Here is a 72,089-nt window from a genome sequence, read left to right as displayed (position 1 = left end):
CCTCCGCCTCCGGAGTCCATTTCATTGGACCTGCCTTTTTCAAAATTTTGAAAAATGGCAGGGCGCGCTCAGCAGATCTAGAGATAAACCTGCTGAGAGCAGCCACGCAACCGGCAAGCCTTCGTACATCCTTGACGCGCTTTGGTGCTTCGATCTGCTCAATGGCCTTGATCTTGTCGGGATTGGCTTCAATTCCCCGCTGAGACACGAAGAACCCGAGAAGCTTGCCGGATGGGACTCCAAACACGCACTTCTCGGGGTTAAGCTTGAGGTTGATCCTGCGCAGATTTGCAAATGTCTCGTCTAAATCTTGAATCAGGGTCGCCCTGTTCTTGCTTTTGACCACTATGTCATCCATGTAGGCTTCCACATTTCTGTGCATCTGCGGCTCAAAAGCGTGGTGGACTACCCTTGCGAATGTTGAACCAGCATTCTTCAAACCGAAAGGCATCCGTACGAAGCAGTACGTGCCACACGGGGTGATAAATGCGGTTTTCTCTTCATCCTCTTCTGCCATGAAGATCTGATGGTATCCTGAGTATGCATCAAGAAATGAAAGCAAATCACATCCGGCTGTGGAGTCAACAATCTGGTCAATGCGCGGCAAGGGAAATGGGTCTTTGGGACAAGCTTTATTAACATCAGTGAAGTCAATACAAAGCCTCCATTTCCCGTTAGCCTTGCGCACGACAACAGGATTGGCCAACCATGTGGGATGGAGCACTCCTCTGACAAGGCCTGCTGCTTCCAACTTCTTGATTTCTTCTGCGATGAATTCTTGGCGCTCCACTGCCTGTTTCCTGACTTTCTGCTTGACGGGCCGCGCATGAGGACAGACGGCAAGGTGGTGCTCAATTACTTTCCTGGGAACACCGGGGATATCAGACGGTTGCCACGCAAACACGTCGACATTCGCCCGCAGGAAAGCAACGAGCGCGCTTTCCTATTTGGGGTCAAGAGTGGCGCTGATGGTGAAGGTACCACCAGTGCCGTCCTCCTTGGCGGACACCTTCTTGGTCTCAGGTGGAGCTGCCATTGCCTTCTTACACTTGCCGGTGGAGCTCGATGGTGCGTCCTCGACGGTAGCGCAGCACTCCGAAGAGGTGCGCTTGCCGGAGTGGGCATCAGAGCTCTTGCCGGACTTGGTCTTCTTCTTCCCCCCGGGAGCTTCAGCGGCAAGTGTCTTGCGTTCTGCTGCGGCTGCTGCTTCCCGGTAGATCTTGTCGGCACAGATAAGAGCATCCTTCTTGTCGCCAGGGACAGAGATGACACTTATCGGGCCTGGCATTTTCAGTACGTTGTACGCATAGTGAGAGGCTGCCATGAACTTGGCGAGTGCCGGACGGCCAAGGATTCCATTGTAAGGTAATGGAAAGTCAGCAACATCAAATGTGACCCTCTCAGTCCTGAAGTTCAGCTCGCTGCCAAATGTTACCGGCAACGTGATCTTTCCCTTCGGCTTGCTTCTTCCCGGGTTGATTCCTTGAAATGTACCGGTCTCTTCGAGCTCGCTGTCAGGGATCTGGAGTTTCTGGAGCACCGCGGAGGAGATCAGGTTCAAGCCGGCCCCGCCGTCAACTAGCATCTTAGTGACCTTGAGGTTGCGGATTGTTGGTGAAACCAACATCGGCAAGCACCCGACCGCAGTTATGCGATCAGGGTGGTCCTCAATATCAAAGATGATAGGCGTGCTGGACCATTTCAGAGGCTTGCGTGACTCGACGGGTGGTTCTGCTGCATTAACTTCCCGCACCCACTGCTTGAGCTGGCGGTGCGAGGTGTGCAGAGAAGCACCACCGTCAACGCACAGGACCTCTGTGGCTTTCTGGAACTCCTGCTCATCAGTCTCCTCATCATCCATGTCTTCATCGTCGTCGTCATCTTCATCCTTGTCGCGGCCGCGAGGAGGTCTGTCTCCTTGCCGCTGCTTGGCCTTGCCGCGGCGTCCTCCTCGGCCGGGACGTTTCTTGCCGGATCCCCCAGCACCTTCCTGGGCCTTCTCCTTGTCGCGCCGCTCGTATTCAGCTTTCTGTTGCTCAACAAGCTGCTCGACTTTCTTACAGTTCTGGAGATCATGGCCCTTGGTGCGGTGGATCTTGCAATACTGCTTGTTGGTGCCGTCCTGCTTGTCGGCGACCGCCACCTCCGCGGCAACCTCCTTGCCGGAGTCACCAGCTTTGGCTTCCTTGGCGCCACCACCGTTGCCGGACTGCTCAACAACTAGCACCTCTTTGCCTTTCCTCCTTCTGTTGTTCCGCCGCCGGTTTTTCCTTGCCGGGGCAGCATCTTCACTGTCAGATCCTCCCGCTCCTACATTCTCTCCGGGGAGTCTCCTCCCTTCCTCAGCACGTGCACACTTGTCGGCCAGTGCATATAACTCACTGACGTCCCTGATCTTGCACATCGCCATTTCCTCCCGCATCCTGCGGTTTCGCACGTTCTGATGGAACGCGCTGATCACCGCGGCAGGGTGGACGTCTGGGATGTTGTGCTGCACACTGCTGAATCTCTGAATGTACTTGCGCAGGGGCTCTCCTTCCTTCTGGGCGAGCAGATGAAGATCACTCTCCTGGCCATGAGGCTTGTGTCCGCCTGTGAAGGCGCCGACAAACTGATGGCACAGATCAGCCCAAGAGGATATGGAGTTGTCCGGCAAGTGCATGAGCCAGGACCTGACGTTGGGCTTGAGTACCAGCGGGAAGTAGTTGGCAAGGATCTTGTCATCCCGTCCCCCAGCAGCCTGCACCGCAATGGTGTAAATGCTGAGGAACTCCGACGGATGCGTCTTGCCGTCGTACTTCTCCGGTACGTCTGGCTTGAAGTTCTTCGTGCTGGGCCACTGGACTTGCCGCAGCTCACGAGTGAACGCAGGGCAACCTACCGCGTACGGCAGATCGCCTGGTTCCCCTGGCGCATGCATGTCAACAGAGGGCCCAGCGCGCTTGTCGGATTGACGTCGCGCTTCTCTTCGGCGCTCGATGCGAGTTCGAGCGTCTTCTTGTTGTCGATCATGAAGAACTTGGCGCTGATCGCGACGAGCTCGTGGATCCGAAGATGCGGTGGAGTCGCTGTCGAGGTGGATCCGGCGAGTCGGCGATCTTGGCCTTCGGGTGGTGATTGCATGGTAGTTGCATCTCCACCCGTTTCGTCGCCACCGGCTCGCGCCCGGCAACCCTGCCGCGGCGGCGACGCGCTCGGCCGCCGTGGAGTGTCGCCGTTGGCGTAGCCGATGAGACTCTGAATGGTGGCCCTCCATTCGTCGATCTTGTCCGACGTCGGAGGGTAATCTAGGAGAAGTTGAGCTCGCGCCAAAGCTTCTGCTGGAGTGGTGGGTGGCAGTGGCGGACGGCGCGAGGAGCGGGACGTGCTCGGACTTCTAACTATGTTAGAAGGAGCAGTATCCCGTCCAGGCGACCGTGCCCCGCTCGTGCCAGCACGCTGGCGTGCATGCTGGTCTTGAGCGCCCCGAGATCCACCAGCTTGGTCTTGGCCTATCATGCGTATGGCACTGCAAGTGCCATGACGCTGTTGGTCTTGCGCCTCCTGAGAGTGGCGTGGAACATGTACAGTCGCCGAGGTTTGTGCAGCCTTGTTCTTGGACCTGGCAGCATCATGAGCTTCCTCGTCGACGTCCATTCTTCCGCCGGCGTCCATTCCACCACCCGTTTGCTCCAACGGTGGCGGAAGTGACGTGGACGGAGCGGCTGCCGCCGAAGTCTTCTTCTTCGGTGGCATGTTGATGAAGGGAATGAAGATCTAGCTCGTGTGAACGCCGGATCAGGTTCACACAATCTCGACGCCCCCCTACCTGGCGCGCCAAAGATGTCGGGGGAAACTGATCCACGAACACCTATGGGGCCGGCGGACCGGGCCCCTTTCGGTTCGGCGGGGGGCGGAGATCGCACGAAGAGCAGATCGAGGCGAAGCACACGAGCAGTTTACCCAGCTTCGGAGCTCTCCGGAGAGATAACACTCCTACTGCTGCTTGTTTGATTATCTTGTGTTCTTGCTCTAGAGAGAGAGCGTAGTGTTTTTCTGGGTTCCGAATGAGTCGAACTTCGCGAACCAGTCGAACCGAACCCCCTCTACGTTGCGCATGGGCCTCCTTTTATACGCTAAAGGGGTCACCGACAGGTGGCAACGCAGAGAAGGGTACAAATGTAAAAAGTGAGGTGGTTGGTACAGTTACTTGTACAGTGCACCCTACCTAACCCTGACGGCAGGGGACAAGGGCATTAAATGCCCGTCTGAGTCGCCCAAACAGTGCAAAAAAGGACCGTTAGGGGCGCCACCATTCGCCACGATGGCGATCTTGTCAGCTTCGCATGCCACTGCGCACCGCTGGCTGCACAGCCTCCCGCCACGCGCGCCTGGAGAGGCCCCCAGAGCGACACGTTGGTGGATGCACTGGAGCGTGGGCACAGAGTGGCCGCCTGCCGCGGCAAGCGCCTTGCTGCTGCTGTTATCTTGTCGGGTCCGGAGGCTTGTCGCTCACCGGGCCTCGAGGTACCTTGGTTGGTCTTCCCGGCAAGCTCCTCTTGCCGGGGCCTTGTTGCCTTGCCGGAGCGCGTGGCGCGTCACGGCAAGTTCCTTGGAGTGCCTCGGTTGGCCTTCCCGGCAAGCTCCTCTTGCCGGGGCCTTGTCTCCTGAGCTTAAATACTTTGTTCTTGAATGGCTCCAAGGGAACCACGGAGGATCTTGGTGTTAGCCCGGCAAGCCTTGCCGCGGGGTGCTGCAACTACCCGTGCACAAGTTCGGGGTACTAGGGTACCCCTATTCTAGTACACCGACATGGGGGAATCATAGTCTCCATCATCCTTTCCTCACTGGGACAATACTCTAATAATGATGATCATCACACTTTTATTTACTTACAACTCAAGAATTACAACTCGATACTTAAAACAAAATATGACTCTATGTGAATGCCTCCGGTGGTGTGCCGGGATGTGCAATGATTCAAGAGTGACATGTATAAAAAATTATGAATGGTGGCTTTGCCACAAATACGATGTCAACTACATGATCATGCAACGCAATATGACAATGATGGAGTGTGTCATAATAAAAGGAATGGAGGAAAGTTGCATGGCAATATATCTCGGAATGGCTATGGAAATGCCATAATAGGTAGGTATGGTGGCTGTTTTGAGGAAGGTATATGGTGCGTTTATGGTACCGGCGAAAGTTGCACGACACAAGAGAGGCTAGCAATGGTGGAAGGGTGAGAGTGCGTATAATCCATGGACTCAACATTAGTCATAAAGAACTCACATACTTATTGCACATATCTATTGGTTATCAAAATGAAGTACAACGCGCATGCTCCTAGGGGGATAGATTGGTAGGAAAAGACCATCACTCGTCCCCGACCACCACTCATAAGGAAGACAATCAATAAGTAAATCATTCTCCGACTTCATCACATAACGGTTCACCATACGTGCATGCTACGGGAATCACAAACTTTAACACATGTATCTCTCAAATTCACAACTACTCAACTAGCATGATTCTAATATCACCATCTTCATATCTCAAAACAATCATAAGGAATCAAACTTCTCATAGTATTCAATGCACTTTATATGAAAGTTTTTATTATACCTATCTTGGATGCCCATCATATTAGGACTAATTTTATAGCCAAAGCAAATTACCATGCTATTCTAAAAGACTCTCAAAATAGTATAAGTGAAGCATGAGAGATCAATAATTTCTATAAAATAAAACCATCACCATGCTCTAAAAATATATAAGTGAAGCACTAGAACAAAATTATCTAGCTCAAAATATATAAGTGAAGCAGATAGAGTATTCTAATAAATTCCGATTCATGCGCGTCTCTCCCAAAAGGTGTCTACATCAAGGATGATTGTGGTAAACTAAAAATCAAAGACTCATATCATACAAGACGCTCCAAGCAAAACACATATCATGTGGTGAATAAAAATATAGCCTCAAGTAAAGTTACCGATAGATGAAGACGAAAGAGGGGATGCCTTCAGGGGCATCCCCAAGCTTAGGCTTTTTGTTGTCCTTGAATTTTACCTTGGAGTGCCTTGGGCATCCCCAAGATTAGGCTCTTGCCACTCCTTATTTCAAAATCCATCAAATCTTTACCCAAAAACTTGAAAACTTCACAACACAAAACTCAACAGAAAATCTCATGAGCTCCGTTAGTATAAGAAAATAAACTACCACTTTAAGGTACTGTAATGAATTCATTCTTTATTTATATTGGTGTTAAACCTACTGTATTGCAACTTCTCTAAGGTTCATACCCCCCGATACTAGCCATAGATGCATCAAAATAAGCAAACAACACGTGAAAACAGAATTTGTCAAAAACAGAACAGTCTGTAGCAATCTGGAGGTTTTGAATACTTATGTAACTCCAAAAATTCTGAAAAATTAGTAAGACCAGGATAAAAAGTATATCGATCTACTGAAGTTGGAATTGGTATTTTATCACTCTCTAATAAAAAATGATAATTATTTTCGTGAGCGCATACTTTCTGTTTTTATCAGCAAGATCAAACAACAATCACCCAAAAAGATCCTAAAGGCTTTACTTGGCACAAACACTAATTAAAACATAAAAACACAATCATAACAGACTAAATGAATTATTTATTACTAATCAGGAGCAAAAATCAAAGAACAAAAATAAAATTGGGTTGCCTCCCAACAAGCGCTATCGTTTAACGCCCCTAGCTAGGCATTGAGATTTCAACGATGCTCACATGAAAGGCAAGAATTGAAGCACAAAGAGAGCATCATAAAACATGTGACAAACACACTTAAGTCTAACATACGTCCTATGCATAGGCATTTTATAAGCAAACAAATTATCAAGGCAAGCAAAAACTAGCATATGCAAGGAAGAAGTAGGAAACGATAGCAATTTCAACATGAAGAGAGGTAATTTAATATCACAAAAATTTCTACAACCATATTTTCCTCTCTCATAATAATTACATGTAGGATCATAAGAAAATTCAACAATATAGCTATCACATAACATATTCTCAACACGATCCACATGCATGCGAATTTGACACTCTTCCAAAATAGTGGGATTAACATTAACTAAAGTCATGACCTCTCCAAACCCATTTATCAAAAATTTCATAAGATTGAACATTCTTCAAATATGTGGGATCTAAAGTTGACACTCTTCCAAACCCACTTGCAATATTATTGCAAACACTATTATCAATCTCATATTCATCATGGGGCTTGAATAAATTTTCAACATCACGAGAAGAGTCACCCCAATCATGATTATTGCAATAAATAATGGACATAGCAAAACTAGCATCCCCAAGCTTAGGGTTTTGCATATTATCAGTACAATTGACATAAATAGAATTTATAGTAAAATCATTAAAATCATTCTTTTTATTCAAGGAGCTATCGTGAATCACTTCATAATTTTCTTCATCACAATTTTCGGATTCACGAATTTCAAGCCAAACTTCATAAAGATAATCTAGTGCACTCAACTCACTAGCAATTGGTTCATCATAATTGGATCTCTTAAAAAGATTAGCAAGTGGATGAGGATCCATAATAATATATTTTTAGCAAGCGAAGATGCAAGCAAATAGAAGGCACATGGCATCACAAGCAACCAAAAAGCAAACGGAAAGATGAATGGAAGAGGGGCGAAGAAAATGCGAATTATGAAGTGGGGGAGAGGAAAACGAGAGGCAAATGGCAAATAATGTAATGCGAGGGAGAAGAGTTTATGATGGGTACTTGGTATGTCTTAACTTGGCGTAGATCTCCCCGGCAACGGCGCCAGAAATCCCTCTTGCTACCTCTTGAGCATGCATTGGTTTTCCCTTGAACAGGAAAGGGTGATGCAGCAAAGTTGCATAAGTATTTCCCTCGGTTTTTGAGAACGAAGGTATCAATCCAGTAGGAGACAACGCACAAGTCACCTAGTACCTGCACAAACAATCAAGAACCTCACAACCAACGCGATAAAGGGGTTGTCAATCCCTTCACGGCCACTTGCAAAAGTGAAATCTGATAAAGATAGTAAAATAAATATTTTTGGTATTTTTGTTGTATAGATTGTAAAGTAAAGATTGCAAAATAGTAAACGAGATGCGATTGAAATAAAAGAGATGCAATATAATAAGAAATAGACCCGGGGGCCATAGGTTTCACTAGTGGCTTCTCTCAAGATAGCATGTATTATGGTGGATGAACAAATTACTGTCGAGCAATTGATAGAAAAGTGCATAGTTATGAAGATATCTAAGGCAATGATCATGAATATAGGCATCACGTCTGTGTCAAGTAGATCGGAATGATTCTGCATCTACTACTATCACTCCACACATCGACCGCTATCCAGCATGCATCTAGAGTATTAAGTTCATAAGAACAGAGTAACTCTTTAAGCAAGATGACATGATGTAGAGGTATAAACTCAAACAATATGATATAAACCCCATATTTTTATGGGAAAATTTTATTTTTGCCACTCTATCTTTTGCCAATTTTGCTTATGCAACTCTAGAATTTGACATTTCACTCTTGCCACTCTTAGCTTTTGACAATATATCACTTTTGCCATTCCATGGCAAAAGCAAAATTTTCAGAGTGGCAATTGTGATACATTGTCAAAAGCTAAGAGTGGCAAAAGTGAAACGAGAAATTATCATTTTTTTCCACGGAATGTCATTTGTGATGTATTATCAAAAGCTAGAGTGGCAAAAGTGAGATGTCAAATTCTCGAGTGGCATCGGCAAAATTGGCAAAAGCTAGAGTGGGAAAAACAAAGTTTTCCCTATTTTTATCCTCGATGGCAACAATACAATATGTGCCTTGCTGCCCCTACTGTCACTGGGAAAGGACACCGCAAGATTGAACCCAAAGCTAAGCACTTATCCCATTGCAAGAAAGATCAATCTAGTAGGCCAAACTAAACCGATAATTTGAAGAGACTTGCGAAGATATCAAATCATGCATATAAGAATTCAGAGAAGAACCAAATGATATTCATAGATAATCTTGTTCATAAACCCAGAATCCATCGGATCTCGGCAAACACACCGCAATAGAGTATTACATCGAATAGATCTCCAAGAACATCGAGGAGAACTTTGTATTGAGAATCAAAGAGAGAGAAGAAGCCATCTAGCTAATAACTATGGACCTGAAGGTCTGTGGTAAACTACTCACGCTTCATTGGAGAGGCTATGGTGTTGATGTAGAAGCCCTCTGTGATCGATTCCCCCTCCGGCAGATCGCCGGAAAAGGCCCCCAGATGGGATCTCACGGGTACAGAAGGTTGCGGCGGTGGAAAAGTAGTTTTGTGGCTCTCTGTGATCGATCTAGGGTATAAGAGTATATATAGGCGGAAGAAGTGCGTCAGTGGAGCTACGAGGGGCCCACATGGGTAGTGGGCACGCTGACCCCCTGGGTGCGCCCTCCTGCCTCGTGGGGTTTGCTTTCGGTCCAAGAAAGATCACCGCGAAGGTTTCATTCCGTTTGGACTCCGTTTGGTATTCCTTTTCTGCGAAACTCTAAAATGGGCAAAAGAACAGAAACTGACACTAAGCCTCTGGTTAATAGGTTGGTCCCAAAAGTAATATAAAAGAGCATATTAAATCCCATTAAACATCCAAAATAGATAATATAATAGCATGGAACAATCAAAAATTATAGATACGTTGGAGACGTATCATCTCCGTCTTGTTACACTGGCAGGTCTCACAAGACAGCACCCAGTCGCGGACTAGGGCCTAATCACCTGGGATGTAGAAGTCGGCGCGGAGACGATGGAGGGTTTTCTGCACACTCTCATGGCCCGCCGAGTGGGCCAGAAACAATACCTGGTGACGGAGATCGTCGTGCACCGGCACAAAGACCCGACCCCCATGAAGGAGCAACCCATCAACGAGGTGCCACGGCTCCTCTAGCTCACCCACAGCCAGCTACTGCTAAAGGAGGAGCGCGTCTGGCGTGGCCGCTGTCGCCTAGCGGACGTCGGTGAAGAGGGAGAAAGTAGGCCCTGAGCGGATGCAGAGCGCCGCCCCCTCGGAGTCGCCGACGGCGGTGTCGTTGTCGGCGTCGCGGAGAGACAGTGCTTCAGCCACCGTGTTAAGGCGGCCTGGTTGATACTCGATGGTGAAGTCAAAACCGAAGAGCTTGTTGATCCATTGGTGTTGTGGCATGGTCGATAGCCTCTGATCCAACAAGAACTTGAGACTATAGTGGTCCGTGTGAATCCGGAAAGACCAACCCCACAGGTAGGGCCACCAATGGCTCACCGCCTACACCAAGCCAATGAGCTCTCACTCATAAGCCGCGAGCTTAAAATGGCGCACGGAGAAGGGTCTGCTGAAGAAGGTGAGGGGTCCATCACCCTAATGAAGGACGGCGCCGAACCCCGCACCGGAGGCGTCACAGTCCACGACAAACGGGAGGTGGAAGTCCGGCATCCGAAGGACGGGGCCTGTCGTGAGGGCCCCCTTGAGGGCCTCGAACGCCATGGTCACCTCCTCAATCCAGGCAAAGGCGTCGCGACGTAGCAGGCGCGTGAGTGGAGACGCGATGAGGCCAAACTCCCGGATAAATTTTCGGTAGTACCCCGCGAGGCCCAGAAACCCGTGAAGAGCCCGCGGTGAATGTGGGGTCGGCCAGGCGGTGAATGCCGCCACCTTGTCGGTGTCCATGCCCACCCCCTCGGCCGAGATGACGTGTCCGAGGTTGGCGACGGAAGGCGTCCCGAACGAGCACTTTGAGTGCTTAAGATGAAGATGATGCGCTCGAAGCTCGCTGACTACGATGGCGACGTGCTAAAGGTGCTCCGCCCACGAGGCGTTGTAGATAAGAATATCATCAAAGAAAACAAGCACAAACCGGTGCAAGTAGGGGCGGAGGACGTCGTTCATCGGAGCCTGAAAAGTCGTCGGTGCATTGGAGAGACCAAGTGGCATGACCAAGAACTCGAAGTGGCCGTGATGAGTCCAAAACGCCGTCTTGGCAATATCACCCGGGTGCATGCGCACCTCGTGGTAACCTGACCAGAGATCGAGCTTGGTGAAGAAGCACGCCCTATGTAGCTCGTCCAGGAGCTCATCGACCGCCGGGATAAGAAACTTGTCCTTAAGTGTGAGGGCATTAAGGGTGCGGTAGTCGATGCAGAAGCGCCACGTGCCATCCGACTTGCAGACAAGGAGGACCGGCACGGAGAATGGTGATGTGGAGATCCAGATGATGCCCACGGCGAGCATGAGTGCGCACAGTCGCTCCAACTCGTCCTTCCGCAGCTATGAATAGTAGTACGGCCGGACTGCCACCGGCGCCGAGCCCCGCAGGAGATGATTGCGATGATCATACACCCGAGCTGGCGAAAGGCCCGCCGGCTCGTCGAAGAGGTCGTTGTGCTACTACAGGAGGTGATCCAATAGTGGGTGCTTGGCCTCGGTGGTGGTCGCCGCCAGCTGAAGTTGCAGCGTCGCCGGTGAGGCGCCCCCAGCGCCCTCCCACCGGATGCGGTGGCTGAGACGCCAGAAGGTCATTCTCAGGGCATCGAAGTCCTAGAGGATGGGACCGAGGGTCCGCAGGAAGTCGACGCCAAGGATGAAGTCGAAGAAGCCCAAGTCGATGCCTGCGCACGTGATGGTGAAGTGCTCGTCGCTAATGGTGATGGGCATGTTCCACGCGAGCCTGTGACACCGGATACGGTCGCTGTTGGCCACCATGACTCGAAGTTGCTCTCCGCCGATCGGCTAAAGTGCTAAGAGGCGCATGGTAGCCTCGGGCAGAAGTTATGTGTGGAGCCCGTATCCAAGAGGGCCACCAGGCGCTCACCGTGTATCATCACCGTCAAGACCATGGTCCGCTTATCGCGGATGCTGGCAAGCGCATGGAGCGAGACCACGAGTGTCGTCGCCGGGGCGGCCGCGGGTGCGGCCTCGGCAGCCACTAGGGGCGGCAACGCGTCGAGCTCATCGGCAGGGGCGTCCTCCTCGATGTAGTCGGCCATCTCCAAGTAAAGGAGGCGCGGGCAGACATAGCCCGGTGCGTAGGGCTCATCGCGGTTATAGCAAAGCCCCTGGCGTCGATGCTCCAGCTACTCCGCCTGAGAGAGACGACGGAAGTGCCGCGTCGTGGCTGGTGTGGTAGTTACCGGAGCGGCCGGGGGTGGCCCGCCCGGCGCAGGGGGTTGCCTGGCGGCCTGTCGGCCTTCTCGAGCCGGTGCTGCCTGCTGCATGACCTGGGCGCGACACTCGAAGGCATGGGCATAATACATGGCCATCTGGAGATCATGGGGTCCCCGAAGCTCCACGTCCACGCAGATGTGATCCAGAAGTCCAGCGACGAAGAGGTTGGCCTGCTGCTGCGCCATCATGCCCGACGCGTGCCATGCCAGGGTCTGGAAATGGTCGACGAAGTACTGCACCATGGAGGTGAAGGAAAGGTGTCCTAGCTCTGTCAGGCGGCTCTCGCGGATCGGTGGCCCAAAACGAAGGAGGTAGAGCTCGTGAAGGCCTTGCTCGAGGGCATAATACCATGTCTAGGCCGCGCCACGGAGGTGGTAAGAGGAGAGTCAGGTACGCTCCGATGCTAGGGTGCACTGCCCGCGAAAGAACTGCTCGCATTGGTTGAGCCAGTTGAGGGGGTCCTCCGTGCCGTCATAAGTGGCGAAGTCAATTTTGGCGAAGCGCGGCGGTGCCTAGGTCGGGGCGCCATGGCCGACTGGCTCGGAGGTGCGGAGCAGCGAGGATTGGAGCGCCCGTTCAGTATGGGCGCGGCCCGTGTAGTGACCCGCAGAGCCGAATGGGTCATCGTACTACAGAGTGGGCACCGGCGGGTCCCCGGCCGATGTGTAGATGGGCGACTGTGATGATCCGGTCGGCTAGGCCCGAGTTGGGGACAGGGACGGCGGGAAGCGTACTTGCTGGATCGGCACGCCTGAGGGAGTCCTGGATTAGGGGGTCCCCGGACAACCGGACTATATCCTTTGGCCGGACTGTTGGGCTATGAAGATACAAGATTGAAGACTTCGTCCCATTTCCGGGTGGGACTCTCCTTTGCGTGGAAGGAAAGCTTGGCAATTCGTATATGTAGATCTCCTCCCTTGTAACTGACTCTGTGTAACCCTAGCCCCCTCCGATGTCTATATAAACCAGAGGGTTTATTCCGTAGGACAACAACAATGATAATCATAGGCTAGCTTCTAGGGTTTAGCCTCTATGATCTCATGGTAGATCAACTCTTGTAATACTCATATCATAAAGATCAATCAAGCAGGAAGTAGGGTATTACCTCCATCGAGAGGGCCCGAACCTGGGTAAACATTGTGTCACCGCCTCTTGTTACCATCCGCCTTAGACGCATAGTTCGGGACCCCCTACCCGAGATCTGCCGGTTTTGACACCGACATTGGTGCTTTCATTGAGAGTTCCACTGTGCCGTCACCATAAGGCTTGATGGCTCCTTCAATCACCGGCAACGATGCGATCCAGGGTGAGGTTTTTTTCCCCCGGACAGATCTTCGTATTCGGCAGCTTCGCACTGCGGTCCAACTCGCTTGGCCATCTAGAGCAGATCGAGAGCTACGCCCCTGGCCGTCAGGTCAGGTTTGGAAACTTAAGCTATACTACCGACATCCGCGGAGACTTGTTCTTCGACGGATTCGAGCCCGTGTCAGGTGCGCCGCACAGTCACGACGAGCATGACTTAGCTCTGCCGCCATACAGTGTTCGGGAGATCATCCTTGTGGCAACTCCGGCCCTTAATCCGGAGCAGATCGTGTCATCCGAGGACGGGTGGATGGACCCCGCCACGGAGGCCGCACACTTAGTGGCGATAGAGCCGAATACTGACTTCACCTCCTACGAGACCTGTGTTGCCGTCCCCGGCCACGGGCTCTGAACCGCCTGCGTCTATGCCTATCGAATCTGATTGGGCGCCTATTATGGAGTTTTCCTCCGCGGATATCTTTCAGCACTCGCCCCTGGGCGACGTGCTAAATTCATTAAGGTCCCTCTCCTTGTCGGAAGGCCCTTGGCCGAACTATGTCCGGCTTGAGTGGGAAGTGGACGATAAAGAAACTCGTTCCCCACCCACCACCCACTTAATAGCCACTGTCGACGACTTAACCGACATACTTGATTTCGGCTCCGAAGACATCGACGGTATGGACGACGATGTAGGAGAAGAACAGGAACCACCGCCCACAGGGCGCTGGACTGCCACCTCATCATATGATATATACATGGTGGACACCCCCAAAGAAAGCGATGGCAATAAGGCAATAGAGGATATTCCCCTCGAGAAGCAATCTAAGCACCAGCATCAACGGCGCCGCTCTAAACCCCGCCATAGCAAAAACGGCGATACCGGCACAAGAGGCAATAACGCCGTGGACGAAGACAATCCCCTCCAGCCAGGCCTCGAGCGGGAGGATGGGCAAGCTAGCCCTAAGGAACAGGCAGCAGATGGAGAATCAGAGGATGACAATTACATGCCTCTCTCCGAAGGCGAGGTGAGCCTCGGCGATGAAGAATTTATCGTGCCTGAGGATCCCGCCGAACAGGAGCTCTTCAAGCGCCGGCTTATAGCCATAGCAAAAAGCCTAAAGAAAAAGCAACAGCAGCTTCAAGCTGACCAAGATCTGCTAGCGGATAGATGGACTAAGGTCCTGGAGGCCGAGGAATACGAACTTAAGCGCCCAACCAAAAGTTACCCAAAGCATAGGTTTCTACCCCAACTCGAGGAAGAAGCATTAAAGCCTACACTTCCAGCGTATGATGCGGCTGACCGGCCACCTCGTGGCCGAGACAAAGCAGCATGTCAGGCCAAAGTACAGCCCGCACCCCATCGCCAGTTAAACAAAAAACCAAGGCCCGGGGTAGCATGCAGGACCTGTGAGACGTATTGGAAAACAAGGCAGGACATGCAAGATCGATCTACGGATCATGGGGGCGCGCCCCAACCCGTGACGATGACCGTCACGCCGGATATACTAAAAGCAAATCCGGCCGCGCCGAATACAGCAGACAAGACTCATATGAACTGCATCGTGATATAGCTCGGCACAAAGGCGCCGCACACCCCCTATGCTTCACTGATGAAGTAATGGATCACGAATTCCTAGAAGGTTCCCGTGAACATTGAATCATATGATGGTACAACAGACCCCGCGGTATGGATCGAAGATTTCCTCCTCCACATCCACATGGCCTGCGGTGACGACCTACATGCCATCAAGTACCTCCCATTAAAACTCAAAGGACCTGCTCGGCATTGGCTCAATATCCTGCCGGCAAACTCCATTAGCAGTTGGGAGAATTTGGAGGACGCATTCCTTGACAACTTCCAGGGCACTAATGTGCGACCACAGGATGCCGATGACTTGAGTCACATAACCCAATATCCAGGGGAATCAGCCAGGAAATTCTGGACTCGGTTCCTAACTAAAGATAATCAAATTGTCATCTGTTTCGATGTCAAGGCCTTAGCGGCATTTAAGCATAACATCCGCGACGAGTGGCTCGCCCGACACCTTGGCCAAGAAAAGCCGAAATCCATGGCATCCCTCACGACACTCATGACCCGCTTTCGTGCGGGCGAGGATAGTTGGTTGGCTTGCAGCAACAACACATCAAGAAACCCTAGCAATTCAGATGCCAAAGCTAGCAACGGCAGGCCACGTCGCAACAGACACAAGCGCCGCAACAACGGCGACAAAGCCGAAGACACAGCAATTAATGCCAGATTTAGTGGCTCTAAATCCGGTCAGCGGAAAAAGCTGGTCAAAAGAAGCAATCCGGGCCCGTCCAGCTTGGACCGCATACTCGATCGTTCGTGTCAAATTCACGGCACCCCCGATAAACCAGCCAACCACACCAACAGAGAATGCTAGGTGTTCAAACAGGTCGGCAAGTTGAATGCCAAAAACAAGGAAAAGGGGCTGCATAGCGACAATGAGGAGGAGCCCCGGCCGCCGAACACAGGAGGACAGAAGAAATTTCCTCCCCAAGTGAAAACGGTAAACATGATATACGCAACCCATATTCCCAAGCAGGAACGGAAGCGTGCACTGAGGGATGTCTATGCGATGGAGCCAGTCACCCCAAAGTTCAACCCATGGTCTTCTTCTCCGATCACCTTCGATCGGAGGGACCACCCCACCAGTATCCATCATGGTGGTTCTGCCGCATTGGTCCTTGACCCCATCATTGACGGATTTCACCTCACCCGAGTCCTTATGGACGGTGGCAGCAGCCTGAACCTGCTCTATCAGGATACAACGCGTAAAATGGGTATAGACCCCTCGAGGATCCAACCCACCAAAACCACGTTTAAAGGTATCATCCCAGGTGTAGACTCCTGTTGCATGGGCTCAATCACATTCGAAGTGGTCTTCGGATCTTCGGACAACTTCCGAAGCGAGGAGTTGATCTTTGATATCGTCCCCTTCTGCAGTGGCTATCACGCACTGCTTGGACGAACAGCATTTGCCAGATTCAATGCGGTACCGCATTATGCATACCTCAAGCTCAAAATGCCAGGACCTCGCGGGGTTATAACCGTTAATGGAAACACAGAACGCTTGTTCCGCATGGAGGAGCACATTGCGGCCCTTGCAGCAGAAGCGCAAAGTAGCCTTATGAGGCAAACCGCCAATTCGGGGAAAAAGACCCCGAACACCTTCAAGTGAGTCCGGAGTACCCTGCAAGAGGATCGCCAGGCACGTTTAGAGCTCTCCTAGCAATTCGGCCTCCATCCTAGTCCCAGTCAAGCGGCGAAATTTGTGCCGCGTGCACATAATTACGCACTCAAGATACCATGGGCATAGGCGGAGGCACGGCCATGGCACGGCCCACAATGTGGCTCAACCGCTTCAGGACCCATATACCTTTAACATTTTCTTCCTTTCAGGCCCCTATTCTCTGAAGGCCCTCTCCGATTGTCGGATTATCGGACCTGTCACGGGAAGGAAACACCAAGGAAGCAAGAAGCTTTGACGTACAAGGGAATCCTTAGGTGATCTCTGATAACGATCGATATACCTGTTTTGCATACCCACACGCAGCTTGACCTTGGATAGGACATGTCAAATAGTCCTATCTTTTACATATTGCACTACATGTATGCATATGCTTTGACGTATCATCTAAATAACAATGTACATCATTAGCTCATTGTTGCATTCCTTTATCTTTTTCCATGTCTGCTTATTTACGACAAATCGCACTCGTACATTCTGATACTACCAGTGCGCCAGGGGCTTCAGTGTACCCTATAACACGGCATGAAAAGTCCGAACACTTTCGATAGTGCGGCACCCCGAACTTATAACATTATATGCATCAGCTCCGAATCATGTCTTGGGTCAATAGTTGGGTTTGCCCGGCTCGCATGTTTTGGTACCTTACATTCCGCTATATCGGCTAAGGTAGCACTGGGAGAACTACTGCGATTGTGTCCCGGTTCTTCCGGACGAGCACCTCAGTAGAGAAAGCCAAAAACTGACTGTCATGATGCGGTGAGAGTTGGTCGCTGTTAGAGAAGTCTCAAATCCTTAAAGATTTTTTCCGCTTCGGCCGAGTCAGCCTTGTCCGATTTAGGCGTACATAGCACCCCAAGTTCGGCCTTCCGAATACTAGGGGATTCGTCGAAATTTAAAATTGCAGACTTCTGTGGCTAAGTGAGAGTGATAAAGCTTTATAGTCCGATTGCCTGGTTCGTTGTGCTGAACACCTCCTTCGAAGGACCCAAAACTGGGATAAAGAGTGGTCAGGTTTATCCCAAACACCTCAGTACTAGTTACATGGGGGCAGAAGCCGACGACTGGCCAACTCTCAAATTTTATAAACAGCCGCACAGAAGGTAATATTTTAAATTAACAAGTGTTACATATCGCACATGAACTCGTTCCACATTACAGGATCACATGAGTACATTCATTCAAATATTACATCCTTAGCACATTCCTCTGCCACAAGGCGAGCACCCTTCATGACACTGTCATAATACTTTTCGAGGTGGCGATGCTCCTTGCCCTCCGGCGGCCCCTCCTTCACCAGCTTTTCAGCGTCCATCTTTGCCCAGTGCACTTTCGCCCGGGCAAAAGCCCTGCGCGCACCCTCAATGCAGATGGACCGCTTTATGACTTCAAACCATGGGCAGGCTTTCACAAGCCACCTTACCAGGCCGAAATAGCTGCCAGGCAGGGGCTCGCCAGGCCACATCCAGACTATGAGGCCCTTCATGGCCAGTTCAGCCGCCTTGTGAAGCTCGACCAGTTGCTTCAACTGGTCGATCAAGGGCATCGAATGTTCGGTCCCAATATACTGAGACCAGAACAACTTCTCCGTCGAGCTCCCTTCCTCGGCCCGGTAGAACTACGCGGCATCTGACACACTGCCAGGTAGATTTGCGAACGCTCCTGGAGAGCTCCGAATTCGGGTAAGTAAAAGGAAAGTTTCCTTCACATGCTTGATTTGCATAATGAATGCCTTACCCTCCACTATCTTCTTGACCTCCTCAATTTCCTGGAGGACCTTTTGGGCTTCGGCCTTGGCAGTTTGTGCGTTCTCGAGGGCCTTCGCAAGCTCGGACCCTTGCATCTTAGAGTCACGCTCCAAGGACTCGTACTTCTTGACAAACTCCTGGAGCTCTTGCTGAACCTTGCCGACTCGGGCCTCTTGCTTCTCGCGCTCGGCGCGCTCCTTGGCCGCTTTGCCTTCGACCTCGAACAACGCCTTCTTCAGGGCCGCCACTTCGTCGTGGCCCCTAGCAAAATTCATGACGATCATGTGATCTAACAACCACTTTCCTTTTTTCTTTATCAATAAATAGACGAGGTATTACTTACCTTTATTCTCTTCGAGCTGCCTCTTGGTAAGGCCGAGCTCTTCCTTGGACCGCTCAAGGTCCCGCTTCAGTGCGGAGACCTCCGACGTGCGAGCGGCAGCAGCCAGCAGTGAAGCCTGCTTATTCACATAGACATATTCTGATTAGACTCCTGTGATTATTATTTGATCCTCTGTTCGGACTTTCTTTGTGAACACCAAACAGAGCTTCAGGGGCTACTGTCTATGCTGTAACATTTTCTCATAGTTTGATTACTTACCTCAAAGCCTGTTAGGAGGCTGGCACAGGCTTCAGTCAGTCCGCTTTTGGCATACCGAACCTTCTTGACCACCGCACTCATGATAGTGCGGTGCTCTTCGTCAATGGAAGCGCCGCGAAGCACTTCCAGCAAATTGTCCGATGCCTCTAGATGGACAGATGCCATCGGCACAAATGGCTTGCCCCCCTTGGCGAGGGGTCGCTTGACAGAATCCAGAACCACTGGAGGTTCCGGCGTAGTATTCGGCTGGGGGCTAGACTTGCTGCCCCCGGCATTAGAGCCCATGGGAGTCTTGCCCTCGTGCGCCCAGCGTCCAGAATGTCGCCTTGGGGCGCCTCCGGAACTGTCTCCCCTTGGTTCAGTACCCTTTGAGACAACACCTCAACATCGTCTGTAGGGCGGGGGGAGGAGGCGGTCGGGAGTGAATCATTGTTCATCTCCGACGGGCCCAAAGACTCATCCAAAGAGGATACGTCAGTATGGGCTTTGGATGGGCTGCATGATCATGTTCGGCATGATAAGAAGCAATAAAATAAAGCATACCAAGAACTATTATGGTATCCGGATACTTACAACTTCGCCAGGGGCTTGTCCCTGGGTAACCACTCCTCGTCGCTAAAAGCGGCCGCCGTGGAGCAGTCCGGAAGGAGAGTCCCTCCCTTCTTGGACCCTTTGGCCACCCCTGACGGGGCGGCCTTCCTTTTCGTGTCTCCCCTGGCTGGGGGGAGAACTTCCCTCTTCCTCCTCCTTGTTTTCGTGGGAGGAGGGCACCTCGGTGTTATCGGACGATGAGTCCGATACGACCTTGCGCCGGAGACCTTTCCTGGTCCCCATGGCCTTCTTCTTGGCCTTCTTCTCCGGCGCCTCATAGGGCGCCGGAACCAGCATCTCTATTAAGAGTGCCCTTGATGGGTCTTCGGGTAGTGGGCCCAGACAATCGATCCGCTCCGCTGTCACGACTGCTACCTCTTGAGCATTGCATTGGATTTCCCTAAAGAGGAGAGGATGATGCAGCAAAGTAGCGTAAGTATTTCCCTCAGTTTTTTAGAACCAATGTATCAATCCAGTAGGAGGCTACACGCGAGTCCCTTGTACCTGCACAAAAACAATAGCTGAACACAACCAACGCGCTTAGGGGTTGTCAATCCCTTCATGGTCACTTACAAAAGTGAGATCTGATAGAGATGATAAATAACATTTTTGGTATTTTTGGTATAGATATGCAAAGTGAAAAGTAAAAGGCAAAGTAAAAAGGCAAAGCAATAATAAAGTGATGGAGATTGATATGATGAGAAAGAGACCCGGGGGCCATAGGTTTCACTAGTGGCTTCTCTCAAGAGCATAAGTATTCTATGGTGGGTGAACAAATTACTGTTGAGCAATTGACAGAATTGAGCATAATTATGAGAATATCTAGGTATGATCATGTATATAGGCATCATGTCCGAGACAAGTAGACCGACTCCTACCTGCATCTACTACTATTATTCCACTCATCGACCGCTATCCAACATGCATCTAGAGTATTAAGTTAAAAACAGAGTAACACCTTAAGCAAGATGACATGATGTAGAGGGATAGTTTCATGCAATATGATAAAAACCCCATCTTGTTATCCTCGATGGCAACAATACAATACGTGCCTTGCTGCCCCTTTTGTCACTGCGAAAGGACACCGCAAGATTGAACCCAAAGCTAAGGACTTCTCCCATGGCAAGAACAACCAATCTAGTAGGCCAAACCAAACTGATAATTCGAAGAGACTTGCAAAGATAATCAATCATACATAAAAGAATTCAGAGAAGATTCAAATATTATTCATAGATAGACTTGATCATCAACCCACAATTCATCAGTCTCAACAAACACACCGCAAAAAGAAGATTACATCGAATAGATCTCCATAAGAGAGGGGGGAACATTGTATTGAGATCCAAAAAGAGAGAACAAGCCATCTAGCTACTAACTATGGACCCGTAGGTCTGAAGTAAACTACTCACACTTCATCGGAGGGGCTTGGATGATGATGTAGAAGCCCTCCGTGATCGATGCCTCCTCCGGCGAAGCTCCGGAACAGGCCCCAAGATGGGATCTCGTGGATATAGAAAGTTGCGGCGGTGGAATTAGGTTTTTGGCTCCGTATCTAATCGTTTGGGGGTATGTGGATATATATAGGAGGAAGAAGTACGTCAGTGGAGCAATAGGGGGCCCACGAGGGTGGAGGGCGCGCTTGGGGGGGGGGGGGGGCAGGCGCGCCCCCCTACCTCGTGGCCTCCTATTAATTGGCTTGAGGTAGGGTCCAAGTCTCGTGAGTTGTATTCGGTGAGAAAATCACATTCCCGAAGGATTCATTCCGTTTGGACTCCGTTTGATATTCATTTTCTTCAAAACCCTAAAATAGGCAAAAACAACAATTCTGGGCTGGGCCTCCGGTTAATAGGTTAGTCCCAAAAATAATATAAAAGTGGATAATAAAGCCCAATAATGTCCAGATCAGTAGATAATATAGCATGGAGCAATCAAAAATTATAGATATGTTGGAGACGTATCAAGCATCCCCAAGCTTAATTCCTGCTCGTCCTCGAGTAGGTAAATGATAAAAACAGAATTTTTGATGCGGAGTGCTACTTGGCATAATTTCAATGTAAATCTTCTTAATTGTGGTATGAATATTCAGATTCAAAAGATTCAGGACAAAAGTTCATGTTGACATAAAAATAATAATACTTCAAGCATACTAACAAAGCAATTATGTCTTCTCAAAATAACATGGCCAAAGAAAGTTATCCCTACAAAATCATATAGTCTGGCTATGCTCTATCTTCACCACACAAAGTATTTAAATCATGCACAACCCCGATGACAAGCCAAGCAATTGTTTCATACTTTTGACAGTTTCAAAACTTTTTCGATCTTCACGCAATACATGAGCATGAGCCATGGATATAGCACTATATGTGGAATAGAATGGTGGTTGTGGAGAAGACAAAAAGAGGGGAAGATAGTCTCACATCAACTAGGTGTATCAACAAGCTATGGAGATGCCCATCAATAGATATCAATGTGAGTGAGTTGGGATGGCCATGCAACAGATGCACTAGAGCTATAAGTATATGAAAGCTCGACAAAAGAAACTAAGTGGGTGTGCATCCAACTCGCTTGCTCATGAAGACCTAGGGCATTTTGAGGAAGCCCATCATTGGAATATACAAGCCAAGTTCTATAATGAAAAATTCCCACTAGTATATGAAAGTGACAGAATGAGAGACTCTCTATCATGAAGATCATGGTGCTACTTTGAAGCACAAGTGTGGTAAAAGGATAGTAACATTGTCCCTTCTCTCTTTTTCTCTCATTTTTTTGGGCCTTCTCTTTTTTATGGCCTCTTTTTCTTCTTCTTTTTTCGTCCGGAGTCTCATCCCGACTTGTGGGGGAATCATAGTCTCCATCATCCTTTCCTCACTTGGGACAATGCTCTAAAAATGATGATCATCACACTTTTTATTTTTCTTACAACTCAACAATTACAACTCAATACTTAGAACAAAATATGACTCTATATGAATGCCTCCGGCGGTGCACTGGGATATGCAATGAATCAAGAGTGACATGTATGAAAGAATTATGAACGGTGGCTTTGCCACAAATACGATGTCAACTACATGATCATGCTAGCAATATGACAATGATGGAGCGTGTCATAATGAACAGAACAGTGGAAAGTTGCATGGCAATATATCTCGTAATGGCTATGGAAATGCCATGATAGGTAGGTATGGTGGACGTTTTGAGGAAGGTATTTGGTGGGTGTATGATACCGGTGAAAAGTGTGCGGTATTAGAGAGGCTAGCAACGGTGGAAGGAAGGAAACTACGTATAGTCCATGGACTCAACATTAATCATAAAGAACTAATATACTTATTGCAAAAATCTAGAAGTTATCAAAGCAAAGTATTACGCGCATGCTCCTAGGGGATAGATTGGTAGGAAAAGACCATCGCTCGTCCCCGACCGCCACTCATAAGGAAGACAATCAACAAATAAATCATGCTCCGACTTCATCACATAACGGTTCACCATACGTGCATGCTACGGGAATCACAAACTTTAACCCAAAAATTTCTCAAATTCACAACTACTCAACTAGCATGACTCTAATATCACCATCCTCATATCTCAAAACAATTATCAAGCATCAATTTTTTTCTTAGTATTCAACGCACTCAAAAGAAAGTTTTACAAATCTTGAATACCAAGCATATTATTATTAAGCAAATTACCATGCTATTAAGACTCTCAAAATAATCTAAGTGAAGCATGAGAGATAAATAGTTTCTATAAAACAAATCCACCACCGTGCTCTAAAAGATACAAGTGAAGCACTAGAGAAAAATTATATAACTCAAAAGATATAAGTGAAGCACATAGAGTATTCTATCAAATTCCAAATTATGAATGGCTCTCTCAAAAGGTGTGTACAGCAAGGATGATTGTGGTAGACTAACAAGCAAAGACTCAAATCATAAAAGACGCTCCAAGCAAAACACATATCATGTCGTGAATAAAAATATAGCTCCAAGTAAAGTTACCGATAGAAGTAGACGAAAGAGGGGATGCCTTCTGGGGCATCCCCAAGATTTGGCTTTTAGGTGTCCTTAGATTATCTTGGGGGTGCCATGGGCATCCCCAAGCTTAGGCTCTTGCCACTCCTTGTTCCATAATCCATCAAATCTTTACCCAAAATTTGAAAACTTCACGACACAAAACTTAAAGTAGAAAATCTCGTGAGCTCCGTTAGCGAAAGAAAACAAAAGACCACTTCAAGGTACTGTAATGAACTCATTCTTTATTTATATGGGTGTCATACCTACTGTATTCCAACTTCTCTATGGTTTATAAACTATTTTATTAGCCATAGATTCATCAAAATAAGCAAACAACACACGAAAAACAGAATCTGTCAAAAACAGAACAGTCTGTAGTAATCTGTAGCTAGCGCAAGATCTGGAACCCCCAAAATTCTAAAATAAATTTCTGGACGTGAGGAATTTATCTATTAATCATCTGCAAAAATAATTAACAAAATAGCACTTTCCAAATAAAAATGAAAGCAGTTCTCGTGAGCACTAAAGTTTCTGTTTTTTTACAGCAAGTTCAACAAGACTTTCCCCAAGTCTTCCCAACGGTTCTACTTGGCACAAACACTAATTAAACACAAAAAACAAAACCAGAACAGAGGCTAAATAATTTATTTATTACTAAACAGGAGCAAAAAGCAAGGAATAAAAATAAAATTGGGTTGCCTCCCGACAAGCGCTATCGTTTAACGCCCCTAGCTAGGCATAACAAGCAAGAATAGATCTAGGTATTGCCATCTTTGGTAGGCAATTCTTCAATGAGGCATCTATCTCCCTTAGGAATTTCTTTCTTTCTAGTGATTATCAAACTCTTAGGCATAAGATCGAAAAATTCATTTGTAGCAATTGGTTCCTTAATGATAGCAAAAAGATTGGGATGAATACTTATAGATTTAAGATCCGCAGTTTCCTTACTAGATGATTCACCCTTATTTTTAGGAACATACATAATCTTGGCAATTTTAGTAGGAGGACTTGGAGTATTCTTTACGGAAGAAAAAGCAGTTCCCAAGTTCGTAATGATACCCTCAAGTTTATCGATTCTAGTGGAATCTACATTTATTTTCTCATTAACTATGGGTTCCTTTTCCTTAATATTTTTCAAAGTCATTCCTACCTTAGATCCATATTGGGTAATTTGATTGTGGATCTTTTTATCTAGATTTTCAATTAATTCAATGGTAGCAACTTTATTTTCAATAATTTCAAGTCTTTGCATAGCATGCTCCAAAGTTAACATAGTTCCATTAACCAAAAGAGGTGGTGAGCCAAATAAATCTAACATAGCATTATAAGGATCAAAAGTATGGCTACCCAAGAAATTCCCTCTAGTAATGGTATGAAGGATATATCTATACCAAGTACTAGCACCTACATAAAAATTGCGGAGAAGAACTGAAGTAGATTGCTTCCTGGTAGATCTATTTTCAGCATTGCAAATTCTATACCAAGCATCTTTTAGATTTTCTCCCTCTCTTTGTTTAAAATTCAGAACTTCATTCTCGGGAGACAACGGAGAAGATATGCGACTAGCCATGACAAGCGAGCAAACAAAAAGCAAACGGGAAAAAGAGGCAAATAGAGAGGGAGGATAGAGAGAGAGGGCGAATAAAAAGGCAAGGGTGAAGGGGGGAGAGGAAAATGAGAGGAAAATGGCAAATAATGTAATGCGGGAGATAGGGATTGTGATGGGTACTTGGTATGTTGACTTTTGCGCAGACTCCCCGGCAACAGCGCCAGAAATTCTTCTTGCTACCTCTTGAGCACTGTGTTGGATTTCCCCAAAGAGGAGAGGATGATGCAGCAAAGTAGCGTAAGTATTTCCCTCAGTTTTTAAGAACCAAGGTATCAATCCAGTAGGAGGCTACGCGCGAGTCCCTTGTACCTACACAAAGACAATAGCTCAATGCAAGCAACGCGCTTAGGAGTTGTCAATCCCTTCACGGTCACTTAAAAAAGTGAGATCTGATAGAGATGATAAATAATATTTTTGGTATTTTTGGTATAGAGATGCAAAGTGAAAAGTAAAAGGCAAAGTAAAAAAAGCAAAGCAATAATAAAGTAATGGAGATTGATATGATGAGAAAGAGACCCGGGGGGCATAGGTTTCACTAGTGGCTTCTCTCAAGAGCATAAGTATTTTACGGTGGGTGAACAAATTACTGTTGAGCAATTGACAGAATTGAGCATAGTTATGAGAATATCTAGGTATGATCATGTATATAGGCATCACGTCCGAGACAAGTAGACCGACACCTGCCTGCATCTACTACTATTACTCCACTCATTGACCGCTATCCAGCATGCATCTAGAGTATTAAGTTAAAAACAGAGTAACGCCTTAAGCAAGATGACATGATGTAGAGGGATAGTTTCATGCAATATGATAAAAAAACCATCTTGTTATCCTCAATGGAAACAATACAATACGTGCCTTGCTGCCCCTTCTGTCACTGGGAAAGGACACCGCAAGATCGAACCCAAAGCTAAGCACATCTCCCATGGCAAGAACAACCAATCTAGTAGGCCAAACCAAACTGAGAATTCAAAGAGACTTGCAAAGATAACCAATCATACATAAAAGAATTCAGAGAAGATTCAAATATTATTCATAGATAGACTTGATCATAAACCCACAATTCATCGGTCTCAACAAACAGACCGCAAAAAGAAGATTACATCGAATAGATCTCCACAAGAGAGGGGGAACATTGTATTGAGATCCAAAAAGTGAGAAGAAGCCATCTAGCTACTAACTATGGACCCGTAGGTCTGAAGTAAACTACTCACACTTCATCGGAGGGGCTTGGATGATGATGTAGAAGCCCTCCGTGATCGATGCCTCCTCTGGTGAAGCTCCAGAACAGGCCCCAAGAAGGGATCTCGTGGATACAGAAAGTTGCGGCGGTGGAATTAGGTTTTTGGCTCCGTATCTAATCGTTTGGGGATATGTGGATATATATATAGAGGAGGAAGAAGTACGTCGGTGGAGCAACAGGGGGCCGACGAGGGTGGAGGGCGCGCCTAGGGGGGCAGGCGCGCCGCCCTACCTCGTGGCCTCCTGTTAATTGGCTTGATGTAGGGTCCAAGTCTCCTGAGTTGTATTCGGTGAGAAAATCACGTTCCCGAAGGTTTCATTCCGTTTGGATTCCGTTTGATATTCCTTTTCTTCGAAACCCAAAAACAGGCAAAAAAAACAGCAATTCTGGGCTGGGCCTCCGGTTAATAGGTTAGTCCCAATGTGACGCCCCTGATTCAATCGTACACTAATCATGCACGCAAATGTGTACGATCAAGATCAGGGACTCACGGGAAGATATCACAACACAACTCTAAAACTTAAATAAGTCATACAAGCATCATATTACAAGCCAGGGGCCTCGAGGGCTCGAATACAAGAGCTCGATCATAGACGAGTCAGCGGAAGCAACAATATCTGAGTACAGACATAAGTTAAACAAGTTTGCCATAAGAAGGCTAGCACAAACTCGGATACAAATCGAAAGAGGCACAAGCCTCCTGCCTGGGATCCTCCTAACTACTCCTGGTCGTCGACAGCGGGCTGCACGTAGTAGTAGGCACCTCCCGAGTAGTAGTATTCATCATCAACGGTGGTGTCTGGCTCCTGGACTCCATCATCTGGTTGCGACAACCAGAAAGAAAGGGGAAGGAGGAAAAAGGGGGAGAAAGCAACCGTGAGTACTCATCCAAAGTACTCGCAAGCAAGGAGCTACACTACATATGCATGGGTATCAAATGGAATAAGGGTATCATATGTGGACTGAACTGCAGAATGACAGAATAAGAGGGGGATAACTAATCCTGTCGAAGACTACGCTTCTGGCCACCTCCATCTTGCAGCATGTAGGAGAGAGTAGATGGTAAGTTCACCAAGTAGCATCAAGTAGCATCGTATAGCATAATCCTAACCGATGATCCTCCCCTCGTCGCCCTGTGAGAGAGCGATCACTGGTTGTATCTGGCACTTGGAAGGGTGTGTTTTATTAAGTATCCGGTTCTAGTTGTCATAAGGTCAAGGTACAACTCCAAGTCGTCCTGTTACCGAAGATCACGGCTATTTGAATAGATTAACTTCCCTGCAGGGGTGCACCACATAACCCAACACACTCGATCCCATTTGGCCGGACACACTTTCCTGGGTCATGCCCGGCCTCGGAATATCAACACGTCGCAGCCCCACCTAGACCAACAGAGAGGCCAGCACGCCGGTCTAAACCTAAGCACCCAGGGGTCTGGGCCCATCGCCCTTAGCACACCTGCATGTTGCGTGGGCGGCCGGAAGCAGACCTAGCCTAGTAGGCGTTCCAGTCCAATCCAGCGCGCGACGCTCCGTTGCTGACATCACGAAGGCTTCGGCTGATACCACGACGTCGAGTGCCCATAACTGTCCCCGCGTAGATGGTTAGTGCGTATAGGCCAGTAGCCAGACTTAGATCAAATACCAAGATCTCGTTAAACGTGTTAAGTATCCGCGAACACCGACCAGGGCCAGGCCCACCTTTCTCCTAGGTGGTCTCAACCTGCCCTGTCGCTCCGCCACAAAGTAACAGTCGGGGGCCGTCGGGAACCCAGGCCCACCACTACCTGAGTGGAACCACCTGCCCCTTCAGCCCCCATCTCCGAATAGTATCATAGGTAATGTAACTGTGTAAAGTATATTGTATATGCCCGTGATCACCTCCCGAAGTGATCACGGCCCAGTAGTATAGCATGGCAGATGGACAAGAGTGTAGGGCCACTGATGGAACACTAGCATCCTATACTAAGCAGTAGGATAGCAGGTAATGGTAACAAGAGTAGTAGCAAGGACAGGCTATGCATCAGGATAGGAATAACGGAAAGCAGTAACATGCTACACTACTCTAATGCAAGCAGTATAGAGAAGAGTAGGCGATATCTGGTGATCAAAGGGGGGGGCTTGCCTGGTTGCTCTGGCAAGAGAGAGGGGTCGACAACTCCGTAGTCGTACTGGGTAGCAGCGGCGTCGGTCTCGGTGTCTAGCGAGAGAAGAGGGGGAAGAAACAATAAATATTTGAGCAAACAGATGCATAACGATGCATGACATGACACGTATCGGTGCTAGAGGTGCCCTAAAGCGGTATGAGGTGATACCGGTGAAGGGGGGAAACATCCGGGAAAGTATCCCCGGTGTTTCGCGTTTTCGGGCAGAGGAGCCGGAGGGGGAAAGTTGCGAGTTTGATATGTTAGGGGTGCGTGGCGGACGAACGGGCTGCGTATCCGGATTCGTCTCGTCGTTCTGAGCAACTTTCATGTAGAAAGTATTTTCATCCAAGTTACGGATTGAAAGATATGATTTTCTAAAGATTTTATTAATTTCTGGAATTTAATTAATTAATTAATTAATTAATTCGAAAATGAACTAATGACATCAGCATGATGTCATGCTGACATCAGCAGTCAACAGAGTTGACTTGGTCAACCTGACCAGTGGGTCCCACTGGTCAGTGACACATTTTAATTAAACAGTTTAACTAATCTAATCAAAATTAATTAGTGGGTGGGCCCCACTGTCATACTAATTAATTAGCTAATTAACAGTAGTTAATTAGGTTAACTAATCATTAGGTTAATTAATCTTATTTGGTTAATTTAATCAGAATTAATTAAGTTAATTAATTGGTTAATTAATTAATTAATTAATTAATTTCATTATTTATTTACTTATTTATTTATTTATTTAATTCCCTTTTTTTAACGTTCTGGGGCTTGGCCCCCATGTCATTGGCCCACAGGGGCCTCGCGGGTTTCGGGTGCTAGTGGCTGCTAACGGGCGTCGGGCGCAGGGCATAGCCCGAGCGGGCACATGCCCAGGGGGCCGCGGGGCGGCGGACCCGGCAGGTCGTCATGGCAGGGGAGGCCGGTGGCCACGGCGAGGCCGGACGCCAACCGGGCGGAGGACGGGGATGGCGACGGTGCACGGGAGCTGGGACAGAACCCGCCCGGTGCGGGGGGGTCGCGGGACGACAGGGAAGCAGGGGGGCGTACGCGGGCCGGCAGCAGCGGACGGCGCCGGCGTGGGCGCACGGGGCGCAGGGCGTCGACAGGGGGCCACGGGCGGCACGGGCTTGTGCCCGCGCGACGAGCACGCATCGGGCGTGGCCGGGTGCGGGGAGAGGACGAGAGGGAGCGCGGGGGCGCGGCCATGGGCGGGGCAAGACCAGCGCGGGTGCGCGGACGCGTGCGCGCGCACGGCCAGGGCGCGTCCAGGGGCGCCGGGGCGCGGCCGTCGACGCAGTGAGCGCGGGGCGAGGGAGCGAGGGAGAGAGAAGAGGCCGGGGCGAGGCGGAGCTCACATCGAGGAGCAGGGAACGGGGCATGTGCTCGGTGGAGGTCGGGGAGGGCCGTCGTGGAGGGGGACGAGGACGGCGTCGTCGTGGAGGAGCAGGCCGGCGAGGTGGTCCAGCGAAGGGGGTTCCGGGCGGCGGTGGCCTCCTCTGGATCCCGACCCAGATCGGGAGAGAGGAGGGGGGGTCGACGTGGGGTCAAGGAGATGGGGTGCCCGGCGACTGGGTTGGGGCGCTGGCGTCGCGAGGTGGGGGGGGGAGCGGGCTCGTCCCCGATCCAGATCGGATCGGGAAGGGGAGAGGAGAGGCGTGGGGAGTGGGGGTGACGGGGTGGATGGGTTAGGGTTTTCCCCCCGGTGGGGGGTTATGGAGGGGAGAGGTTGGACCGGTCGGTGTGGCCGAATGGGCCAGCCTGTTGGGTCGGCTGGCCCGGGGGGTCCTTTTCCTTTTTTGTTTTCTCTTTTGTATTTTCTTTCTTTTATTTATTTTCTTTTCTGTTTTTAAATCATTTTAAATTACTTAGGCATTTTTATAAAAATGGGTTTGTTGCACCATAATTACCTTTGTAATATTTAGTACAAACCAAACATTTTTATTTTAATGTTTGAAAACTTTTATTGTTTGACTTAAATTCAAATTTGAATTTGGATCGGTTCTGAACTAACGCGAGATTATCAACAATAATCGAGGTGACGTGGCATCATTACCAGAGGGTTACTGTAGCTTGATTACCCGGGCGTCACAATTCTCCTCCACTACAAGAAATCTCGTCCCGAGATTTAAGAGGTAGTGTAAGGGGGGAAAGTTTGATAATGAATCTAGCGAATCTTTTCGGTCTTGGTTGCTCTTCTCGAAGAGGTCGATCCATTACATTGATTTCTTCATTCCTCTGTTTCAGGTCCTCATGATGAAGTCGGCTCTTTTCTTCGGGAACTCCATCGTATTTACGAATAGGTAACGGGGCAGCTTTACAACAATTGAATGGTATAAGGGAAAGTCATCTGGGCGGGGGTATCCCAAGAATGATCATAAGAGTATCTCTCGAGTTGAACAAATGAAACACATCGAGAGCAAAGTAAGAAGGTACCATAAGAAGTTTGAAGCGGATAGACAATCGTCGTTGCCTGAAACAAGGCAACGGTTATAGGTATTGTGTTTAATACCAGAATTGATGATCACACGGAAGGTGGCTCGTGAATTACATACGAAGCCACGCGCGAGGAATAACTTTGGGAACATGGGGTGTACAGGAGAGTCAGGTTTCTATCCTGTGGAACTGTGGGTTATGGGCCCACCATGTGGGTTAAATGTAGGAAAGGTGGTGACATCTTGCGCGATCATGTAAGCAAGGCATGTCAGAGGATAGCCTGTCATTTATGTCGGCAACAACATCGGTACCAAGGGCGAGGGACGAAGAGAACCATTTTCCTGCTCGTCGAAACGAGGCGGACCAATAGGCAAAGTTCTCGCCCATCGGTGGTTACCGGAATATCATCAACAATAGTAACAGGGTCTTACTGACTGAGTTGTACACCATGGTGTTTACATAAGCAGGAGAATATTACTGCTTAGATCATATATATCACCAATAAGGTTAAACAAAACAATGGAAAGGAAAAGGTGATCATCAGATTTAAACAGAACAATGGAAAGGAAAATGTGTTTAAACACATATTTCAGGGATATATCCTTCCCATGGACAAGCAGAGCATGATATCCATGACAGGATATAATGTAGAAAATTCTTTAAGTATGGGGAGAGAAATTTCCTGACATTACCCATACAACGGTGTTTGGATAATTGAGCAGGAAACATTTAGCATTGGGCGTCAAATGCTCTTGTGGAAAATCGGAGTACCATAGACATGCTTCGAGATAGCATTGGCATGGTCTCCAGGTGAAGATCAGACTTTGGATACAAAGGATCCACCGAAAACAACTTATAGAATAAGTTTTACAATTTCGTCATGGCAGAATGGTTAACCTTGCTAAAAGGGAAGTTATAACAATAGGGCCTACGGCCAGGTGTGCTAGGCATGACATCACCTTACCGGGTCATATAAAAGACCAGTGTTATAACTCTTGGGAATATGTTCCAACCATCAGATCTGACCGAGATTCAGATCTGATCAGTGTTAGGAAACCTCAGACTCGGAATGCCTGAGAAAAGGTGCGACACAAATTGACGAGATGACATTGTAAGATTCTCGGGACATGAACTATGGAAGTGAGTTCATCCTTAAACCAATAAGAGGAAGAGGGGGTGGCTGATGGACTCAGCGACAATTCCTCGAGATTTCCAAAAAGACGGATTCCCACAATTATGAGAACAAGGAGATAACATTTGTCGGATCAAATGATATATTGATGTATGCTTGAGGAAAACATACACAATTAAACTTTGGTTGAAAGGTGCACGCGAGATATGGGCTTAGGTAGCCTGATCAATTGTTAGAATGGTGATTCAATAGCCGATAGGCTAAGAATGAACTATCGATCATTAACTTCAAAGCAATAGGGTTGCTAGAAGTACAGAATCCAAAGAGCACCGCTCACTTGTTGGTATCCCGGTTGGAATCAACACGGGAACCAAGAAAGAATGGTGATGGTGAGAAGTATCACAATTTCAAGAATTCTTAAGATATGGTGCAATCCTCACAACATTCTTGATATAGAAGACAGTAATACTACAAGGTAGAACATAACCTAAGCTAGATAGCAAGGAAATCAAGGTACAACACAATCATGAACAAGTTTGTGTTGGGGGAAGGCAAGAATGTTGCCGATGATAACACAAATCATCGAGGGGCAAGAATGGTGTTTCCCATCATGAATTCAATTGATATCCTGGAAGGGGTCAAAATGTTGATGATGATCACGACACACTTGTCGAGGGGTTTCATGAGGATATAATCGATCATCGATGACATCAAGCAAAAGGAACGGTGAAGCGAAAATTATCAGAACCATGGGTATGAAACAAACTCGAAATCAAGTTTGCTATTCAAGGAGAAATGATATGACAAAGAAGATCGACATAAGATTAGCTCACTGTCGAAATTTGTGCTCCGTGAAGCAGGACCAGGTAGCACAGTTAAAAATTAGCCCAATAATGGTATAGCCGATCAGGCTAGGAATGACTTGAAGGATTATTAAACTCATAAGCAACGAATATTACTTAGAGTTATCGAACCAGAGTGCGGAATCGGTTCACTTACCGGTGTTCTTGAGCGACTAACAACTCATAACCCATGAAAAATTGGAATCAGTGAGAAATAATAGCTGATGGAGACTCATAAGATGCAACACAGTTCTTAGATATACTCGAGATACCAGAGGGTAATACTCGACTGTAGATCAAGGTAGAGGTTGGACTGGTGTATTGACTTGCAAAAGACAAGTGCTTTAACTTGTCCGAGAAATGGGATCAAAGAGAAAATATGGTCGAAACCACGATTGCATAGGATCAGTTCACAGATACCAGATGATATTATATCAACGAAATAGTTATTATTACAAGAAGCTTCCATGATAGGATCTACATTGTGTCCATGGGCATGAACACAAAGGTTCAAGGTCGACTCCCACTTCTTCAATGCACAACCTTTCATTCACCTCTCGTATTCCGAAAATGACATTAGTTGTTGAAAGTTTTACCTGGTGAAATACCAGATAAGTATGACCTGCGAAATCTTTCGGGTTCACACAGATTAGGGAAGGCGTTGGTTCAACCCATCGGGGCATCTTGGGAACTTATACCACAAGCTTCAATAGTAAATGACATAAGCTCGATAGTAGAGCATGGGTGACAAAACGAGAGGATACAATTTACTGAAGGCATTATGCATCAGGGAAAGAACTTCCAAAGTGATTGAATATGAAGGACGTTGTCGGATAAAATCCAACAAGGTTCTGATGGTCCATAAAGGATCTGATGTGAGTATCGGCTTCACAACCAGAGGAAGAATCAATGCAAAGACATTGGATTATAGAAACAACTGAGTAACTTAGAGCTCAATTGCAAAGGAATTATGATTTACAAAGCGAAGGATCAGAAGCAGACGCTCTGATCAAGGATGGATAAGTTCAATATACTTAGGGGCACAATCGACGATAATTTGATTGGCGAGAACCAGCTCATGTTTAAAATGACGTCTGAGCCGGAAGGAAGAATTCTAGGATCTGATTGAGGATTGCGAGCATTCGCAACAAATTGAATCAACGGACTCAAAATGATAATGACAAGGGATGCCAATAAGATTACGGGACTTATGGGATTAAACATAATGCAAGCAAGCAAGAATTTCAAGAGCAATAGACTGCTTAGGATTTTTGAAAGATCGAATAGTATCTCGAAGACTTTTGTGAAACACATGAACAACTGGGAATGAGCAAATATCTGGTGAGTGCTAGGAATTATCCATAGTGGTATTCATGTGGCAAAGAACAACAAGGTAGTAAGATCAAAGGATTCTCGGGACAACAGAGAGAATTTCGGGGTATCTTGTAATAACGATACCAACTGGGGATGAATGTAAGAATAACAATTGCAAGTAGTTACCCATAAGGGTTGACGGTGGAAGGGGAATTGCAAATGCGATGAACACAAGTTCTCTGGTTAACAGCGGAGAGTATCTTCAGGGTCTTCACACGTAGCAGACGATCATCAGTAATAAGGGGCTCTCCGGGTGAAAGTGATAACGAGATACTAGTGTTAGATTTTAGCAAAATCATTTAACCCGAATAGAAGAGAGGTCAGAGTCCCAGAGTAGAGGTCGAGGAATAAAAGATCCTAATACCACCCAATGGCGACGTGGGCCCGTAAGCCGCACAGCCATGTTAGTAAAAACTTTTTCAATGACTAGACTCGACTTCGGCCAAGGAGTTTGGAAGGGGGATTCCTACAGGCAGTCGGCTCTGATACCAACTTGTGACGCCCCCGATTCAATCGTACACTAATCATACACGCAAATGTGTACGATCAAGATCAGGGACTCACGGGAAGATATCACAACACAACTCTACAAATAAAATAAGTCATACAAGCATCATATTACAAGCCAGGGGCCTCGAGGGCTCGAATACAAGAGCTCGATCATAGACGAGTCAGCGGAAGCAACAATATCTGAGTACAGACATAAGTTAAACAAGTTTGCCTTAAGAAGGCTAACACAAACTGGGATACAGATCGAAAGAGGCGCAGGCCTCCTGCCTGGGATCCTCCTAAACTACTCTTGGTCGTCGATCAGCGGGCTGCACGTAGTAGTAGGCACCTCCCGAGTAGTAGTAGTCGTCATCAACGGTGGCGTCTGGCTCCTGGACTCCAGCATCTGGTTGCGACAACCAGAAAGAAAGGGAAAGGGGGAAAAGGGGGAGAAAGCAACCGTGAGTACTCATCCAAAGTACTCGCAAGCAAGGAGCTACACTACATATGCATGGGTATCAAATGGAATAAGGGTATCATATGTGGACTGAACTGCAGAATGCCAGAATAAGAGGGGGATAACTAATCCTGTCGAAGACTACGCTTCTGGCCACCTCCATCTTGCAGCATGTAGGAGAGAGTAGATGGTAAGTTCACCAAGTAGCATCAAGTAGCATTGTATAGCATAATCCTAACCAATGATCCTCCCCTCGTCGCCCTGTGAGAGAGCGATCACCGGTTGTATCTGGCACTTGGAAGGGTGTGTTTTATTAAGTATCCGGTTCTAGTTGTCACAAGGTCAAGGTACAACTCCAAGTCGTCCTGTTACCGAAGATCACGGCTATTCGAATAGATTAACTTCCCTGCAGGGGTGCACCACATAACCCAACACGCTCGATCCCATTTGGCCGGACACACTTTCCTGGGTCATGCCCGGCCTCGAAAGATCAACACGTCGCAGCCCCACCTAGACCAACAAAGAGGTCAGCACGCCGGTCTAAACCTAAGCGCCCAGGGGTCTGGGCCCATCGCCCTTAGCACCCCTGCACGTTGCGTGGGCGGCCGGAAGCAGACCTAGCCTAGTGGGCATTCCAGTCCAATCCAGCGCGCGCCGCTCCGTTGCTGACGTCACGAAGGCTTCAGCTGATACCACGACATCGAGTGCCCATAACTGTCCCCGCGTAGATGGTTAGTGTGTATAGGCCAGTAGCCAGACTCAGATCAAATACCAAGATCTCGTTAAACGTGTTAAGTATCTGCGAACACCGACCAGGGCCAGGCCCACCTTTCTCCTAGGTGGTCTCAACCTTCCCTGTCGCTCCGCCACAAAGTAATAGTCGGGGGCCGTTGGGAACCCAGGCCCACCACTACCTGGGTGGAACCACCTGCCCCTTCAGCCCCCATCTCCGAACAGTATCACAGGTAATGTAACTGTGTAAAGTATATTGTATATGCCCGTGATCACCTCCCGAAGTGATCACGGCCCAGTAGTATAGCATGGCAGACGGACAAGAGTGTAGGGCCACTGATGGAACACTAGCATCCTATACTAAGCAGTAGGATAGCAGGTAATGGTAACAAGAGTAGTAGCAAGGACAGGCTATGCATCAGGATAGGAATAACGGAAAGCAGTAACATGCTACACTACTCTAATGCAAGCAGTATAGAGAAGAGTGGGCGATATCTGGTGATCAAAGGGGGGGGGCTTGCCTGGTTGCTCTGGCAAGAGAGAGGGGTCGACAACTCCGTAGTCATACTGGGTAGCAGCGGCGTCGGTCTCGGTGTCTAGCGAGAGAAGAGGGGGAAGAAACAATAAATATTTGAGCAAACAGATGCATAACGATGCATGACATGACACGTATCGGTGCTAGAGGTGCCCTAAAGCGGTATGAGGTGATACCGGTGAAGGGGGGAACATTCGGGAAAGTATCCCCGGTGTTTCGCGTTTTCGGGCAGAGGAGCCGGAGGGGGAAAGTTGCGAGTTTGATATGTTAGGGGTGCGTGGCGGACGAACGGGCTGCATATCCGGATTTGTCTCGTTGTTCTGAGCATCTTTCATCTAGAAAGTATTTTCATCCGAGTTACGGATTAAAAGATATGATTTTCTAAAGATTTTATTAATTTCTGGAATTTAATTAATTAATTAATTAATTCGAAAATGAACTATTGACATCAGCATGATGTATTGCTGACATCAGCAGTCAACAGTGGGTCCCACTGGTCAGTGACACATTTTAATTAAACAGTTTAATTAATCTAATCAAAATTAATTAGTGGGTGGGCCCCACTGTCATACTAATTAATTAGCTAATTAAGAGTAGTTAATTAGGTTAACTAATCATTAGGTTAATTAATCTTATTTGGTTAATTTAATCAGAATTAATTAAGTTAATTAATTGGTCAATTAATTAATTAATTAATTAATTTCATTATTTATTTACTTATTTATTTATTTATTTAATTCCCTCTTTTTTTAACGTTCTGGGGCTGGGCCCCATGTCATTGGCCCACAGGGGCCTTGCGGGTTTCGGGTGCTAGTGGCTGCTAACGGGCGTCGGGCGCAGGGCATAGCCCGAGCGGGCACATGCCCAGGGGGCCGCGGGGCGGCGGACCCGGCAGGTCGTCATGGCAGGGGAGGCCGGTGGCCACGGCGAGGCCGGACGCCAACCGGGCAGAGGACGGGGATGGCGACGGTGCACGGGAGCTGGGATAGAACCCGCCCGGTGCGGGGGGTCGCGGGACGACAGGGAAGCAGGAGGGCGTACGCGGGCCGGCAGCAGCGGACGGCGCCGGCGTGGGCGCACGGGGCGCAGGGCGTCGACAGGGGGCCACGGGCGGCACGGGCTTGTGCCCGCGCGACGAGCACACATCGGGCGTGGCCGGGTGCGGGGAGAGGACGAGAGGGAGCGCAGGGGCGCGGCCATGGGCGGGGCAAGACCAGCGCGGGCGCGACGCGTGCGCGCGCACGGCCAGGGCGCGTCCAGGGGCGCCGGGGCGCGGCCGTCGACGCAGTGAGCGCGGGGCGAGGGAGCGAGGGAGAGAGAAGAGTCCGGGGCGAGGCGGAGCTCACATCGAGGAGCAGGGAACGGGGCATGTGCTCGGTGGAGGTCGGGGAGGGCCGTCGTGGAGGGGGACGAGGACGGCGTCGTCGTGGAGGAGCAGGCCGGCGAGGTGGTCCGGCGAAGGGGGTTCCGGGCGGTGGTGGCCTCCTCTGGATCCCGACCCAGATCGGGAGAGAGGAGGGGGGGCCGACGCGGGGTCGAGGCGATGGGGTGCCCGGCGACTGGGTTGGGGCGCTAGCGTCGCGAGGTGGGGGGGAGCGGGCTCGTCCCCGATCCAGATCGGATCGGGAAGGGTTACGGGGTGATGGGGTGATGGGGTGGATGGGTTAGGGTTTTCCCCCGGTGGGGGGTTATGAAGGGGAGAGGTTGGACCGGTCGGTGTGGCCGAATGGGCCAGCCTGTTGGGTCTGCTGGCCCGGGGGGTCCTTTTCCTTTTTTTTCTCTTTTGTATTTTCTTTCTTTTATTTATTTTCTTTTCTGTTTTTAAATCATTTTAAATTACTTAGGCATTTTATAAAAATGGGTTTGTTGCACCATAATTACCTTTGTAATATTTAGTACAAACCAAACATTTTTATTTTAATGTTTGAAAACTTTTATTGTTTGACTTAAATTCAAATTTGAATTTGGATCGGTTTTGAACTAACGCGAGATTATCAACAATAATCGAGGTGACGTGGCATCATTACCAGAGGGTTACTGTAGCTTGATTACCCGAGCGTCACACCCAAAATAATATAAAAGTGGATAATAAAGCCCAATAATGTCCAAAACAGTAGACAATATAGCATGGAGCAATCAAAAATTATAGATACGTTGGAGACGTATCAGCGACCCAGTCCTGTTAAATGGCGTGGAGGCTTAGATCCCCCACATGATTATACTAGGGAAAGAAACATCTTACGAGATATAAGGAGCTCACCGGATTGGCAGGGCGCTTTGCGCTGAGTCCACGATCCTCGATAAGGGGAGGAGGTACCTTGGCGGACTTGAACATCACCTTCTAGATGTCCTGGTGCGTCGTGTCAAAGAGCTCTCCCAGTGTCTGGTGCTTAGCCGGGTCGAACTCCCACATATTTAATGCCCGTCTTTGACACGGGAGGATCCGGCGGAAGAGCATGACCGGGACCATGTTGACAAGCTTGATTTTCTTGCTTATCATGTTATTAACACAGTTCCGGAGTCCGGTCAGCTCCACCGATGAACCCCAGGATAGGCCCTTCTCTTTCCAGGAGGTGAGCCACATGGGGATGCCTGATCGAAATTCGGGGTCCGCCACCCAGTTGGTGTCACGCGGCTCGGTGATGTAGAACCACCCCGATTGCCACCCCTTCACGGTCTCCACATAGGAGCCTTCAAGACAGGTGACATTGGGCATTTTGCCCAGCATGGCGCCTCCACACTCCGCTTGCTGGCCGACCACCACCTTCGATTTAACGTTGAAGGTCTTCAGCCACAGGCCGAAGTGGGGCTTGATGCGGAGGAAGGCCTCGCACACGACGATAAACGCTGAGATGTTAAGGATGAAATTGGGGGCTAGGTCATGGAAGTCCAGCCCGTAGTAGAACATGAGCCCGCGAACAAATGGGTGGAGGGGAAATCTCAGCCCGCGGATGAAATGGGTAAGGAATACAACCCTTTCGTGGGGTTCGGGGGTAGGGATGATCTGCCCCGCGTCTGGGAGCCGGTGCACGATATCTGCATCCAGGTATCCGGCTTCCCGGAGCTTCGTAATGTTCTCCTCCGTAACAGAGGAGACCATCCACTTGCCTCCCGCTCCGGACATGTTTGGAGTGGTTTTGCGGAGAAAATGTGAACTTGGGCGCTGGAGCTCGAGTGCGTGAGAATGGATGGGCAGGGAAGAAGAAGGCGTGGGTGAAAAGAAGGAGTCCTTGTCCCTTTATAAGGGCGGAAGAAACTATGCGCCTCCCCACCTACCTGGTCAACTCGCTTATTCCCCAAGCGTCGTGATTGATGGCGTGGTTGGGTTACCCACACCCGTATTGATAAGAATCCCGTAATAAGGGGACATGATCTCTGCTTCGACAAGACGTGCCAAGAAAACCGCCTCGCAATATGTGCAGTAGCTGGTTGAGAAAAACGGTTCGAATAATGATCGGGCCATGGCATGATGTCACGCTATGAAATTTGTCAGCAGATTAGATTTGTGGGATATTGTACTCTCTATGGTGGTATGTGGAATTTGTTTTGCAGAACCGGACACGATCCTTGTGTTCGAAATCTTCTATGGAGTATTCGGAGGAAGAACCCGCCTTGCAAGGCCGAAGACAATCTGCGCGCCGGACTCGTCATCATTGAAGCCCGGTTCAGGGGCTACTGAGGGAGTCTTGGATTATGGGGTCCCCGGAGAGCCGGACTATATCCTTTGGCCGGACTGTTTGGCTATGAAGATACAAGATTGAAGACTTCGTCCCATGCCCGGGTGGGACTCTCCTTTGCGTGGAAGGCAAGCTTGGCAATTCGGATATGTAGATCTCCTCCCTTGTAACCGACTCTGTGTAACCCTAGACCCCTCCGTGTCTATATAAACCGGAGGGTTTAGTCCGTAGGACAACAACAATGATAATCATAGGCTAGCTTCTAGGGTTTAGCCTGTACGATCTCGTGGTAGATCAACTCTTGTAATACTCATATCATTAAGATCAATCAAGCAGGAAGTAGGGTATTACCTCCATCGAGAGGGCCCAAACCTGGGTAAACATTGTGTCCCCCGCCTCCTGTTACCATCCGCCTTAGATGCACAGTTCGGGACCCCCTACCAGAGATCCCCTAGTTTTGACACCGACAACGCCTTGTGCTGGGGCCCGTGCTGGGCGGCGGCAGGGCCGACAACGGCGGCTGCGGCAGGAAGGACCCGGGTGGCGCGGCGAGGGCCGGCGCCGGCCACTACGGCCATTGGGCCGCGGCAGCGGGCGGCAGCTGAAGCGGCCAGTTGTGGTGTAGAGGCCCGGCCAGCGCTGTGGGTGCCGAATACCATGCCAGGGTGGCTGGCCCGGTCGCGGTGGCAAGGGCGGCGGTGGCCCGTAGGGGCCAGGTATAGCTATATCCGTTGGATGGTAGTGACGAGATCGTTGAGGATCCCGGTGATCTCCGCTGGGGAGTAGACAACGGCGGCCGACGCGGTGAAGGGCGGTGACTGGCTGGTGGAGGCGCCCGCGGTGGAACCGAGCGGCGCGGTGGGGAGAGCCAGCGGCGTGGTGGAGAGGTCGAGCGATGCGGCGGTGGTGGACAGCGGCAAGGTGGGCAGCAGCGGGGTGGGCGGTGGTGCAGACATGACCGGACCCAAGCTACCTGATTCCAAATTGGTAGGATCTAGGACCCTACCGGGTCTAGGACAGAGGTTGTAGGAGAAGGAGGGTGCTGGACGTGGCAGAGCTCGCGGTCGCCGGCGGCAGGGCACCGTCGTGCGCGAGGGAGGGGGCGGCGACGCAAGGAGCAGGAGGTGGCTAGGGTTAGGTTCCGGCTCCTCTGGGAGCCGAGCAATAGAATTATTCTTATTGCTTAATTCTCAAAGAGTCTTACCACTTGTATATATAACCACGATGGAAATAAAATAAGATAACTTGCGGGCTAAGCCCCTAACTAAACCTGCCCAGTGGGCCTCCTACGGGCATAAGTATGCCCGGTCATAACAGAACATCTCCATGATGGTGTCTAGATTGGATCTGATGGTTCTGCACTTTGCGGCGGCTAGAATTGATTTCCGTCCACTCCCCTAGGGTTTCTGGAATATTGGGGTATTTACAAAGCAAAGAGGCGGTGTGGGAGGCCACCGAGGTGGGCACAACCCACCCGGGCGCGCCTAGGGGCCCAGGCGTGCCCTGGTAGGTTGTGCCCCCCTCGGGGCACCCCCAGGTGCTTCTCTGTCCCATTCGATGTTTTCTGGTCCATAAAAATTCCACAAAAAGTTTCGCTGCGTTTGGACTCCGTTTGGTATTGATTATATGTGATGTAAAAAACATGCAAAAAAACAGCAACTCGCACTTGGCACTATGTCAATAGGTTAGTACCAAAAAAGATATAAAGTTACTATCGAATGGTTATAAAACATCCAAGATTGATAATATAACAGCATGGAACAATAAAAAATTATAGATACATTCAAGACATATCAGGATCCCCAAGCTTAATTCCTGCTCATCCTCGAGTTGGTAAATGATAAAAACAGGATTTTTGATGTGGAATGCTGCCTAACATGTCAGATCATATTCTCTTCTTTATAGCATGGACATTTGGACTTTTATATTGTTCAAAGCAATAGTCTAGTTTTGACATGATAACTTAAATACTCAAGCATATCAACAAGCAACCATGTGTTTGAAAATATCAACTTTAAAATAAGCTATCCCTAGCCCATCATGCTCAATCATTGATCCATTCATGAAACACACTCGCATATTAACTACACCCAATGCTCAAGTACAATCATAGTTCCTCCTAGTTGGTGCTTTTATAAGAGAAGATGGAGACTCAAATTCAAAAATAAAAATTGCATAAAGTAACAGAAAGGCCCTTCGCGGAGGGAAGTATGGATTTCTAGAGGTGCTAGAGCTTAGAGCGAAAATTGAGAGATAAAAACATTTTAACAGGCATACTTTTCCCACCAACGAAAATGACTTAGAGTTTCCAACACTTACCATGCTAGATATATCATAGGCGATTCCCAAACAAAAATTAAAGTTTACTAGTCGTCAACCCGTGCGTCCGCACGGGCTAGTTTTATAGCACACTAATAAATATATAAGTATTGCAACTATGTCCTATGTTTTTTCGGCAAAACTATATCCTATGTTGAACATATGCTTTTGAAAATTATATTGGAGATTTCAAATATTGTTCATGGTCACCGCTAGGAAGAAATAGGTTAAGGTTCTCCATTCTAAAACACATTGTTGTTTTAGTATTGGATATGGATGCAGTGCAAAGGTACATATTCGGCCACTACTTTTATGTATATATTAGTAACACTTTATAAAGTAAATGTAGTTTGAAGTTATATTTTGACCTAGAAAATCAAAACAACTTTTGTTAATTATTAGTCAGAGAGTAGTAAAGTTCAAATACATACTTTAGGATGTCATTTGGTTGCAGTTAACCGGCATAAGGTTTGATGTAATTTTTTCTACTGATCCGTACGCAAATAAACACAGCTAACACAATTTACATTAGTATGATTTTTCACACCACTTATGTCTTCAATAATATTTTATGTCAAATAATATTTTTATTTGAATTCAGTTCCACAAAAATGAAATAATCAGACGGATGTTGAAGAAGCTTTGAAGTTGCAGTACTCAATATCAAGGAAAACTGGACATCCTTGGTCACATCAATAGTACTACATCTCGCAATCTATTGCTCGTTAATTATAAGCACTACAAAGTATAATAGCAAGTCTGGCTCAAATGTATGATAGTAAGACATATTACAGATAGTAGAGACATAAATTCTAGATTGTTCTACATCCATACCATTTTTTATAACATGTAACTCACGTCAGATAAGACTAAGATCGCCACTCCCAATCATGTGTAAGTTGCGGCCCTTGACAATTTCTTTCGACCAAGTAACTTGATATGTTGTGGCTTTGGTTATTGGCAGCAAGTAGATTTTTTTTCTTGCAACGAATGAACTGGTTTATACATAAAAATAGAACTCCGTTACTGAATATTGGCTTAACATGGAAGAATATAAATTCTGGTACTTTTATTGAAATCACCCTACTAACGTTGTAGCACATGAAGTACCTATCACATGTATATCAGCATCATGGTTAATTATAAAAGCTTTTGTGCAAATCGATAAAGTAGTAGAAGCTAGAGACATCAACTGTTAGTTCCACATAGGAAATATAAACATATAATATTAGATGTAAGGCAGCAAGCATGCTCCTCTTTCTCAAACAAACTTCTCGTTTGTGTACATAACAGTAACATGGAGTGGGAACTGCTACTGCCTGGTTAGAAGGCGCTGTAGTAAGCATGTTTTCTACTAAGTTATTTATTTATGCGGTATATCACATGCTAAGCTTGTGGTTAGTCGATCCATCAGTTTTCTGTACGAAAAGCAGGGAAGGAAAAGGCGTACAATATGATGGTTTTTAGTAGAAATTGTATGGCTAAATATTGTACACTAAGCACGATGAACTTCACAAAAATAAACCTTACATTGCTTGGAACATATCTATAGTAACAAAAAAACCACAAGCACCACGTGGTTTCTACATTCTGTCATAATCAATGACTAAGGTAGCAAAGCAACCGTCACTGAAATTGAGATTAAGATATATGGACCTAGATGATGGCCCCATGCATGTGTCGCCTTATACTTGATATGAACTGCGGTTACCATAATTTTGTTACCCAACTCATAAATGTTTAAGAAAAATCTTTACGATAAGGATTCTTCAAAACGTACTTCCATGGTATGACAAATGATAGCACTCATTTCTTTACAATGAATGACTTTCCTACACAATTTGTACTGCTTGAATAAGAAAATTAACGCAAGATCCATGTTATGCTAATTACCACATGTGTCACCCTCTATATATTGCACTTAAGCTATTCCTCTAAATTTGCTGATAAATGTCTCACCCTCAAGATCTTATATAAAATAATCAACATTTTTCGTGATCTAAAGTTCGTATTACATAAGTGTGAAAATATAGTGTTTTTCCCGCAAACAAATGAAATCAATAGTATATGATTTATTTTTATTAACAACAATTTTTTGCTCGTATGGAGCAAAGGCATTACTGAACTGATTTTTTTTCTACTTGACTATAGACTAACAAATGTAAATAGGATGACATACAGTAGGCAATAATCATTGTGCAGAAAAATACATGATATTAACCTTCATTGAACCCGATGAATCATATACTTGTCTAAGATAGTTTCTTTTGCATGTACAAAGTAAGTCAAAAGTGGGAAGGTAGGAAGTTTTTTTTTCTCTCGGTCGATAACATATTAGGTCTTGATATTACTATTTTTAAGTTCATTACAGAGTACTAATTAACATAAATAGTAAAATGTGGGAAGTACTCCCTCCATATCAAAATATAAGCCGTTTTTGTAGTTCAAATTGAACTGCTAAAACATCTTATATTTTGGTGCAGAGGTAGTAGATTAGAATGACAAGAGCTCATTAAGTTATTACTAAGATTCTCAACATGCTTGTATCCAATTTAATTGCACCATCGAACACATTAAGCAAATTATCTCTACAGAAGGGAGTTAATCCTGCAGCACACAATAAAATTTCAATAAAGTAGCACTCGCCACTCATACCTTTTTAGTATTTTACATTTATGGAAAGCTAATACAAATATGGAACTTCTAACACTCGGCACTGCCTAAACAGAAATACTATATCATTATCAGTGAACCTAAAAATATTTCCTCCATTCCGTATTTACAAAATAAATAAATAAACTTTGTGCACTTCATGGTTATCCTAATTAGTATTTATGCAAATCATTGTAAAAACCACTCTCTCAAAATATGGCAGTTGCTTATGTATACGAACCTAAGAAGGTGTTTTAATGGCTTGAACATTTCGCGTTTAAGAACTGCCCCATAAATAATGGAAATGGTGGCGTAGGAATGAGCCACTTAGGTTCTCCTAGTCATTTAAATATATATCAAATATCAGAATTTCTTGAGCCATCCGCACACCATGGCTTTCCCTGCTCAGCAATATGATCTAATGATTACCTACCTAAAACAAAATATGGTGGCTGAGCCAATAAGGTTCTCCTCATAGCTTAAAATCTTTATTCAAAATATGAACCTTTTGGATTACCATGTAATATGTGGGTATCCCTCAGGATGCCTCACCAGAGCGACGAAGGGACTGAGGAGAAAAAAGAATCCTACTCTCCGATATATATAATCCTAAATGACTCAAAACATTTTTTCTAGACTCAACAACGCCAACGGTTCGATCAAGCAGGGGGGCTCCTAAGTCGGGCAAGGCTCTGATTACCAACTTGTAACGCCCTCGATGCGGCTATATTTCTCACGTGTCGAAGCACGACTTAGAGGCATAACCGCATTGAAAGCAATGTCGCAAGTGAGGTAATCTTCACACAACCCATGTATTACATAAGGGAAAGAGATACATAGTTGGCTTACAATCGCCACTTCACACAATACATGAATAAAGCATTACATGATCCAAATACAATCAAGGTCCGATTACGGAACCAAAATAAAAGAAGACTACCCCAAAAGCTACACAGATCCCCGATCGTCCCAACTGGGCTCCACTACTGATCAACTGGAAACGGAACAACAAAACAAACACGAACATCATCGAGCTCCTCCTTGAGCTTGGTTGCGTCACCTGCATGGTCTCATCGGCACCTGCAAGCTAGCTTTGGAAGTATCTGTGAGTCACGGGGACTCAGCAATCTCACACCCTCGCGATCAAGACTATTTAAGCTTAAAGGAAGGGTAAAAGGTAAGAGGTGGAGTTGCAGCAAGCGACTAGCATATATGGTGGCTAACATACGCAAATGAGAGCGATAAGAGAAGGCAAAAGCACGGTCGAACAACTATGATCAAGAAGTGATCCTAGAACAACCTACATCAAGCATAACTCCAACACCGTGTTCACTTCCCGGACCCCGCCGAGAAGAGACCATCACGGTTACACACGCAGTTGATGCATTTTAGTTAAGTTGGGGTTTAGGTTTTATACAACCGAACATTAACAAATTCCCATCTGCCCATAACCGCAGGCACGGCTTTCGATAGTTCAAATCCCTGCAGGGGTGTCCCAACTTAGCCCATCATAAGCTCTCACGGTCAACAAAGGATATTCCTTCTCCCAAGACAATTCGATCAGACTCGGCATCCCGGTTACAAGACATCCTCGACAATGGTAAAACAAGTCCAGCAAGACCACCCGATGCGCCGACATCCCAATAGGAGCTACACATATCTCGTTCTCAGGGCACACCGGATAAGCAATCCGTACAACTAAAACCAGCCCTAGAGTTTCCCCGAGGTGGCGCTGCAAGGGGCTCTAGTTTGGACCAACACTTAGACAAGCACTGGCCCAGGGGGGTTAAAATAAAGATGACCCTTGGGCTGGCCTAACCCAAGGGAAAAGAGGCTAGGTGGCGAATGGTAAAACCAAGGTTGGGCCTTGCTGGAGGAGTTTTATTCAAGGCGAACTGTCAAGGGGTTCCCATTATAACCCAACCATGTAAGGAACGCAAATTCCGGGAACATAACACCGATATGACGGAAACTAGGGCGGCAAGAGTGGAACAGAACACCAGGCATAAGGCCGAGCCTTCCACCCTTTACCAAGTATATAGATGCATTAATTAAATAAGAGATATTGTGATATCCCAGCAAAATATCCATGTTCCAAACATGGAACAAGCTCCAATCTTCACCTGCAACTAACAACGCCATAAGAGGGGCTAAGCAAAGCGATAACATAGTCAAACAACGTTTTGCTAGGACAATGTGGGTTAGAGGCTTGACATGGCAATATGGGAGGCATGATAAGCAAGTGGTAGGTATCGTAGCATACGCATAGCAAAAGATCAAGCATCTAGCAAGCAAAGATAGAAGTGATTTCGAGGGTATGGTCATCTTGCCTGAGATCCCGCAAGGAAGAAGAACGAGTCCTTAAAGAAGATAAACGAACGTAGTCGAACGAATCCTCACAACACGATGTTATCGGAACCAACGCAAAGAAGCAACATCGGAAAGAAGCAAACAATCATGGTAAACAACCATCACATAATCATGTCATGATGCACAATCAAGCATGATGCATGTCCGGTTTAAATATGCATGGCATGGCAAAGTGCACAAACAAAACTACAAGTTAAGTGGAGCCCAATATGCAACGAGTTGCATATTGACTAAACACCACGTGACTTATTTAGTTCGATCTCGTTTAGGTACCCAACAATATTAAATGTTGATAAGCATGGAAAGAGGTGGAGCATAAGTAAACTAAACGTTTAGGCAAGTTTAAATGAGGCCGGAACAACAAGCAACGATTCCGGTAAAACCTCATATGCATTTATCAATTTGGTGCAACAACAATTTTAAACATTTAAATGTTATTATCATGATGCAAATGACATGTGCAAGTTTTATGCAAGTTTTATGAAAATATTGATAAGAGCATTATGAAGCATTGTCACCGTGGTGGAAAGGAAAGGGGTGCCACGGCAATGATAACGAAAATGGTGCCACGGCAACGTTCCGGTTCCGGTAACTCGATTGAGATACCGATGCAAAGGAGAAGTGTGCGGTTGCGTGCAAAAGATGGTGGGGCGCTCCCGGATACCGGGTGTCCCATGAGTCGATGGCTTGGAAGCGAGAGACACTACGGACACGGAGCAACACACGGGCATCTCATACATCACACAAACATTCATCCACGGGCGGTCGTCTCGGGGTTATACCTTCGAAGCGTGCGTTATCGGAACGGTTCGGGTCAAGCGGTGTAGTCGTTCACGATCGTCGTGGGAAGTAGTGGTACTCGGCGATGGTAGTCGTTCACATTCTTAGTCTCACAAGTTTCCATAGATGTTTAGGGGCACGGCGAGAACTTGATGTCCACGGAGTCTTCGAGGGTCGACGGTAGTGGTACTTGGCAAAATGCACGTCGATGGTAGTTGTTCTCGTATCGTCGTGGTACTGGGCGATTTTGGAGACGGTGGAAGACGAACTTGGCGGTCCTCGTTGACCTAGTACTTGGCGTTATTTCCGGTTCGGTGATCGTTTTAGGCGTCGGGCATCGAGGTCCCCGGCTGTAGTGGTACTTGCTGCATTCCGGAATCAAAGTGGTACTTGGCAATATTCAGGACGGTCTTGGCGATTCCGGAGACACGGTTTAAGTACTTGACGCAACACTGCGTAGTCGTCCTTGGGGCATCGGAACTAGTTGGACTTGCCGGTCTTTACGATCTGAAGAGCACTTGGGTCTTCGGTCACCGATGCTTGGAAGGTCGTCAAGGTGGAGCAGGGGGGTCAAGGCCATGGCGCGCGGAGGAGAAGCAGGGCAGGGGCGCGTCGAAAGGGTGCAGCAGCTGCTGCTGCCGGCGGCGAGGGGGAAGCAGGGGTGCTGAGGCGCTGAGCTGCAGCTATTCGCTGCAGAGAGAGATAGCCAGGGGACGCAAGGAGGCCAGGAAGATAGGGAGGTCGAGGACGGTGGCGCTGCAGCAGGGCGCGACGGCTGGGTTCTTGCTGAAGGAGGACCGAGCAACAAGCGAGCAGAGGAGGCGGGGTCGGCGCCTGAGTTGTCCTCCTCTCCATGGCTTTGGATGACAACGAAGATGAGAGGCAGGGCACCGCAAGCGGCTGTACTGGCATCGGAACTTGGCGCGGAAGACGACGAGGGGCTCCAGGAAGGAGATGGCGGCGGGAAGAAGCACGGGTCCGTGAGGGACCTCCTGTCCAAGGCGAGCGATGGGGACTCTGGCCTGGGTAGTCGGGGACGAGGCCGAGGCCGGGAAGGAACGGCCGGCGGAGGCCGGAGCCAGAAGTCGCGGCGGTGGAGCTCCTGCATGCAACATGCGAGGCAGCAAGGAGGAGGCCTTTGGGGTCGGGCGTGTGTGCGGAAGCGCCGACCTAGAGAGATCGAGAGGAGAGAGCGAGAAGAAGATGTGGGAGAGAGGATAGATTGATCGGGGTCGATCCAGATCAGACAAGTGGCTGGCGGCGCTAGGGAAGATGCGAGGAAGAGGATCGAGGCAGCGAGAGGGGTTTCGGCGTGCTAGGGTTAAGAGGCGGCTGGGCCAGGGGAAAATGGGCCGACGCGGGTGGGTTAGGCCCAAGAGGCCGGCTGGGCTGCAAGGTTGTGCACTCTCTCTCCCTCATATATCTCATTTCCCTTTATTTTCTAAAACAGCAAATAACAAAGAAGGAAATAAGAGAAAGAAAAAGTTGAAGAAGGACTTTGGGCACGGGGATAATTTCCCCGGACTCAGCAAAATGTGCACAGTCTAGAAAAATAGAAAAGGGGCAAGTTTTAAAGATTAAATTCAACTTCCTTTGAATTTTAATTCAAAAGGTTTGAACTAGGACAAGTTTTTTTCGAAGTGCCCAAAAATGTTGAGAATTTTGGTAGAGCTCCGGAAAAAGGTAAAAGAATTATCGACAAAGTTTGAGAGTCGAAAATCGGAAGAAGGAAAGGTCAAGGATTTAACATGCAAGTGGGTTGCGGATATTTCAAAATTAATGGAATACTTTATAATAGCTCCCTAAATATTGGGAGGGTATGTTTTAAAGAGAAACCACCATGTGAGTTCCCTCGATTCAAATAGATCAACGATCTATGCAATTTATTTAAGTGAGATGCAAAAGATTTATGACATGATGCAATGCACATGATGCAATGCAAAAATAAAAGGGCAGGCACAAATGAAACACACGGCGAAACCCGGAACATAAGGAAGTCTTCTCGAGCATCGGTCTCGGGGCGCTACAACACTCCACCACTACGAGAGATTCTCGCCCCGAGATCTAGAATGGCACCGCAGGGGAAAACGGAAGAGAAAGAGAAGAGGTAGAGCTAAGTTGCTTCTTTGACAAACGAATGAAACCAAAGAACCTTGCGAGGTTAATCCATTCTGAGAAAAGAATACAACGGAGATGAATGAAGTTGAAAGCGCTCCGTTAGGAAAGAGGAACAAGGAAGAACAAATTCGAACATCACTCCGGTTGGAAAGATATGCAAGGCTTGATAAAATGAAGAACTTGAGCAACGGGCACACACTCCGGTTAAATGGATAAGCACGAAAAGAGCACGGTCCTGACAAAACAAGAAGATGGGTTGAAGAGAGCAACATCACAATGCCTCCGGAATGAAAGAATAGAATGGAAATGTAATGAATGGAGGGAAAACAAGATCTTGGGAGAGCATGCTAACAACAATTGCTAGAATTGAGTAGTTGAATTAACAACAACAAAAGAACAAGGTTGTAGTGGGCTTATGGAGAAACATATCAAAATTTATGAGGTGAAATTCTACCACTGACGGAAAAACAAAAGATTGGATTGATAAGAACAAAGAGACGAGAAACTTATTTCACCGGGAGGATAAATGAAGGGCCTGGATCATTTATGCGTACCACAATTAGCGACAATCCTTAGGGAAGGTGTCGGTGTCAAAACTGGCGGATCTCAGGTAGGAGGTCCCGAACTGTGCGTCTAGGCCGGATGGTAACAGGAAGCAAGGGACACGAAGTTTTACCCAGGTTCGGGCCCTCTCGATGGAGGTAAAACCCTACGTCCTGCTTGATTAATATTGATGATATGGGTAGTACAAGAGTAGATCTACCACGAGATCAAAGAGGCTAAACCCTAGAAGCTATCCTATGGTATGATTGTTGATGTGTATGTTGTCCTACGGACTAAAACCCTCCGGTTTAGATAGACACTAGATGGGGTTAGGGTTACATAGAGTCGGTTACAATGGTAGGAGATCTACATATCCGTACCGCCAAGCTTGCCTTCCACGCCAAGGAAAGACCCTTCCGGACACGAGACGGAGTCTTCAATCTTGTATCTTCACAGTCCAACAGTCCGGCCAAAGGATATAGTCCGGCTGTCCGGACACCCCCTAATCCAGGACTCCCTCAGTAGCCCCCGAACCAGGCTTCAATGACGATGAGTCCGGCGCGCAGATTGTCTTCGGCATTGCAAGGCGGGTTCTCCTCCAAATTCTGTGTACCTGTTTGAATAAAATTCGGTTTCTTGTAGAAGATGCGCTCCTTGGCTTCTATGCCCAATAATGGCCGCTTCCCACATGTCAAACGAATATGAAAAGTCTGAGTGTTCTTACATTCACACCCCTAACCGCGTAAAGGAGCTGCCCTATTTAAGGGGACGAGGATTTAGATCCAACCCACACCTTCTCCCCTCCGCGAGTGTTCATCAGAGCGCATCGACAAAGGTCCATTCCACCATGGCCAGCAGTCGCAACTCCTCCCCTCGCCCTTCCAGCCCTAAGCCTGGATATTGGGAGAGATGTTCCATCCCGCATAGCGAGCTAGTGACACTCCAGACCAAGGGATTTCTCCCCCCGGCCTATATGGTCCCGGTTCGAGCCGGTCTTGCCGTCTACAACGGCGGAGAGCAAGCAGAGAATGCCCCTAATCCCTCCAAAGGAGAGCGGGTGTGCCTCGTCCCTTACTTAATAAGGGGGCTCAGATTTCCAATCCATCCATTTCTCTGGGGGTTGCTGGAGTTCTACGGCCTCCAGCTACATAATCTCACGCCTGCCTCAGTACTGCATATCGCGGGCTTTGTAGCCCTCTGCGAGCTGTTCTTGGGTGTCGAAGCTCATTTCGGACTGTGGAAGGAGCTATTTTGCCTCGTGCCCCGTTCCAAGAAGGGGTCAATGTATCAAGTGGGCGGAGCCGAAGTGTGGCGCATCACCGGGACCGGATATCTGTCTGGAACCCCAAAGAAGGCGTCCGAAGACTGGCCCTCGGAGTGGTTTTATATAGAAGACGTTCCGCTGCCGGATCCTGTCTGGATCGGCCTCCCTGAATTCAACAGTGCTCCCTTAAAGAAGCGCCTAAGCTGGCGCCCACGAAGCCCTCAGAGGGGAGGTGACAGGGACATCATTTACCTGATGGGCCAAATAAGATTGTTAGCCCATTCCGGACTAACCATGATCGGGGTTATGGCCGAATGCATTATGCGGGGGGTGCAGCCGCTTCAGTATAGAAGCCACCCCATGTGGGACTTCAACGGGGAGGACGGCGCCACCCGCTACGGCCGTAAGGGGCCAAATTCAGCTGCCGCTCTACTAAAGATCTTGTCCAATTTCTATAAGGGAGAATAGGAGGAATTTCTCCGCGTCAACCCTCGGGGTGGATTCTCCATGCACAATCCCCCAAGCTGGGTAAGCGGCTGTATTTACTTGTCCATCCGTTTTGTATTCCCATTGTTAAATATTCAGTCTGACGACTTCAACACCGGAACTGTGTCGGGCTGTTAAGGAAATAAGCAGCCCCCCTCCACAACCCAAGGACCCAGGACGGTCCCTCGACCCGGCCTCCCAAGAGGATCCGGACATATCTGTGGAGTTGATTGATGGAGTGTTCCATCAATTGAGCGAGGACGACGCCTTGGTGGCCATTATGACCGATTACCCAGGGCTAATCCTGACCCCCCAGGTACCTGAGATTGAAGTCCCAGTACCCCAAATAGGTGTCCTCCCTCTTGTGTTCAGTTTCCTGATTGCAACCGAACTTTGCAGGGGAGGTATTTAAGGCGGAAGGCCGAACCTGCGGTGACAAGCCAACGAGGGGCCGTAGGGCCCCGCGGGCAGAAAAGAAGTGCAGTCCGGAACAAGGCGTCAGCGCAAAGGTATGGCGCGCCCCCTTATCCCAGGTGTTATACCTTCGAGGCATATTGACACTCGCGCTCTTTTCAGGACGAAGAGACCTTGCCGGACTACATCCCGAGAGGCTGCCAATCGCGCCTCCACCAGCCAGGCTCCAAAGCCTGGTTAGGAGGCGGAGGCGAATGCAAGGCGCGTGCCAGACGCTCCTCCGACGGAGGATGTGGACAGGTTGTCTGCCACCAACTCTGAGGTGGAGAGTGCCATGAACCACGGGCGTCGCCGGACAATTCTTCGCGACGCTTGTTTCTCCCAAGGGGCGTTGGATGCCTTTAACTTGGGAGATGTGTATCTCCATGCCGCTCAAAATGGTCTAGCCAGAGCCACGGAGCAGTATGTAAAAGACATACGGGTAAGAAAATTATGGTAATTATATGTATATACCAGTAGCCCCCGAGACTTAAAACAGTTAGAATAGCTGATTTAAGGATCATTTGTGATGCAGGTTCTTACAAAAAAGAATTCCCTACTGTCCAAGGAGCTGGAAGAGTGCAATGCCCAACTTGAGGCCACACTAGCCGCAGCAGGGGGGCCCAAGGATACCCCCTCTGGTAATATACACTCCGAAAGATAAGTATTTTGCGAAGCACGGCTTTGGTGCGAATCTGACAAATGAAATTGCAGATGGCGCCGGATTGAATCCGGAAAAGCAACACCTCCTACGCCAGCTAAAGGCTGGTGAGAAGGTGCTGACAAAGGTGAGGCGGGAGAAGAACGACCTCCAAGATGCCAACACCAAGTTGGGCATCTAGCTGAAAGATGTTCGTGCCCAGCTGTCAGACTCCGTGAAGGAGAATCAGCGGCTTCGGCGCGGCATATTTAGTAAGTGCTTGAACGAACCTTTGAAAGAAAGTTCGGCGGGGAAGTCGACTAACAGAGCAATGTCTGTAGGTGTGCTAACAGGTCGTCCTGCAGAGGAGATGCCCGGTTCTATGGGTGACCTTCTTCCTGAGCTCTTGCAACTGCTCGATCAAGTTTGGCAGGCGATGCAAGGCATCGCCCAGGCCCTGTGGCCATCCATCTCCATGCACGAAGGTCTTGGAGAGCTTGCAGAGAAGCTAAAGGGAGCACGGTGGCGCTTCCGATTGTGGAAGATATCAGCCTGCCATCAAGGCGCTAGGGAGGCCTGGGCCATGGTGAAGACGTGGTATGCAAAGGCTGACCCCAACCACATGGCCGAGGTCGGTCCTGTAGGGCCCGATGGGAAGGAGATCCCTGTAAGCTTAGTATACGGCCAGGTAGAGTTGGCCGCAAAGTATTCCCAGTAGGACTGTAAATTAGACAGCCTGTTAGATGGTATTGAAGAGGAATAGAACCAGTCAAAATGACTATGTAATTTAATTGACATTTATAATGCCTTCTAGCCGGATTGTAGATCATTTGTCATGGCCGACCTTTTCGCTTCAGCCTCGGGACCTGACGGTCCGGAGTGTGTCCGAATTCCCATGTGGTTATATAGGAACCAAGGAATGCATGGAGACCAGGCGTAGGGGTCATTAGGGCTTGAACAGACAAGTGCCCGACTAGTTATGTTATATTACATGGTTAGTAAGAAACATCTTCCAGGGAGAATAGTTCCGTTAGGGGTTCCTTTCCCTGGGAGGCATGCCCTAAGGTGCATGTCCATGCTGCGAAAAGAAACGCAGGAAAAACATCTGGGGGCGTATAGATAAAAATAAAAAATATCATCTTTAGTTCACCGACCGAATATTCCCTTAAGAACGCTAGCTTTCGGCTTCACCCAGTCTGAGGTACACGTCCGGCTGACCCGGCAGTAACAATCGCAGAGGTGCTCCCTTTACCACCTAGCCGAACAATCGGGAACGTAGGGGTAATCACAGGAGCCAGGCAACCCAGCTTGGCCAAAACTTAAGTCATATCGATGCATATAATGGTGAATAAAAGGTACATGCGGAAGTGTGACACATGTGTTGGCCATGAAGCCCGTATGAATAAGCTTCTATTTAAAGAAGCCCCCAGGTTTAATGAGCGCGGATAGCGCGTCACTTTATGAGCCTTTAGAGGCTATAAAAGAGAGAGAGAGGAAGAGAAATGTAAGACAGAAAATATATAAAAAATGGATAGAGGAAGGAGACGAACACAGAGTCCGGTGCTAGGCATAGAATCTTCGGAGACGTGCTGCGTTCCATGGGTTTGGCTCGAGTCGGTTATCCGATGCGTCCCGCAGGTGGTACGCTCCACTAGTCAGGACTTGGTCAATTATGAAGGGACCCTCCCACTTGGGCTTGAGTTTATCCTTTTTCTTGTCCGGTAGTTGTAGAACTAATTCGCCAACGTTGTAATTTTTGGCCCGTACTTCTCTGCTTTGGTATCTTCGAGCCTGTTGTTGATAGAATGCGGAACGGGATTTTGCCACGTCACGCTCCTCCTCCAATGCGTCCAAGCTGTCCTGCCGATCGAGTTCGGCTTCTCTTTCTTCGTACATGTGCACCCGACGTGAGTCATGAATTATGTCGCAAGGCAAAACTGCCTCTGCGACGTACACCATAAAGAATGGTGTGTATCTGGTGGTGCGATTCGGCATGGTCCGCAGCCCCCAGAGTACGGAGTCGAGCTCCTCTACCCAGTGCGTGTTAGATTCCTTGAGGGACCACACTAATCTGGGTTTGATGCCACTCATGATAAGACCATTTGCACGTTCGACCTGGCCGTTAGTTTGTGGGTGATAGACGGAAGCATAATCGAGCTTGATGCCCATGTTTTTACACCAGAGTTTTACCTCGTCGGTCATGAAGTTCGTGCCATTATCAGTGATTATGTTGCGGGGGATGCCGTAATGGTGCACAACCCCGGATATAAAGTCTATCACCAGTCCGGATTCGGCCGTCTTAACAGGCTTGGCTTCCATCCATTTGGTGAACTTATCCACCATGACCAGTAAGTATTTTTGCTTGTGGGTTCCGCCTTTAAGGGGTCCAATCATGTCAAGCCCCCAGACCACGAAGGGCCAAGTAATGGGGATAGTTTGGAGGGCAGTGGGTGGCATATGGCTTTGGTTTGCAAAGAGGTGGCAACCGGTGCATCGTTGGACTAAGTCCTGAGCGTCTGCCCGGGCCGTCGGCCAATAAAAGCCTGTACAGAAGGCCTTGCTGACAACGGACCGGGCTGCAGCATGATGACCAACGAGTCCGGCATGAATTTCAGCCAGGAGGTTCCGCCCCTCCTCTTCGGAGATACACCTTTGAAGGACTCCGGTAGTGCTTTTCTTATAAAGCTCTCCCTCGTGGACTCTGTAGGCTTTAGATCGCCGCACTATGCAGCGTGCCTGATTTTGGTCCTCAGGGAGTTCCTGCCTAGTAAGGTAGGCGAGGAATGGTTCTGTCCACGGGGCGATGACGGCCATTATTACGTGGGCTGAAGGTGTTATTTCATTGGCAGAGCCTCCGATTGTGTCAGAATGTTCGGTGTCGGGTAGTGCGGTTGGGTCCGGGCTGTTATTGTTCGGCTCCCCTTCCCATACTATGGATGGCTTGAACAGCCTTTCCAAGAAGATGTTGGGGGGGCTACATCGCGCTTTGCGCCGATGCATGCCAGGACATCTGCCGCCTGATTATTTTCCTGGGCTATATGGTGAAATCCGAGCCCCTCGAACCGAGCTGACATTTTTAGGACGGCGTTGCGGTAAGCTGTCATTTTTGGATCCTTGGCATCGAAGTCTCCATTTATTTGGGATATTGCGAGGTTCGAGTCCCCGTGCACCTCTAGGCATTGGATGCCCATGGATACTGCCATCCGGAGACCATGTAAAAGGGCCTCATATTCGGCTGCATTGTTGGAGTCCGTGTACATAATCTGTAGTATGTATTGAACTGTGTCTCCTGTGGGGGACGTCAAAACGATGCCAGCCCCTAGTCCGGCCAGCATCTTGGAGTCGTCGAAATGCATGATCCAATTTGAATATGTGCCGTATTCTTTAGGGAGTTCGGCCTCCGTCCATTCTGCGATGAAGTCGGCCAAGACTTGCGATTTGATGGCTCGTAGAGGCTTATAAGTTATGTCAAATGGGAGGAGCTCAATGGCCCATTTTGCAATCCGGCCCGTTGCGTCACGGTTGTTTATAATATCGTTAAGTGGTACTTCCGAGGCTACTGTTATTGAACACTCTTGAAAGTAGTGTCGTAGCTTTCGGGATGCCATGAATACCGTGTACGCAATCTTTTGATAATGCGGGTACCGTGATTTGCAGGGAGTGAGGACAGTGGACACATAGTAGACCGGCTTTTGAAGGGGGAATTTGTGTCCGTCCGCTTCTCGTTCGACGACGAGTACTGCGCTTACAACCTGATGTGTTGCTGCAATGTATAATAGCATTGGTTTGCCAATGTTTGGCACGGCTAGGACTGGGTTTGTTGCCAGTATGGCTTTTATTTCGTTGAGTCCGGCCATGGCTGCATCCGTCCATTTGAAGTGTTTGGTGCACCGAAGGAGGCGGTAAAGGGGTAGGGCCTTTTCTCCCAAGTGGGAGATAAAGCGGCTTAGAGCCGCCACGCATCTGGTTAACTTTTGTATTTGTTTGAGGTCCTTTGGTATATCCAGTTGCGATAGAGCACGGATCTTGGCTGGATTTGCTTCGAGTCCTCTACCAGATACTATGAAGCCCAAGAGCTTTCCGGCTGGAATGCTGAAAACGCATTTTTCCGGGTTGAGCTTGATGTCGAATGTTCGGAGGTTATCAAATGTGAGCCTCAAGTCGTCTACTAGAGATTCAACATGTCTTGTTTTGACGACCACATCATCTACATATGCCTCCACTGTCTTGTCGATCTGGCTTGCCAGACATGTCTGAATCATGCGCTGATATGTTGCGCCGGCGTTTTTGAGCCCGAAGGGCATTGTGTTGAAGCAGAATGGCCCGTATGGTGTGATAAATGCCGTTGCGGCTTGGTCTGGTTCTGCCATCTTAATTTAATGGTAGCCAGAATATGCGTCGAGGAAACACAACGAATCGTGTCCTGCGGTAGCGTCGATAATTTGATCGATGCAGGGGAGGGGGAAGGGATCCTTTGTACAAGCCTTGTTAAGGTCTTTAAAATCAACACACAGGCGCCAGGATTTGTCCTTCTTCGGTACCATCACCAGGTTGGCTAGGCAGTCCGGATGTTTTATATCTCTGATGAATCTGGCCTCCAATAGCTTTGCTAGCTCCTCTCCCATGGCCTGTCTCTTAGGTTCGGAAAAACACCGAAGAGCCTGTTTGACAGGTTTGAATCCTGCTTGGATATTTAAGCTGTGCTCGGCCAGCCTGCGTGGGATTCCTGGCATGTCTGAAGGGTGCCAGGCGAAAATGTCCCAGTTCTCTCCTAGGAACTCTCGCAATGTGGCGTCGACATCAGGGTTTAACTGTGCCCCGATGGAAGCTGTTTTATTGGGGTCCGTTGGATGGACTTGGAATTTGACTATTTCGTCCGCTGGTTTAAAGGAGGTGGACTTGGATCTTTTGTCGAGTACCACATTGTCCCTATTCACCATAGAGCGCAGCGCAATTAGCTCCTCAGCCGCTAGGGCTTCGGATAGTGCTTCAAGGGCCAGTGTGGCTGTCTTGTTTTCAGCACGGAGTGTTATGTCCGGATCACTAGCGAGAGTGATGATCCCGTTAGGCCCGGGCATCTTGAGCTTCATGTACCCGTAATGGGGTATTGCTTGAAAGACTGTAAACGCTTCCCTCCCTAGCAGAGCGTGATAACCGCTGCTGAACGGAGCCACCTGGAACATGACCTCTTCGGACCTGTAATTATCTGGCGTGCCGAACACCACATCTAGTGTGATTTTTCCTGTATAGCGCGCTTCCCGACTGGGGATTATTCCTCTAAAGGTTGTGTTGCTTCGCTCAATGCGGTTCTAGTCTATTTCCATTTTTTGAAGGGTCTCCTCATAAATGAGGTTCAATCTGATGCCGCCGTCCATGAGTACCTTGGTAAGACGAAAGCCATCCACTATTGGACTGAGGACCAATGCGGCTGGTGCTCGGGCTGTTCGGGATTTAGGTTCATCACTGGCGTTAAAGGTAATAGCGGTGTCACTCCATGGGTTTATTGTTGCTACTTGGTAGACTTCGGCAAGGCTGCGGAGTGTCCTTTTTCGCATATTATTTGATGCAAAAGTCTCGAAGACTGTTAATACCGTATTGGTGTCTCTGGGGTGGCTTTCTGTGGCCTCCGGAATTAGGAGATTTTCGCCAATTTTGGCCACTTGCCGGAGTATCCAACATGCCCTAAGGCTGTGAGTTGGTGTGGCGTCCTCTGCACTGTGAATTTTACAGGGTCCATTAAGCCATCCTTCTAGTACGGTTCCATGCCCCCGTAGATGGGGTTAGGGTCCATTAAGCCATCCTTCCAGTACGGTTTATATAGACACTAGATGGGGTTAGGGTTACATAGAGTCGGTTACAATGGTAGGAGATCTACATATCTGTACCGCCAAGCTTGCCTTCCACGCCAAGGAAAGTCCCTTCTGGACACGCGACAGAGTCTTCAATCTTGTATCTTCACAGTCCAATAGTCCGGCCAAAGGATATAGTCCAGCTGTCCGGACACCCCCTAATCCAGGACTCCCTCAGAAGGCTTTAGGTGAATATAACCCAAGATAACTCCAACGAAGAGGTTGATGGATTTAAAATACCCCATCCTTAACAACCTGTGAATCATGAAACATGAGCTCAAATAATCAAGAATGACATAATACCATCTCCAATGATATGGAAGAAAGAATTGCACTCCGGATAGCAAGAATAAGAATGCTTGAGCTCCTCTAAAAAGAATCTTGATGAACACTTCGAGAAGGAATTAAATCCTTGATGAAACATCATGTAGAACATTCATGAAGAACTCTGTTAAACAAAAGAATGATCAACCGGAAGGAAAGAGAAGTTGAAAACACAAGGTGAATCCTTGTACCGATTTAGATGGATCTCCGTGGTGAAATAATTGAGAGAACTTGGAACTCCGGGAAAAGAAAGATGAATCAAGTGAAATCGAGAATTTGATGAACCTCCGGAATAAGGAATTGAATTTACTTGATGAAACAAGAATAAGAATTATGTTATGCTTATCCTTCACCAATTCAAATTGATGACAAGCAATGGATTTGGCATACTACTTATTCTCGTAGAAAGGATTAAGCGAGATATAGCGCAAAATTGAGAAGGTCTTCAATGAACCACCGGTAGGATTGGAAATAAGGAGTCAATTGATATTATAATGAAGGAACAAGAATCTTAGAAGAGGCATCAGTAGAATTCAAAATGAACGAAGAAAATATAAAGAAACACCGGGAAGAATTTTCAAATGAACGAAGATTCTTGAGAGAATTTAGATACAAGTGAAATGAATAGATCACGAACCAATTAGAGAATATTTGAATGAGGCACCGATAAGATTTGGAGAGAAATAGTTCAAAGCTAAGAATGACTAAATCTGAGATGATGGCCTTCGGAGAATCAAACTGGAAAGACTCTTGAATTTCTCTGGAAGGGTGAAAAGAATATCTCACAATCGAAAATAATTATGAGAGGATGGCATCGAGCTAGAATCATGAATCTTGAGAGAACGGGTCAGATTTGGAGGAAAAACTCTTCTTCGATCTTCAAATGTGGAGAATGATGACGAGAAACACCACCATGAGTTGTTGAGATACTCCGGAATGAAAATTAGAAAGATTGAAACCAATGATGAAAAGAATTTGAAAGATCTTGAAGAAATACATATGACTGATGACAATTCATTCTTATGTCAAACTTTAGAAGATTTGAGAATAACTCCGGGAGAATAAGAAGAGTCAGGTAAGATCCTGGAAAAAGACCTGTGGGTTAGGGACCACTCAAAAGAAACACCGTAGAACAATTTAAAAGAGAGAATGCATCGGTAAGATTAAATGACTAGAATGAGATAACAACCTCGAAATAGGTTGAACTGATCTTGAATGACTAGACGAGCCTTTTGAGATATCTTGAGCACTCCGGAACAAATGAATAGCGAGAAGTGAATGAATATGAGGAGGACCGGCATGAGGAGACATTTGAAACAAGGAAAAGATAAGATCGACAAAGCTTGACTCGAATCCACCGGAGAAGAAAAAGAAACGAGGAATGTTGAACTAGAAGAACTTCTTCATGAGAACCACCGGGTAAGAATATTGACGGAAAAGAATAGAGAGACTTCATATGAATAAAAGGATACTTGATTAAGATATTCGAGTCCCCGAAGAAAAAGGGAGGGAGGGTGGGAAAAACAAAGACACTTGGTTCGGATGAAACAAACACCGTTGAGAAGAAATGATAATTGATCTTGCTTATGTTGACAAGATCGGATCCACTTGAAGAGTAACACGCCGGTTGAAAAGGATTGACAACACAATCTCGATTATCAAGAAGGATTGGTATTCACATCGGAGTATGAGAACACCGTTTAGGAAAGGTATGAATCAACACTTGACTTCGAAGCAACTCGAATACCACAACAAAACCAAAAACAAAGGATTGGCTTGCAGAATAAGCCGGAACAAACATATGATAGAGATTTCGTCCGAAGTTTTCGTGGTGGGGCCTACACGGGCTCGATCGTACAACACCATCATGTACAAGGCAGTGCACATGACATATGAAGGGTCCCCGAGTCGGCATAGCCAAGGACTCTTTAAGACACAAGGCGACCACAGTCAAACCAACCGCGGATAGGCGGACCACTAGACGTCGAACCCCAATTTCATATCATACATCTATCGGAAAGATACCCTAAGAGCCACTTGAATTCCCACTTATAAACTCCCGAAATTTTCCGGTTATGCAATCAGGTGTTGGGGATATAGGGGAAGCATAATATCTCACCCAAAACTAGCAAATCCTACATCCAGCTGTATCCATCCTTCAACACATAACCAAGAAACCTTCAGAAATCGTTTACCTCAACCTTCGAAAAGCATCCGTTATACGAGTTATGGCAATACTCCCGAACTCCCGCCCCAGTACTGGGTGGCGTCGAGGTTATCTCACCAACAACTGCATAGAAGAGATTTTCGATGTCGGCGAAACTCAGGTATTCCAGAATTGCAACGATAAAATTGTGACGACAACACCTCGGAGCTCAACTCCTCGGGACACTGCCACAACCTCTAAATGTCAGGAGGCACCAAGAACAATGTTCTCGTCACAAATCGATCGGAACGATTCCAAGATACCCGCGTGATCCTAAATTTTTTTTAGTGAAATTTGAGAAGAGAAGAGTCAAAACTCTACGTCAGGATGCATCACCAGAGCGACGAAGGGACTGGGGAGTAAAAATAATCCTACTCTCCGATATATATAATCCTAAATGACTCAAAACATTTTTTCTAGACTCAACAACGCCAGCGATTCGATCAAGCAGGGGGGGCTCCTAAGTCGGGGAAGGCTCTGATTACCAACTTGTAACGCCCTCGATGCGGCTATATCTCCCACGTGTCGAAGCACGACTTAGAGGCATAACCGCATTGAAAGCAATGTCGCAAGTGAGGTAATCTTCACACAACCCATGTATTACATAAGGGAAAGAGATACATAGTTGGCTTACAATCGCCACTTCACACAATACATGAATAAAGCATTACATGATCCAGATACAATCAAGGTTCGATTACGGAACCAAAATAAAAGAAGACTACCCCAAAAGCTACACAGATCCCCGATCGTCCCAACTGGGTTCCACTACTGATCAACTGGAAACGGAACAACAAAACGAACATGAACTTCATCGAGCTCTTCCTTGAGCTTGGTTGCGTCACCTGCATGGTCTCATCGGCACCTGCAAGCTGGTTTCGGACGTATCTGTGAGTCACGGGGACTCAGCAATCTCACACCCTCACAATCAAGACTATTTAAGCTTAAAGGAAGGGTAAAAGGTAAGAGGTGGAGTTGCAGCAAGCGACTAGCATATATGGTGGCTAACATACGCAAATGAGAGCGAGAAGAGAAGGCAAAAGCATGGTCGAATAACTATGATCAAGAAGTGATCCTAGAACAACCTACGTCAAGCATAACTCCAACACCATGTTCACTTCCCGAACCCCGCCGAGAAGAGACCATCACGGTTACACATGCGGTTGATGCATTTTAGTTAAGTTAGGGTTTAGGTTTTCTACAACCGGACATTAACAAATTCCCATCTGCCCATAACCGCGGGCACGGCTTTCGAAAGTTCAAATCCCTGCAGGGGTGTCCCAACTTAGCCCATCACAAGCCCTCACGGTCAACGAAGCATAATATCTCACCCAAAACTAGCAAATCCTACATCCAGTTGTATCCACCCTTCAACACATAACCAAGAAACCTTCGGAAATCGTTTACCTCAACCTTCGAAAAGCATCGGTTATACGAGTTATGGCAATACTCCGGAACTCCCGCCCCAGTACTGGGTGGCGTCGAGGTTATCTCACCAACAACTGCATAGAAGAGATTTTTGATGTTGGTGAAACTCAGGTATTCCAGAATTGCAACGATAAAATTGTGACGACAACACCTCGGAGCTCAACTCCCCGGGACACTGCCACAACCCCTAAATGTCAGGAGGCACCAAGAACAATGTTCTCGTCACAAATCGATCGGAACGATTCCAAGATACCCGCGTGATCCTAAATTTTTTTTAGTGAAATTTGAGAAGAGAAGAGTCAAAACCCTACGTCAGGATGCCTCCCCATAGAGACGAAGGGACTGAGGAGTAAAAAGAATCCTACTCTCCGATATATATAATCCTAAATGACTCAAAACATTTTTTCTAGACTCAACAACGCCAGCGATTCGATCAAGCAGGGGGGCTCCTAAGTCGGGGAAGGCTCTGATTACCAACTTGTAACGCCCTCGATGCGGCTATATCTCCCACGTGTCGAAGCACGACTTAGAGGCATAACCGCATTGAAAGCAATGTCGCAAGTGAGGTAATCTTCACACAACCCATGTATTACATAAGGGAAAGAGATACATAGTTGGCTTACAATCGCCACTTCACACAATACATGAATAAAGCATTACATGATCCAGATACAATCAAGGTCCGACTACAGAACCAAAATAAAAGAAGACTACCCCAAAAGCTACACAGATCCCCGATTGTCCCAACTGGGCTCCACTACTGATCAACTGGAAACGGAACAACAAAATGAACATGGACTTCATCGAGCTCCTCCTTGAGCTTGGTTGCGTCACCTTCATGGTCTCATCGGCACCTGCAAGCTGGTTTTGGAAGTATCTGTGAGTCACGGGGACTCAACAATCTCACACCCTCATGATCAAGACTATTTAAGCTTAAAGGAAGGGTAAAAGGTAAGAGATGGAGTTGCAGCAAGCGACTAGCATATATGGTGGCTAACATACGCAAATGAGAGCGAGAAGAGAAGGCAAAAGCACGGTCGAACAACTATGATCAAGAAGTGATCCTAGAACAACCTACGTCAAGCATGACTCCAACACCGTGTTCACTTCCCGGACCCCGCCGAGAAGAGACCATCACGGTTACACACGCAGTTGATGCATTTTACTTAAGTTAGGGTTTAGGTTTTCTACAACCAGACATTAACAAATTCCCATCTACCCATAACCGCGGGCACGGCTTTCGAAAGTTCAAATCCCTGCAGGGGTGTCCCAACTTAGCCCATCACAAGCTCTCACGGTTAACGAAGGATATTCCTTCTCCCAAGACAATCCGATCAGACTCGGCATCCCGGTTACAAGACATCCTCGACAATGGTAAAACAAGTCCAGCAAGACCACCCGATGCGCCGACATCCCGATAGGAGCTGCACATATCTCGTTCTCAGGGCACACCGGATAAGCAACCCGTACAACTAAAACCAGCCCTCGAGTTTCCCCGAGGTGGCGCTGCAAGGGGCTCTAGTTTGGACCAACACTTAGACAAGCACTGGCTCGGGGGGTTAAAATAAAGATGACCCATGGGCTGGCCTAACCCAAGGGAAAAGAGGCTAGGTGGCGAATGGTAAAATCAAGGTTGGGCCTTGCTGGAGGAGTTTTATTCAAGGCGAACTGTCAAGGGGTTCCCATTATAACCCAACCGTGTAAGGAACGCAAAATCCGGGAACATAACACCGATATGACGGAAACTAGGGCGGCAAGAGTGGAACAAAACACCAGGCATAAGGCCGAGCCTTCCACCCTTTACCAAGTATATAGATGCATTAATTAAATAAGAGATATTGTGATATCCCAACAAAATGTCCATGTTCCAAACATGGAACACGCTCCAATCTTCACCTGCAACTAACAACGCTATAGGAGGGGCTGAGCAAAGCGGTAACATAGCCAAACAACGGTTTGCTAGGACAAGGTGGGTTAGAGGCTTGACATGGCAATATGGGAGGCATGATAAGCAAGTGGTAGGTATCGTAGCATAGGCATAGAAAAAGAGCGAGCATCTAGCAAGCAAAGATAGAAGTGATTTCGAGGGTATGGTGATCTTGCTTGAGATCCCACAAGGAAGAAGAACGAGTCCATGAAGAAGATAAACGGACGTAGTAGAGCGAATCCTCACAACACGACATTATCGGAACCAACCCGAAGAAGCAACACCGGAAAGAAGCAAACAATCATGGTAAACAACCATCACATAATCATGTCATGATGCACAATCAAGCATGATGCATGTCCGGTTTAAATATGCATGGCATGGCAAAGTGCACAAACAAAACTACAAGTTAAGTGGAGCCCAATATGCAACGAGTTGCATATTGACGAAACACCACATGACTTATTCAGTTCGATCTCGTTTAGGTACCCAACAATATTAAATGTTGATAAGCATGGGAGGAGGTGGTGTAGCGACCTGACCCGAATGGATCAAGTCTCTGTGCTTAAGTGTCATCCCTGGATCGGTATGCTGACACACACAGTACTCGAGGATTTATAACAGAGGTAAATCACATGTGTAAGTAACATAAATACTATTACCTCAATCCAAATAGCGGAAGTAACAAGGTTGTGGATTCCCATCAACACCAACGGCAAAGTTGAGTGTAGAAATCGTAACCCTAACGTATCACTTACTCATCGTAAGAAATCCCGCAACATGAAACGTTGCAGCCACAGAGGGTCAATACATTGAATGTACTGGCAAATTCACACCATAGAGAATGATGAATAAAGGCTATCACTACATGCATATTTGGCTGGTGGAAAAGCTCTACGGTTATAAGGTTTTTGCGAAAAGCCAATTTTTCCCTACTACAAAGGAATAACTTTTATTTAACTATCATGGTGGTTGTTGAACATTGAGAATGGTTGACAGCATTCTCAATCCCAATTAAGTAACATCATTAAACCCAACAACTTAATTAAAGTAACATGTTGAGATTCACATGATAATCCAAGCACTACATACTCAAGACGTCCATAACCGGGGACACGGCTAATCATGATTAGTTTATACACTCTGCAGAGGTTTGCGCACTTTTCCCCACAAGACTGGATCGCCTCCATTGGATTTCTCGCACTACATGGTGTTTGAGAAACGATGACCGAGACATAGTCTTTCAGAAGCGCTAGCACCTTACGATGGATAGACCGTTCCACCTACTTTCCCCTACATCTGCTAGTCTACCCTGTAAGAGTTCGCATGACTTAATTAACTATGCTAGAGCCCATAATAGCTTGTGGCTGCACACGGAAGTTTCTAGTATGAATAATCTCATGATCCCTTTGAGCCTGGGTGGCGGTCCATAAAAAACAGGCAATCCTAGTCTACCCAGGTGCCTAGACAGGCAATCCTGGAATAACTAGGTACCTCAATCCACCCAGATGTGTGTTTAAGTTGCCACCTTAAGTAAACCATTAATTAACAATCTCACATCTGTCATGAATACTCTCAAAACCCAATCCACGTCTACGAGAATAGCATGGCTCTATAAGCATAACGTAATAGTAACTCCCAAGGTTTTAATGCAGGGCAATAGGTTCCTACCTCATCAACTACTTCCCAATACCCACATGTTATCGATCCTACTCATGCAATGTTTGAGGGTGAAACTAATGCATAAAAACTGGTATGAAAAGGAATATGATCAAAGTCTGAACTTGCCTGCAATGTTGATGAAGATGATTCGCTCTCAAAACTCTTAATAGCTCTACTCGTCACACTCCGGTCAATCTATCGTAAGCAAGCAATAGTAACCACACATAAGCAATCACTCAAAAGATCAGAAAGATCAAAGAAGACGATTCGGAAAACTTCAAAACCAAACAAATAACTCTTTCAACATAAAACAATTTCTAGCAGTACCAAAATTATTTGAATTTGGCCTTATTAGAATGTTTAGGTCAAGAGCTTCGATTTGCAAAAAGAATCAACTCCAACGGAGCTACGAAACTCAAGTTATGATAAAACGAAGTTTGAATTCAAATCTGATCTAATTCAAATTTTAAACTTTTCAAAACATGCTTGAGTTGGATTAGAGGGGATCATAATGAAGAAGTGGGCGTTGGTTTCGTTGGATTTGGACTAACGAGTAAAAAGTAATGATCGTTTGAAGTTCAGGGACTAAATTGTAAAGAAAAACATCACACATAAGTCCGTGGCCAGAATTAAAACAGAAAAAGAAAAAGAATAAATTACGAACGTTCGTTATGAAACCCTAACGAACAAAAATCGTTCACTGTGAATACCTAACCAGTGAGCGTTCGTAAAATAAGTCTAACTAAAAAAATTGAACCGATTAAAGAGAAAACCGAAAAAAAAACTAAAAGGGATAAACCGGACCGGGACGGTTTATTACCGGTTCGGGGGTTTTTCGATGAAAACCAGGGCGGGCGGTTTTTCGACGAGCGGCGGGGCGGATCCGGCCGGCGGCGAAGTCCGGCGCGGGCGTCCGGGCGACGGTGGCGTTCGGTGATGCGAGGCGAGCGGCGCGGCGCGGAGGCGGAGGGGCGCGGCGTAGGCGACGCGGCGAGCAGTGCGGCGCGCGGTGCAGCGGCGGCGAACGGCGCGGCGTGACGGCGAGATGCGGGCGGGGCGTGCCGAGGGGAGAGAGAGGGAAACGGGGCCGGGGCGGCGCCCTTTATAGGAGGGGAGGGGAGGAGGACTTGGAGAAGGGGGCGAGGGGAGTCCGGGGCGGACACGAACGCCGAGGCCGGCGCTCGGGAGGCGTGCGGCGGCCGGTCTCCTGTGCGAGGAAGGAGACGGCGCGGTCGGGCGGGCTACGCCCTGGGCTGGGCTTGGCGGGAGAGCTGGTCCGGCCCAGTCGGCGTTGAGTATTCCCTTGCCCGTGCAATTATTGCAGAAGGTTGAGATTGCGTCTTCCTCGCGGCAGTCCCTTAGCCTGTTCTTAACCAGGAGGAATCTGGCCCAGTAATGATGTACTGTTTCATCGAGTTCTTGCCTAATTTTGGATAGATCGCTTATGTTGGGATGGGTGGGTGGAATTAAATCCGAAGCCTCACCCCATCTAAGGCTCAGAGGCCGAGGAATTTCCGAACTCGAAAATTTGGATTCCGGGATGTTGTCCAATGAATCCAGCCCGTCGCCTGACTCTAAATTCAGGTCTCGAGTGATATCCTCCCCTCCGCGGGTATCCGGCTTGGAGGGATCGGGAATCCGGATGTAGCGAGTCTTTAAGATAGATGAAGGGTCGCCGCACTGTCCCTCTACCACGGCAGCGTGATGGGTGACTTGGGGAGACTTAATCTCTCTCAGATCGGGTTTAGACCCAATCTAGTCGTAATCCGTGGCGACTCCCAGGGCAGCGAAGCGATCCAAGAGCTCGTTTATGGAGGAGAGCTCCATAGGATCTAACTACTTGGCGAGTTCCGAGCTGACATGAAGATTGTTTTCGATGGCTCGAGAGGTCATCGTCGGCGCAGAAGCCGAACAGGCGGTCATAAGAAAACCACCTAGCCGGAGGGTTTGGCCGATAGCCAAAGCTCCCTTAGCAACGGTGTCGTCTTTAAAGACGGGGCGAGGCATCCTTCCTGATGGCGACGACACAGAGGAACTCTCAATGAAAGCACCAATGTCGGTGTCAAAACCGGCGGATCTCGGGTAGGGGGTCCCGAACTGTGCGTCTAGGCCGGATGGTAATAGGAGGCAAGGGACACGAAGTTTTACCCAGGTTCGGGCCCTCTCGATGGAGGTAAAATCCTACGTCCTGCTTGATTAATATTGATGATATGGGTAGTACAAGAGTAGATCTACCACGAGATCGAAGAGGCTAAACCCTAGAAGCTAGCCTATGGTATGATTGTTGATGTGTACATTGTCCTATGGACTAAAACCCTCCGGTTTATATAGACACTAGATGGGGTTAGGGTTACATAGAGTCAGTTACAATGGTAGGAGATCTACATATCCGTACCGCCAAGTTTGCCTTCCACACCAAGGAAAGTCCCTTCCGGACACGGGACAGAGTCTTCAATCTTGTATCTTCACAGTCCAACAGTCCGGCCAAAGGATATAGTCCGGCTGTCCGGACACCCCCTAATCCAGGACTCCCTCAGAAGGCTTTAGATGAAATATAACCCAAGATAACTCCAACGAAGAGGTTGATGGATTTAAAATACCCCATTCTTAACAACCTGTGAATCATGAAACATGACCTCAAATAATCAAGAATGACATAATACCATCTCCAATGATATGGAAGAAAGAATTGCACTCCGGATAGCAAGAATAAGAATGCTTGAGCTCCTCTGAAAAGAATCTTGATGAACACTTCGAGAAGGAATTAAATCCTTGATGAAACATCATGTAGAACCTTCATGAAGAACTCCGTTAAACAAAAGAATGATCAACCGGAAGGAAAGAGAAGTTGAAAACACAAGGTGAATCCTTGTACCGATTTAGATGGATCTCCGTGGTGAAATAATTGAGAGAACTTGTAACTCCGGGAAAAGAAAGATGAATCAAGTGAAACCGAGAATTTGATGAACCTCCGGAATAAGGAATTGAATTTACTCGATGAAACAAGAATAAGAATTATGTTATGCTTATCCTTCACCAATTCAAATTGACGACAAGCAATGGATTTGGCATACTACTTATTCTCGTATAAAGGATTAAGCGAGATATAGCGCAAACTTGAGAAGGTCTTCAACGAACCACCGGTAGGATTGGAAATAAGGAGTCAATTGATATTATAACGAAGGAACAAGAATCTTAGAAGAGGCATCGGTAGAATTCAAAATGAACGAAGAAAATATAAAGAAACACCGGGAAGAATTTGCAAATGAACGAATATGCTTGAGAGAATTTAGATACAAGTGAAATGAATAGATCACGAACCGATTAGAGAATATTTGAATGAGGCACCGGTAAGATTTGGAGAGAAATAGTTGAAAGCTAAGAATGAATAAATCTGAGATGATGGCCTTCGGAGAATCAAACTGGAAAGACTCTTGAATTGCTCTGGAAGGGTGAAAAGAATATCTCACAATCGAAAATAATTATGAGAGGATGGAATCAAGCTAGAATCATGAATCTTGAGAGAACGGGTCAGATTTGGAGGAAAAACTCTTCTTCGGTCTTCAAATGTTGAGAATGATGACGAGAAACACCACCATGAGTTGTTGAGATACTCCGGAATGAAAATTAGAAAGATTGAAACCAATGATGAAAAGAATTTGAAAGATCTTAAAGAAATACATATGACTGATGACAATTCATTCTTACATCAAACTTTAGAAGATTTGAGAATAACTCCGGGAGAATAAGAAGAGTCAGGTAAGATCCTGGAAAAAGACCTGTGGGTTAGGGACCACTCAAAAGAAACACCGTAGAACGATTTAAAAGAGAGAATGCATCGGTAAGATTAAATGACTAGAATGAGATAACAACCTCGAAATAGGTTGAACTGATCTTGAATGACTAGAGGAGCCTTTTGAGATATCTTGAGCACTCCGGAACAAATGAATAGCGAGAAGTGAATGAATATGAGGAGGACCGGCATGAGGAGACATTTGAAACAAGGAAAAGATAAGATCGACAAAGCTTGACTCGAATCCACCGGAGAAGAAAAAGAAACGAGGAATGTTGAACTAGAAGAACATCTTCATGAGAACCACCAGGTAAGAATATTGACGGAAAAGAATAGAGAGACTTAATATGAATAAAAGGATACTTGATTAAGATATTCTAGTCCCCGAAGAAAAAGGGAGGGAGGGTGGGAAAAACAAAGACACTTGGTTCGGATGAAACAAACACCGTTGAGAAGAAATGATAATTGATCTTGCTTATGTTGAAAAGATCGGATCCACTTGAAGAGTAACACGCCGGTTGAAAAGGATTGACAACACAATCTTGATTATCAAGAAGGATTGGTATTCACATCGGAGTATGAGAACACCGTTTAGGAAAGGTATGAATCAACACTTGACTTCGAAGCAACTCGAATACCACAACAAAACCAAAAACAAAGGATTGGCTTGCAAAATAAGCCGGAACAAACATATGATAGAGATTTCGTCCGAAGTTTTTGTGGTGGGGCCTACACGGGCTCGATCGTACAGCACCATCATGTACAAGGCAGTGCACATGACATACGAAGGGTCCCCGAGTCAGCATAGCCAAGGACTCTTTAAGACACAAGGCAACCACTGTCAAACCAACCGCGGATAGGCGGACCACTAGA

Source organism: Triticum aestivum, chromosome 6A (assembly GCF_018294505.1).
Source record: "Triticum aestivum cultivar Chinese Spring chromosome 6A, IWGSC CS RefSeq v2.1, whole genome shotgun sequence".
Lineage (NCBI taxonomy): Eukaryota > Viridiplantae > Streptophyta > Magnoliopsida > Poales > Poaceae > Triticum > Triticum aestivum.
This window is presented reverse-complemented; position numbering follows the sequence as displayed.